The following is a 72,089-nucleotide window of genomic DNA, read 5'->3' as shown; positions in this document are numbered from 1 at the left end:
AGTACAGAGTTATATACTTATACTATTTATAGTCTATATTATATATACATATTTAATTATATATAAATATATAATAATGATAATAGTAACAATAATAACTATCTTTTATTAAATGCTTACTATGTGCACACATTGCTCTATGAACTTTTCATTGAATCCTCTCAAGATAGCCATAATTGTCAGCCAAATTTTATAGATGAAAAACTGAGGAGCAGAAAAGTCAGGCCACTTGCCTAAGGTGTAAAGTAGTAAGAGGAAGAGCAGCTTTTGAAATGAGGCAGGCTGGCTTCAATATCGCAATGTGCAGTACATGGCCTTTGCACCTACCCCTGGCCTGGAGGTCTCACAGGTGGGTAGCCTGTGTCTGACTCATCCTGGTAACCTCCCTAGCACCTTGCTCCAGCTTTGTGTTGGTCCTAGCTGCCTGTGCAAAGGAGATGCCATCAGCAAAAATACCAGCTCTTCAGTAGCTAACTGCCTGGGGAGGGAGGATGCTGGCTTCTTGGTGCCCAGGTGCCCGCATCGAGTGCTCAGTTCCCAGAGCCCTCCTGTTCTTCTCTGGACCAACTAAGCAGCCCACCTCTGAGCCTGGCAGCAGACGGCAGATTGTTCTTCCAAGGAAAAGCACTTAGGGCATGTGAGGCTTTCACTAACGGGACAAAATGACCACCAGGCTGGTTAGAACAAGAAAAACAGAGGCTCATTTTGCAGCTAGGAGTCCCTATTTGAGGAGTGAGCAGAGGTATGATGTGGTGCTAAGTGTGGACTTAGTTCTGTGGTGGTCAGTCCATAAGGAGAGAGGACCTTCCAGATTCTATCCAAGAGAAGAGGAAAATGAATTTGGGCTGGCGGGTCACCCTAAGCCATCTGACCCTTCCCGGTTCCAGGCCCAGGGGACCCAACTGTCATCTGAACACCACTCTCTGTACCATCAGCAAAAGACAGAGTGGTGGTGGTGAGTGAGTGAATGTGGGATCATTAACAAGTCACTGAGGTCTTTTTCTCTCTTCTAAAGTGAGGGTCTGAATAAAATGTGTCTCGTGAGTTTGTTGGGGAAAACAAGACATCCTCATGGTGAAGAGTGATAAAGATACCTTATATCTGCAGAATGTTTTAATAATGACAATAAAGAAAAATAATAGGAGTTTCCAGTGGTTAACGAATCTGACTAGGAACCATGAGGTTGCGGGTTCGATCCCTGGCCTCGATCAATGTGTTAAAGATCCGGCGTGGCTGTGAGCTGTTGTATAGGTTGCAGACGTGGCTCGGATCTCCCGTTGCTGTGGCGCTGGCGTAGGCCAGTGGCTCCAGCTCCAATTCGACCCCTAGCCTGGGAACCTTCATATGCCGTGGGAGCGGCCCAAAGAAATAGCAAAAAGAGGAAAAAAAAAGAAAAAGAAAAATAATAGCAATAGTAACATGTAGCCCATATACTGCACTTGCTCTATGCCAGAAACTCTTTGTAATGCTTTGTGTATATTTAATCCTCACAACAGACTTATACGTAGTGTTATTATATCCATTTTCAGATAAAAAACTGAGGCACAGAGAAGTTAATACTCAGCTGGTAAGCAGTACAGCTGGCCTTCATATGCAGGCAATCTGGCTAAAGTCTATGCTCTTAAATGCCATGTAGTTAAGATGAAGGTGAGCATTTATAAAGTCTGCCTAAACCCGTCATCTCAGGTCATTCTCCCTGTTCCCAGTATAGGACATCTCCTTGGCACAGGGGAACTTGGACGGTTCTTTACACTGAATTGAATTTGCCATTTGGAGAAATGACTTAAGTCTGCTCCAGATCCCAAACCTTGAGACAACTTGCCTGATGCTTGCAGAAAAATGTCAAGAGGATTGTCTTTGTTCTTATGGTTATGGTAGATAATCTCTCCAAACTCTCTCAGTTCCCACTGTTTTGACATCTCAGCATCCATCAGAGTTTCCAGTAGCTGAACCCAGCTGAGAGGAGGTTCCTCAATAAACCAGACCACGGATATTCATTTGGTGCCAACATCACGCCCAGCACAGGACAGGGACATGGGGGCATTCTGGATAAAGAAGCAGGATGTGGTCTCCATTTACAAAGAGCTCCAGTCTAGTTGGAGAGATCAAACAGAAGAAACAATAAATTAATCAGCAAGGTAGTTCCATTAAGTAATAATGTGACAACATGAAATCATTCACTATTGACAATGAGCCTGTGGGACAGGAATGGAACTTGTCCCTGGGTCCCATTCCTCTCCTGACCTTTTTCTCAAAGGTCTAAGTTTTTGTAGGGACATGCAGCAGGGAAGAGGAGAAAATTCCATGGAGAAGAACATTCTTCTCCCCACAACTCATGCAATGCTCACCCAGATGTATCTTTGTCCTTTCCTATGAATTTTTTTTTGCAAAGGAAACAGTAAAGAAGGGGAGTTCTCTGGTGGTCCAGTAGATAGGATTTGGCACTTTCACTGCTATGGCCTGGGTTCAATCCCTGGTCTTAGAACTGAGATCTCACATTAACCCTCTGTACTCTGCAGCCAAAAACAAACAAACAAACAAACATATAAACAACAACAACAACAAAATAACTGCTAAACAAAACAAAACAAAAAAAGAAAGCAGAAGGAACTTGAGGTTCAGGGGTTAACTAAGAAGATGCCCTTCCCTCTCTTCCTTGCATTGTATGCTCTTATCTCCTCAGGGACCTTGAAGCTGCTTCCTAACCCTGAAAATGTAGGGTGCTTTAGCCAAGACACCATCTGAAATCTTTGGTAGGCTTCAGCTCTTTCTCTCCCAGCTGGGTGGCTTTGGGCAAGTTGCTTAATCTCTTGAAGTTTTCGTTTTTCTCGTCTGAACGATAAATATATAAAATGTGAAAAATGAAGCAAAATAATTAGTACAGAGCACTTATTATAGTGGGTGGTACACAGGGCATTTTTCAAATGCAATGATTTTCTATTCTTAGCTCTATTGCAGACACCCTCAATCGCTGTCACCACCATCCTCCTCCTCACCAGCACTAGCAACGTCATCACTACCACCAGCACCTTCTTCCTCATCATTATCATCATCATTGCCTCCATCACTGAACCGGTACAGCCCGTGGCCCTTCTCTTAAGCCCTTTTAAAATGATTGGCTGGTTAATTGGACAAATATCAACTTCTCCTTGTGTGACAATGGTTTGTTTGTCTCCCCACTCAGATAATATCTATTCAAGTTTTCAGAGACGAGGGAGGGACTTGCTGAAAATTAATAGTGACAATTCTAGTCGCTATAGTGGGAGAGGAAAGGAAGGCAGTTTTGGCTGGATGGACTTTTGCAAGCTCCTCAATTGCCTCCTCTGCTTCTGTTAGGCCTCCCCCCAGATAAGTTCTTTCACTGAGGTCTCTCTTGTTTTCCCATGAACAACAATGGAAACAAGGCAGGTAAAGGAGAGTTTAGCCCACTGTAACTCATGTCTGTTTTCTCCATTAATTACAGTGTCCTGGTGAAGAGAAGATATTTCCATTTTAGTTCCTAAGAGTGACAGTGCCTGGGAAGAGAGCGACAGAGCTGTTTGAGGCTGTGATTCTGCAACAGAAAAAGCACAGAGTTAATTACCTTTGGCTTCCCAGACAGATTTCTATGTACATAGTTGTGTGGCATCTCCGCAACCCACAGCTATACTTTGAGCACCTCTGAGGTAGAGAAATTACCTGTGCTGTGTCCAGAATCATGCCCTAGTTAAGAGTTTGCCTACGTACCACTTGAGGAGCCCACCAGAGAAGCCCTTCCTTGGAGAGATGTGTATTTGGTAACTCAGAAGTTAAAGGGACTCATTCTGCATTTTTTGCTTGGGGGCCTTCATGTCCAGTTCCACTCTTCGAAGGGTGGTTCCGTTCTGGGGAATTTCTTCACCACGTCAACATGAGTTGCAATGTGGAAATGAGTGCGGAGACATTTCCGACGTGGTATTGCTTTTCTTGCCTTTGGATAAAAACACAGTCAGACCTTTGTGTACAACGCGGATTCTGAAAGGCCATGGAAAGCAGAGTGGGAGGGCCTTTAAGGCATCTCGAGGGAACACTGAGCACAAACACAGCGCATGCCAACTTGCCTCAAGGCTGGGAGACCGAGGGTTTCTCTGCAGCAACCTCACTCTTCCTACACACTCAACTGAAAGGAACTGGAAGGCAGCCCCTTGGCATGTACATGAAGCTTGATCCATTTACCCATTGAATAAATATTTATTGAGTGTCAGCTAATGCCAGAGACATTCTAGGTGCTGAGGAGAGGCTGTGAGCAAAAATAGGCAAAAATCCCCCTCGACATAAATTCGCTTTTTCTTGGAAGGGCTTAGTATAGTTATTGTGCTCTCTCTCTGATTATATATGTCATATACATAGTACACATATGCATTATATATGTACTTTAGATTTTATGTCAGATGTCTTAGATTTATATGTAAACAACATGTAATAGAAATACAAATAAAATTTCAAAAATATATCTTCTTAAGTTGTATGTTCCAAGAACTAAGGGGTTGGGTTTATCTGTGTATAAAGCCCAGAATAATATCATTCATTCGTTCAATACATTCTTTCTGAAAGATCGCTCTGAGCTGGGTGATGGGAATACAGTGAGCAATGAGACAGAACATGTCTTATACAGATCATGGTGTAATATAGTGAATATAGAGACAAAGAGTGATGTCATGTTTTTGTGACATTTCATTCAGGTTTAATGACGTACAAATTTAAAGTCTTATGTTTAAAAAGACTGTGTCTTCGTCTACTAACCCCAAACTCTAGTGGATGCAAACTATTACATTTAGAATGGATAAGCAATGAGACCCCACTTTATAGCACCAGAAACTATACCCAGTCTCTTGAGAAAGAACATGATGTAAGAGAGTATGAGAAAAAGAATGTGTGTGTGTGTGTATATATATATAGGTCACTATGCTGTGCAGCAGAAATTGGCATAATATTGTAAATCAACTACACATTAATACAAAAAGAAATAAAGAAGAAATGAAAAGTCATCTGAAAAGTTAAAAAAATAAAAAGGTATGTCTTACATCCATAGAGTTATGCTACAGTCATTATTAGTTGACATGTTTTCAGCATGAATAACTTTGTCCACCCCTGTACAGTATTTTTTTTTAAAGCATTTTATTTTGAGATAATTTTACCTTTACAGAAGAGTGGCAACAATAAAATAGAGAGAATTCCTGGACACCCTTCACCCAGCTTCTCCTAATATTAAGATCTTATGTAACTATGGTCCATGGACCAAAACTAAGAAACGAACATTGGTATAACACTATTAACTAGATTACAGACTTTATTTGCATTTCACTAGTTGTTTCAATAATGTATTTTTTTTTTCCTGTATTAGGATCCAAATCAGGATACCCCGTGACATTTAGTCATCATGTATCCATATCCTCTGACCCGTGACAGTTTCCCAGTCTTTCCTTGTCTTTATGACTTGGAAAAGCACCATGCAGGTATTCTGTAGAATGTCTCTGAATTTGGACTGTCTGATATTTCCTTGTGATAAGATCAGGATTATGGATTTGGGGGGGAATCCAGGTGCTGCAATTTGAAAGTGGAAATTCTCCATTGAATCTGGAGTTTATTGTTAGAGATATATGGAAGTTCCCAGGCTAGGGGTCAAATCGGAGTTGCAGCTGCCCGCCTATGCTACAGTCACAGCAACATGGGATCCTTAACCCACTGAGAGAGGCCAGGGATCAAACCTTCATCCTCATGGAGACTATGTGGAGTTCTGAGACACAGCAGGAACTCCCAATTGCCTTTAAACAGCGATAAACACTTCCTTGGTGTTTTCAGTCTCAACTGCGTCAGCATCACTGGTGGTTCATTGAGAAATACAGAAGACTCAAACCCTGAAACATTAAAAAGCTGCGCAGGTGATTCTCATGCACTGCCAGGCCTGAAACCCCTTCCTAGTTCAGTGAGGGATTCTGTGTGTGGTCCCTGGACCAGTAGCCTCGGTGTTGCCTGGAACTTAGAAATGCAGAGCTGCGGGTCTGAGCCAGGCCTCCTTACTGGAAACTCTGGGGGTGGGACCCAGTCATCTCTGGTAAATGTATGCAATCTTCTAGGTGATTCTGATGCATGGTAAAGTTTGGGAACCACTGCTTTCAGTGAAAGGACCAAGGTCTAAATGGCACCTTTTGATTAGGAGCAGGGGAAACGTGAATGGAGGGCAGGGGTGCCCTCTGAAACCACGTTCCGTAAACAGTGGACTAGTCTGTGTACACAGAAAGCCATCTCTGGTTTCTTATCAATCAATCAGCTGAAGCTGTCTGAGCTTCGTAGACCGTCCACAGTGCTAGAGCTTTTCTTCCAATAGGAAGGACAGCTTTACTTAGAGTGGCAGCAACATAGTGGGTGATAGTATTGATTGGTGGTGGTTGTGTTGGTGGTCAGGACTGGTGCCTTTCCTTCCTCTTGTGCCGCACAAGCCACAGACCACAAGTGAGGCTGGTGGACAGGGCTGCGGCAGAGAATAAGCTTGTGGTAAGGGACGTAAATGATTTGATTTGTTAAGCTAAATTGGACTGAATTAGAGGCCATGGAACGCTTCTGCAAAGCAATAGTTCTTTTTTTGATTAAATTTTATTGGGGTACAGTTGATTTACAAAGTGTTAGTTTCAAGTGCATAGGAAAGTGAATCAGTTATACACACACACACACACACACACACACACACACACACACATTATTTTTCAGATTCTTTTAGTAGAGTTCCCTGTGCTGTAGAGTAGGTCCATGTTAGTCATTTATTTTATGTGTCGTAGTGTATATATATTAATCCCAAACTCCTAGTTTATCCCTTCCCTCCACGTTTCCCCTTTGGTAACGCTAAGTTTGATTTCAAGATCTGTGAATCTATTTTGTAAATAAATTCATTGGTATCATTTAAAAAATTAGATTCCATGTATGTAATATCATATGATATTTGTCTTTGTCTGACTTATTTCACTTAGTATGAGAATCTCTAGGTCCATCCACGTTGCTGCAAGTGGCATTATTTCATCCTTTTTTTATAGCTGAGCAATATTCCATTGTGCATATAGTATCACATCTTCTTTATCGATTCTTCTGTCGGTGGACATTTAGGCTGCTTCTGTGTCTTGGCTATTGGAACTAGTGTTACAATGAACATTGGGGGTACATATATGTTTTTGAGTTAGAGTTTTGTCCTAAAAGATGCCCAGGAGCAGGATTGGTGGATCAGTGGCAGAGTAAGCAGTTCTTTAATAATAAACTTTATCTCAAAAACAGTGATCCCAAAGCACTGATCTGAAGGGTAATGTCTTCTTGGCCTGAAGCATGGTATGTGGGAAAGATGTCCTGGACCCTGGCCGAAATATGAGGACGTTTTACTTCTATTCTATGAGCACATTCTTGGTACCAGGCATTTATCGATGAACTTGAGGGACACAGTCTCTAGCTTCAGGGTTCAGGAGGGAAAGAAGATAGATGAGAAGAAGCGGAGACACAGAAAGGATATTGTGTGAGCATCTGGCAGTTTCTCTGCTCTCCGTTCTGGGGCTCAGGTAAGTCCTCTCTGGGTAAGGGATGTTTAAACTGAAAACTGAAGGTTTAACAAGAATGCAGGGGAGGGAAGGAGAGAGGCAAAAGATGTCAGAGACAGAGGAAAAGCTTATGTGGAGGCCTGGAGGTGAGCTGTCTTAAGAACTTTAAGCTCAAGATGCAGATCCTAGAAAGCACAGGGGACGAATCTGAGATGAGCTTAGAAAGGCAGCAAGTCTGGATGCCCGAGGGCCTAGGAAGTTAGATGAGGGATTTGGACTCAGGCCTACAGGCAATTGGAAGCCTCTGAGAGGTTTAAAGTAGTGGAAGGAGATGACAGATTTGCATGAAAAATGAATCTCTTGGCTGCATTTTGGAAAGTGGATTGAAGGGGAGGAGGAAGAGTGGGCATTGGAAGAGAGGAGATGTGTGTTATACAGACAAAACTTATGAATGTTTGCTTAGGAAAAATCTGAATTATGAGATTAAAATTGTGTTTGCTCTTATATTCTTTTTCAGCCCTGGTTTTCTTTCTTTGGCTGCAGCTGCTCTGTGCCAGCTATCTTCAAAGAGTGTGGAAGTATCCAACATGTGGTGTAACTAGACCGCGTTGAGTCAGATAACCAGCACGAATGAAATACTAATTGGTGGCAAATCACAGTATGCAACATGGTGCTGGACACTACGGGGGATTCCAGGAAGGCTTTGCCCTTGCCCAGGAGAAAGCAACAGTTGAGTTAGGGAAATAAACAAAAACATTTAAATATCATTGAGGAGTTCCCCTCGTGGCTCAGTGGTTAATGAATCCGACCAGGAACCATGAGGTTGCGGGTTCGATCCCTGGCCTCACTCAGTAGGTTAAGGATCCGGTGTTGCCTTGTTGCTGTGGCTGTGGCGTAGGCCAGTGGCTACAGCTCCGATTAGACCCCTAGCCTGGGAACCTCCATATGCCACGGGAGTGGCCCTAGAAAAAGGCAAAAAGACAGAAAAAAAAAAAATGTCCATTGAAAATTCAAGTAGTCTGTGATTAGTTGTCACAATTGAGGTTGGCTCAGAGATACTCTAAAAGGAGAGCTTGAAGTAGTTTCATGGAAGATGTAGATCTTGGGCAAGGCTTTGAGGATACTGGGAAGTGAGTGGACAAACAAGCCAGGGAAGAACCTTCCAGGTGGAGAAGTAGGATGAACAGTGGGCATTATAGTTGGATCCACATTTGTGGTTTCGATTTGTCCTGGTTTTCATGCAACGTCAACCAAACCTCAGACATCATTAGCTTTTGGCAAAAAGAAGGGAGTGGTAAATGTCATCGTCTCAATCAGTGGTCACTTTTCTGCTACAATTACTGGAACTGCGGCAGCACAGGGTTTGTTAGAAAAGCATTTGGGGTTGACTCGGAGAAGGCCTAGGAAAGGCGGGTGGGGGCTGGGCTATGCACCACCCCCGAGAGCTCAGTGGACCTTCCCTGACTGACTGGTCAGTCAGAAATCAGGGTGATTTGGTTTTTAGAACATTACCCAAAACTAAGGCAATTTAGAAGTTACACATAACGTGCAGCACTATTCACAATAACCAAGTCATGGGAAGAATCTAAATGTCCATTGACAGATGAATGGGTTAAGAAGATGTGGTGTGTGTGTGTGTATACACAATAGAATACTACTCAGCCATAAAAAGAATGAAATATTGCCATTTGCAGCAACATGGATGGACCTAGAGATTATTATACCAAGTGGAGTAAGTCAGATAAAGAAAGACAAATATCATATGATATTACTTATATATGGAATCTAATAAAAATGATACAAATAAACTTATTTACAAAACAGAAACAGACTCAGATTTTGAAATTAAATATGGTTACTGAAGGGGAAATGTGGGAGTTTGAGAAATAACATATACACACCACTATATATGAAATAGATAACTAACAAGGACCTACTGTATAGCACAGGGAGGTCTACTCACTGTTCTATAATAACCTATATGGGAAAAAAGAGTGAATATATGTATATGTACAACTGATTCACTTTGCTGTACATCTGAAACTAATACAATATTGTAAATCAACTCTACTCCAATAAAATTAAAAAACAATGAAAAAAACCTATCAAAAAAATCACACAAAAAACAAAAGAAGTTACATAGAACAGAAAGGGCCGTTTCTAAAGTAGCTCCCACCCAAAAAAACCCCAGAACTTTGCCCCTTACCACTGAAACAGTCTGCTCTTTTTCCGAAGGGTAGATTTGCCTCAGAATTGCCCTCAAGTGTCAGTATAAGCTGGCCCTGGATGGACACCCGCCACTGTCCTGAGTAGGGGGTAGGGAGGTAATGGAAGAGCTAAGGGACAGAAACAGGTCCCTGCAACAACAGAAGCAGGTCTGGGCCAGACTTGTCCCTGAGGTGGCTTCTGGGAGATGCCTGTCATGGCCAGTGGGCCAGGATGAGAGGCTGTGCCAGGTGACACGGGTGAGGCAGGGGGCATGTCTCAGAGTCTGCAAGGTGAGTTCACATGGGTGTCATGGGGCAGAGAATTTCCACCTGTGTGTGTTCTATGCAGGTGCTCTGCACTGAGGGCCAGGGAAGCTAGAAAGTAGGGAGACCCAAACACAGCCTATGGACCCCACCCCATTTTTCCTGGAGCTGGTTTTCTTCTATCTGTTTTATACTGTGGGGATCCGCTTAATAATTCATCTGGGGGGAAGGATTCTCATGACAGAAATCAGTTAAAAACTTTGTCAATTAAAGGACATTTTCCACAACATGATGTTTTGATTTCTGCTATCAGGCTTGAAGGAGTGTCCCCCAAATAGGAGAGTGCTTGCTGAGCACCCCGGCTCTGTGGCGCCCTCTGAGGTGGCACTGCTGAGCCCCATACCTGCTCAGTGTGTACAGATGGGCTAGGCTCTGCCAGGGTCATGGGGGGCAGCTGTGAGGAGCTAGAGACAAAGAGCCGCCAGCAGGAGGAAGAACAAAGGGCCAGTGTGCCTGTGCCCGGGGCCCCGCGGAGGTGACAGTCCACCAGGGGTGTGGAGGCGTGTTTGTCCAGGCAGGAAGCCACAGGGGACACCGCGCCAGCCTCCCTTGGCACATTTCCTGACCGCACCTGCAGCAGAGCCTTGGGCACCCTGAAGATGGCAGGAGCTGTTGCTGGAAAGCCTGCCCAGCCCCCTGGGTATGGCCAACGCTTTCCTGATTTCCTGGTTGTGCCTGGGGACCCTCCCCAGCCCCACTCCAGGAAGGATGTTCCACTGTGCTCAGCTTGCTTGGCCTTCTTACTTAGTCACCTCCCGGCCTCACTGTCCAGTGACATTCCCTGAGCCAGGGGTGGGGGTGGGGGACTTAGAGCCAACGAAAGAGCTTCCAAGGTGGAAGGGTCTATACAGGGACCGGACACCTGGTAGGCTCATGGACACAAGTGACATAGATGGTTTTATGAGCATGCCAGGCTCTCCCACTGTATGAAGACCCTTGGACCAACACAAGTTTCACCACGCCATGGCAGCTGGGAGAAAATGCATGACAGGATGACCCCATGCCTGGCATTGGTCACTTGGGGAGGAGGCCTGCTTCTCAGACCAGGTGTGGGGTTGGGCACCAGTGTCCATGAAGGAGTCAGGGTGGCCCATGTGGAGATGAACAGGAGAAAGGAGGGGGCAGTGGAGGTGGTACATGGATCTGGCTTTAATTTGAACATAAGAAAGAACTAGTCATGACAGGTTTCTGAAAGCCAGGCTGTTGGCTTGACTTCACCATGGCTGCTGTTCTCTGGCCTCTGTCCCAGCCTAGTCCCGCTCGACCAGTGCTCGGCAGTATAATGGCCAGCATCTGTGGGGCACCTACCGTCACTGGCATTATGGTGCTCAATTCCTGCAGCATTTGATTTGATCCTTCAGCCTGGAGAGGAGTTATCACCTGTATTTTAGAGATGGGGAAACTGAGACATGGAGCCTTAAGGGATCATCTGCTCAAGGCAGCACAGTGTTAAGTGGTGGAGTCAGGTTTTGAACCCAGATCTAATGTCACAGCTCAAATTCTTTTTCTTTTTTTTCTTTTCTTTTTTCTTTTTAGGGCCACTCCTGCAGCATATAGAAGATCCCAGGCTAGGGGTCCAATTGGAGCTGCAGCTGCCTGCCTAGGCCACAGCCACAGCAACACCAAACCTGAGCCACATCTGCAACCTACACTGTGGCTCACAGCAATGCCAGGTCCTTAACCCACCGCGTAAGGGCAGGGATCAAACCTGCATCCTCACAGACACTATGTTGGGTTCTCAACCCGCTGAGCCACAGTGGGAGCTCCCAGAGCTCAAATTCTTCACTGCATTTTGCTGTGGAGTCCTTTAGAAAGTATCAGCCTCTCTCAACTGTGCTGAGTGTTACTAAGGAGAGTGTTCACGTTCAAGCTCAGAGGGAATTTTCAAGGGGTAGGAAAGCTCCCTGGGAGGACAGAGTTGCAGTGCAAGGTGGGACTTGGGGACAGGTCATGTCACTGGTTAGTATTTCTTCCCTCCTAGAGCGTTTCCTTCCCTCGCTAGGCCTGAGGTGCTGTGGTCTTGCACTAGTCATTTGGGAGCCATCCTGCATAATTTTTTTCTGCCACCTCTGCCTAGCTGTCCTCAAAGATGGGAGTGGCTAATGAGGAAGTTCTATTTGGAGTCTGACGGTGCATCTGAAAATTAGGGCTAATGAAGAGAGTTTCCAAATAGGAAGTTCTTTGGGTGGCCAGTTCTCAGGGGAACGTGCTCAGCTCTAGCTTGGAGCATGTACTTCTTAGGTATCCCTGGGGACTGAGATCCACAGAAAACCGTTAAGGGCATTTGGAGGGCTGGACGGGGGCAGGTATTAAAATGTCTGACGCTTGCCATTTGCTCTGACCTATTTAATGAATCAAGCCAGCATCTCTGACTTGGACAGATGGGAGCGTGTGGCTGCATAGATTAAACTATGCCACTCATCATCATTTATAAACTGTGATTTAGTATCTTGGTTCCTGGACCCAGAGACGTAACAGGAGAGCTCCAGGCTAACAGTGGCCTTGGAGGAGGCCTGGGGGAGATCTAGATAGCATCAGCCATGGTGATCTGTGTTTTTCCAGCAGTCTTTGTCCTCGTCAGCATATTTGTTCATGCATCTAGGTGACTGTATCGTGTAATCTATCATGACTCTGTTATAGGACCTCATCCCTCTCTGTGGTCCAGGCAGTTCCACAGGACTCCCTTTGGGACCCAAGCTCAAGCCCATCCATGTAGTGTAATGGCAATTGTTCTCCTTTTTTATTATTTTATTTTATTTTATTTTATTTTATTTTTTGTCTTTTTGCCTTTTCTAGGGCCACTTCCCATGGCAATATGGAGGTTCCCAGGCTAGGGGTCGAATCGGAGCTGTAGCTGCTGGCCCATGCCAGAGCCACAGCAACGCTGGATCTGAGCCGCATCTGTGACCTACACCAGAGCTCATGGCAATGCCAGATCCCTAACCTACTGAGCAAGGCCTGCAAGGGATCGAACCTGCAATCTCATGGTTCCTAGTTGGATTTGTTAATCACTGCGCCACGACGGGAACTCCTGGTTCTTCCTTTTATATGCTTATTATTTGCCAGGGAGCATTGCTGTGTTTTACATAAGTAATCTAATCCTCACAGAAATGTTGTAGGATATGTACTCAGGGAAGGTAAGTAACTTGCCCAAGGTTAGTGGAGGTGGGATCACCAGTTATGTGGCCTGTGAGTCTGGATTCTCAACCACCAAGCTATATACCATTGCACAGCTTGGAATGCCTTGTCTCCCCAAAGCTCAGAGCCAGGCAATGAGGGACGAAAGAGCCAGGCTAGGTTCTGCTTTTTTTGTTTGTTTTGTTTTCAAAGACAGCTAGGTATTGTAATGGGAGAAATGGGTAAGGCAGCAGTTCTCAAACATGATCTCCAGACCAGCACAAAGAAGCACCCCTTGGAGCCTGGTTGATTCTTTGGCCCTATCTCAGACCTACCAAATCACAACCTCTGGGAGTAATGATTTTGACGCATGATAAAGTGTGAAAATTGCTGGAAGAGGGAGTTAATGGGCCAGGTTCTAGGCCGATCTCTGCCCTGGCCTATCTAGATGACCACGGGCAGGTCATTTCATCTCTCCGACCCTGGTTTGCTCATCTTTAAAATGAAGGGCTTGCTCAGATTTATTCACTTTTTTTAAATCCAGGAAACATCTTAGCAGGTGACAAAGACACTGTATTCTAGAATGAAGCAAAACGACAACCAGGTGGCTTAGGATCATCACTGGTCACTGCACTAGGTTGAATGTTAGATAATTCTTGATGGGACAGTTGTTAGAAGATTCTCTTTCTACCTTCCTTTTCTCCCAACTCCAGCATATCTTCACGCTGTTGCTGAAATTACATTTAAAGGGAGCATAACTCTGATTCTACTGCTCCTTGATTAAAACATCCCAGAGCTCCCTATAGTCTACACTTTCCAACTGGCTATTGGCGACAAAGGACTGGGCTGCTTGTGATCCTCGGAAATGTCAGCAGCCTCTGACACAAGTCTGCTCAGTACCCATAGGCCTGTAAGATGGTTATGAGTAAGGAGTCCCTGCCAGCAGAGGCCTCCTGGTCTACAGAACCTGAATCTGTCCCTGAAAGAAGGAAAGGGTAAGATTCTTATGCAACACTTGGCAAAACTCTGCTCTTTCTTGGGGCTCACGTGACATGTCCCCAGACTAACCTGGTTAAATTTCCTGCCTGCCTTTCAAAACCTACAAAACGTCCAGAGCAAAAGAAAATGGATGTGTTAGCTCAGGACTCAGCCACGTGAGGTGGTGTCTATTGTGGCAACTGGAGCCACTGTGCTTGTCAGTAAGGCCTTTGGGCCTGCAGATAACTCCATGGACTGGAAGCCTACTTTCCAAGTTCAGGTACAACTGCTGGTGTCCCCATGGTGGTCTCACTCTCTGACAAAGAACAGAGAACTGTGCTGCTCAATGAATCCATGAGACTTTGTTGTACTTTATGCTCTATGAAGGGAGTTGTGTCAATTTTTCTGGATAAAAAAGAAACCTGAGATGCTTCCCAAGGAACTCAACACTTCTTTCCCCCAGAAGAGGCAGTCTTCCAAGGTTTCTGCATCCCACAGCTTGGTGTCATCTCTACACTGGGCAGTCCACACTCAAGCTGAGGTGGGTCTGGGACTGCTCAGCAATCTGTCTAGAAGTTTGCTCTAGAGTCCATGCATACTCCTGTGAAGGCCACCTCACTGGTATAAAATGGTCCCATTGTTTCAAAGAGATAAGTGTTCTTAGTGGCATCCTTAGCTGTGCATGTGGAATTGAAAATCTTTGGAGAGAGAAGGAAGGCAAGGAGATTTGGGTTGTATTAGACTCTTAGCTTCTGGACTCAGCATCCCCTGGTAAAACCCTTCCAGGCACCTGGGGCAGAGTAGAACCCTCACCAGACCCTCACCCTGGGTCCCACTTCCTGCTATCTGACCAAGCTTGGGCCTCCATGAGCTCAGTTTCTACTTTGCCATTGTGAGGGCAGTGGTTGGTGCTTTGTTGGTGTTTGCCGAATTTGTTGAATATAGAATGTCTGAGTTTAATGCCACTGATGGCTTTATCTGTATCCCTCAGCTGAATCCTTTTTTTCCCCCTATATGCGTCCTGTGGAAATATAAGCCTGGAGGCCTCACAATGTTTATTTGAAAAGATATTTTATGATCCACGGGCTTTCCTTGTTCTGGTGGGAAGAAGTTTGTGCTGGCTGCCTCTTCTCCACTTCCAACTACACCCAACTCCCACTACAATAGAAGCCCTTTGAAGACAGGGACCTTACTTTCCTTGTTCACAGCTACAACCTTGTGCCAAACACAGACTGGATGACAGTAGGGTGACACTCAACAAATATTTGCTGAATGAATGGATGGTTGAATGAATAGTTGGATGAATGGATGGATGAATAGATCGATGGACGAATGAATAGATGAATAAATGGGTCGAGGGATGGAGGGATGACTCATTGATTGCCTGGGACTTAACTCCCAGGAGGTAGTGTTATATGGTGATTAAGAGACATAGAATCTGATCAACCAGATTGGAACCCTGACTCTTCTGATGAATTGTACTTTTTTTGCCATGTTTCTTAACTTCATTCTATTTCTTCATCTGTAAAAATGAAGCTAATACATCAGAGCATTGCTGGAAGGATTAAATGAAATAATATGTACAAAGTATTTAGAATTGTTCCTGGTATAGAGTAAATATCCAGAAATGTTGGCTATCACTGGCTTTGTGAATGCAAAGGTACACCATGGGGCTCCTGAAGTTTGAGCTCTGTTTTCTGTCCCCACCCCACCATTTGTCGCAGTGTGACTGTGTCTATTTGTGGAACACACTAACTGAGAGATTTGTTTTTTTTTTCAAATACTCATATCAATGAGTTTAGAGTTATTGTGAATCTATTACATTTTTTGTCCTGTTTTTGTTTTTGTTTTGTTTTTGCTCCCATAGACAGTAAGTGATAGAGATGCTGGGCTCAAGTCAAAAGCTTCCATACTAATTGTTAATAAAATAATAATAATGACAATAATGGCTACCCTTTATAGAGTCTATGTGCTGGACACTGTACTTTGCTGGCTAAGTAACTGCTTGGATCAGAGGTCATGTATCCCCAGATATTGACTGACTGTCATATCCGACTTTGTCATATCGGGTTTGCAGAGACTGTGCTTAGCTTCATTCATTAGTTTCTCTCTGGTGTTACTTTGACTACACATGCCTCACCTAAAGTTACTATTCGGTTGAATTAACTGCTCTGTATTTGGAGGCAGATTTTTTCCCTTTGTTTCTTTGAGTTGCCTAAAATTCTGAGTGGTCTCTCTTTCTTGCCGTTTTTTCTCTTCCATTTACAATTCTGTTCTATCTCCTTATTATCTTCTCCATGTCTTCATTCACTCACTCATTCATTCATTCAAGTTGCTTTGCTACCAAATTAGAGAAGAGGTAGTTCAAAAAAAGCAGCACAGCTGCCCACCCTACAGCTCCACCTGTGACTGAGAGTTGCCCAGGAGCTCGGCATGCATGCAAATAGACTTGTCTTGACGTGCTGGAGCCTTGTCCTATTTGTAGTAAACTTTGATTCACAAGGAAATGGACTTTGGTTTTATTGTAATTCCTATTTTGATAGTGTTTGGGCACAAATCACGAAACTACACTTGGTGAAAATCCTGAGTCACTGGAGGGCTTGGTGTTTCAGAAACAGGAAGAGGAGGAGGTTCTTTGTTGCATTTTCAGAAGGAAGGAGGGTTGACAAGCATCGTTGCAGTCATTAGACAAACTCCCTTCACTTCACTCCTTTGAGCCTTTGGCTCAAGGGGAACAGGGTCCAACAGCATCCCTGATGTCTGTTGCATTGGGGGCTCTGGTCACTTGGGGGGCCTTTTAACGCTACGTAGAGAAGCAGTGAGCTCGAGCTGGCTGAGCCATGGGCATGCAGAGGGGGTGCCAGGTCACAGGGGGAACTACAGGAAAGGGGTTGTCTCTGGGTGCAGAGTGTTCATGGTGCCAAGCTCCCTCCTGCATGTGGGAAACGATGGTTGTGTGCTTAAGTAGACAAAGGATCTTCCACGCTACACTTAAGCTGGAGGTTTTTGTTTTTCTTCTTAATTAGGGCTTTCTAGGGGCATTCCAATGAATAAGAGTAGAAAGAGGATAGATAGAAGAAGAAATCTTGAGGAAAAAAAGGAAAGACTAGATTTTGAGTGCTTAGGTTACTACTTTCTAAACCCCAAAGTCGTGTCAACTGAATTTTTCTTTTTTTTTTTTTTTAGGGCGACATTTGTGGCATATGGAGATTCCCAGGCTAGGAGTCAAATCGGAGCTGTAGCTGCTGGCCTACACCACAGCCACAGCAATGCCAGATCTGAGACATGTCTTCGACCTACACCACAGCTCACAGCAACGCTGGATCCTTAACCCACTGAGCGAGGCCAGGGATCCAACCCACCTCCTCATGGATACTAGTCAGATTCATTTCCACTAAGTCACAAAGGAATCTCCTGAATTTTACTTTTTCACAAAACCAACCAACCAGTCAACAGAATCAAGGACTGCTTCAGACCTACAAACCTACTTTTGAGATTGGAGCCCAGAAATAACGCTTTAAAATCATTATTGCATGTAATTTGATGGGAACCACTCTCTAGGAACCCTTGTGGGACTTTCCATTATTTGAAAAAATCAGATTTTTTACACCAGTGATAACTGAATACAGGGCTTATGTCTTCCTTATTTCAATGTCATTAATATGTAGCATAAATCCCAACACAGAGTTAGTGCTCAATAAGCATTTGTAGAAGTATCTTGGAAAATATTTCTTTTTTTTTTTTTTTTTTGTCTTTTTGCTATTTCTTGGGCCGCTCCCACGGCATGTGGAGGTTTCCAGGCTAGGGGTCGAATCGGAGCTATAGCCACCGGCCTACACCAGAGCCACAGCAACGTGGGATCCGAGCCACGTCTGCAACCTACACCACAGCTCACGGCAACGCCGGATCGTTAACCCTCTGAGCAAGGGCAGGGACCGAACCCTCAACCTCATTGTTCCTAGTCGGATGCGTTAACCATTGCGCCACGACGGGAACTCCAAAAATATTTCTTGAAAGTGACCATCAACTGTGTAAGACCATGGGGGGAAGTATGTTGGTGATGTGGAGATGAAATTAATTAAGCTTAATATTCAGCATGTGGTGCCAAGGATTAGAATTGCCACATGGTGGAAAGAATAACTTGGAGATTTTTTCCTTTTGCAAGGGCTCTTTTCTAGAGGTCATGGTAACAAGTGCATCAAAGGTAATAACCAGTAGGTTTTTGTGACTATCTTCCAGGATTATTTATGACAGGCTTGAGCCATAGGTAATACTCATAACCACCTAGCCCTTGGTTTTCTCATTGACAACATGTGGCATGGACTTTTGCCAGTGGCCTGTGTTGAAGAGAGGTTGTCGGTATGACTAGAGGCCATCTGTTTAGCGTCAGAGAGCATTCGAGTATAGCCGTAAAGAGTTGGGCATCTTCCAGCCTGCCATGGTGGCCAGGCTGTTACATGCAATATAGCCCTAGCTTCTGAACACTGGCATCCATCCAAGCCATTCTGGCATGGCTTTATGCAATCTTTATTTGATCAGAAATGAATGTGATTTCTTCTTCTAATTTTTCCTTGTCATAACGTCTAATTATTTAAAGCAAAATAAAGCTAGAAATCTCAACCATTAAGGCTGTCTTTCGATAAGGACCTGCCAAGTAACTGTCAGCCATATGCGTAGATAGTGCCTGGAAAGTAGGGATGGTGCAGTGTGAATCCAACCACTTCTTCGGCAGGACCTGCTCTCCTCCTGGAAAAGTACAAAGTGGCAAAGCTTGAATCAATGACTTTGAGAACAAAAGCATGGAAGGTAAATCATTTACATAGTCTCTTGATTGGTGTGAAACAATGAAAATTAGTGCATGTAGAAGACTCTACACTAGGCTGTTACATTTACTCCTTGCACCTACTATTATTTTGATTTGGAAGAGGAGGAAAATAAAGCCAGGGGAGTTTAAACAACTTACCCAAGGCCACAATGCTAGCAGTGCAGCCATATTTCAAACCAGGCCCTCCGTGTAAAGTCTTCACGATGTCCTGCTGCTTTGCCCAGAGGCAAATTCTGTGGAAGGATTTTCATTTGCAGGAGAAATGAGAAATGGACTTAGCTGACTCAGTGTGTAAAGGAAACATAAGTGATTGAGAACAGGCAGCAATGGAACTGGACCTTGTACCCATGGATTGCCTGTATTACTTGGGGGGCTCGTTATTGTTTTAGCTGAACTTATGTAATTTATCTTTAATGTATTAATATTTTTGGGGTTTTCTGGTTTTGGTTTTTTAAATTTTTTAAATTTTTATTAAAGTAAGGATGATTTACAATGTTGTGCTGATTTTTTCTATACAACAAAGTGACTCAGTTATACATATACATATACATACATTCTTTTAAAATATTATTTTCGGAGTTCCCATCATGGCTCAGCAGTTAACAACAAACATCCGTGAGGACGTGGGTTCGGTCCCTGGCCTTGCTCAGTGTGTTAAGGATCTGGCGTTGCTGTGAGCTGTGGTGTAGGTTGCAGATGCAGCTCAGATCCCGCGTTGCTGTGGCTGTGGTGTAGGCCGGCGGCTACAGCTCTGATTAGATCCCTAGCCTGGAACTACCATATGCCGTGGGTGCGGCCCTAAAAGCCAAAAAGCCAAAAAATTAAAAAAAAAATATTATTTTCCATCATAGTCTGTCCCAGAAAATTGGATATAGTTTCCTGTTCTATACAGTATGACTTTACCGTTTGTATCTACTAACCCCAAACTCCCTGTCCATCCCACTCTCTCCCCCTCCCCCTTGGCAACCACAAGTCTGTTCTCTATGTCCATGAGTATGTTTCTGTTTTGTAGATAGGTTCATTTGTGCCCATTTTATTTATTTTCATCTTTTTAGGGCTGCACACATGGCACATGGAAGTTCCCAGGCTAGGGGTCGAATGGGAGCTATAGTTGTCTGCTTACACCACAGTCACCGCCACGTAGGATTTGAGCCATGTCTCCGACCTACACCACAGCTCACCACAACGCCAGGTCCTTAACCCACTGAGTGAGGCCAGAGATCAAACCTGTATCCTCAGAGATACTAGTCGGGTTCACCTCCACTGAGCCGTGATGGGAACTCCCATTTGTGCCCATTTTATATTCCACGTATAAGTGATATCACACAGTACTTGTCTTTCTCTTTCTGACTTAGCATGAGAATTTCTGGTTGTACCCATGTTGTTGCAAAAAGCATTATTTTGTTCTTTTTTATGGCTGAGTAATATTTCATTGTGGATATGCACCACATCTTCTTAATCTATACATCTGTTGATAGCCATTTAGGTTTTTCCATGTTTTGGCTATTGTGAGTAGCACTGCAATGAACGCAGGGGTGCATGAAGCTTTTTAATGAAAGCTTTGTCTGGATATGTGCCCAGGAGTGGGATTGCTGGATCAGATGGTAGTTCTATTTTTAGCTTTCTGAGGTACCTCTGTACTGTTTTCCATAGAGGTTGTACCAATTTACATTCCCACCGTCAGTGTGGGAGAGTTCCCTTTTCTCCACACCCTCTGCAGCATTTGTTATTTGTAGACTTATTAATGATGACCATTCTGACTGGTGTGAGGTTGTACTTCATTGTAGTTTTAATTTGCATTTCTCTAATAATTAGCAATACCAAGTATATTTTCATGTGCCTACTGGCCATCTGTACATCTTCTTTGATATTTTCGATGTTGCAGTATTTCTCTAAAACAAACAGCGGTTCTTAACCTTGGAATTCTCATAAACTCCAGGGACTGCATCTCAAAGAAAATGTATGTATACACACTGACCCTTCTTTAAAATCACCCAGATTCCTTCCCTCCCTTCCACCACACCTCTAATGCTGAGAAACCTTTCTCTAGATATGTACAAATTGCTCTGAATTTCTGTTTCATGCACTATCTTTATAGTCTAGGGGTTGTTCAACTCACAGGCATCAAATTTTCTATGCTCTAGTCTCTTTGGGGTTCTTATAGATATATTTTTTCCTTTTTTTTCTAGCTTTAAGAAAACTCCTATAATAAAGTTTGTCCTTGTGCTCCCACTTTTTTTGCAGCATCCTCCTGAGTTACCCTTTTTATTTGAGTGCTTCCTCCAAGAGCAATTTTTATTTGTTCGTTTTTTTGCTTTTTATGGCCTCTACTACAGCATATGGAAGTTCCCAGGCTAGGGGAGCCGCAGCCACAGCAACTTCGGATCCGAGCCTCTTCTGTGACCTACACCATAGCTCACGGCAATGCTGGATCCTTAACCCACTCAGATCAGGGATTGAACCTGCATCCTCATGGATACTAGTTGGGTTCAATACCACTGAGCCACAACAGAAACTCCTTCCAAGAGCAATTCTAATGTGAAGTCTTGTATGCTTGAGGATACTTTTTATGCTATGATATTTGAATGACTGGTTGGATTTAAAATTAGTGGTTCAGTGGTCTTTTCTTCAATACTTTATTTTTAACTTTTTTTAATTTTTTTATTTTTTAGGGCCACACCCGAGACATATGGAGGTTCCCAGGCTGGGGGTTTAATCGGAGCTTCAGCTGCTGGCCTAAGCCACAGCCACAGCCATGCCAGATCTGAGCCGAGTCTGTGACCTACACCATAGCTCACGGCAACGCTGGATCTTTAACCCACTGATCGAGACCAGGGATCGAACCTGCAACCTTATGGTTCCTAGTCAGATTTGTTTCTGCTGCGCCACAACAGGAACTCCGCCTTCAATACTTTAAAAATGTTTTTTCATTGTCTCTTTGCAACTAGTTTTGCTGTTGAGAAGTGTACTATCAGTATGATTCTTGTTCCTCAGCTTATATATGATCTTTTTCTCAGTAAGTTTTAGAATTTCATCTTTGTTTAAAAATTGCATGATAATTTGTCTTGGTTTATTTTCTTATCTCCATTGTTTCACCGTTCAGAGCTCTTTCATTCTTAGAATTTCACAATTTAAAAAAAATTTTAGGAATTTATCTTCTTCATATTTTCAAGACAAGACAAGACCAGAATAACCATTATCACGACTGCTGTTTATCATCGTACTGGCCAACACTATAGGGAAAGGCAAGAAGCAAGAGATGTAAGGATTGGAAAAGAAAACATAAAACTGCCATGATTTTCAGAAGAGATCATCTCTCTAGAGTGATCACAATAATCAACAGAGAAACAATTAGAACTAATAAAAGAGTTCAAGTTTACCAAAAATAAGATATCACAGATATTACTTTAATTTTTCTATACCAATAATAACCAACTGGAAACTATAATGAAAGTAAGATACTATTCACGATGTCAAGAGAAACTGTAAAGTGATTAAGAATTTACTTATCTAAGAATTGGCTGAAAATTGTTAATCAACTATAATGATAAAAAAGAATTCTCTAGATTTCTGTGGAGAAAAATTTTTAAACGCTAGTAATAAAGAACACAGAATAGGATCTCAGTAGATGGAGAGCTATCTCATGCTTAGCTGGGCCAAATTATTCTTATAATGAAGTCAACTCTCCTTAGAGCAATCAATAAACTAAATGAAAACCAACCAAAATTCCAGTTGGATTTTTTTTTTTTTTTGAGGAACTTGATAATTTTAAGATATACTGTAAGGAATAATAATGAAAATGTTAAAGGGTAAATACAAGAACTGACAATGAGATCAATGAAATAAAATTGAATTCAAAGGCAGGCCCATATAACAAGTATTTCTGTTCAAAAAAAAGGACACTATGAATAAAGTTAGGAGAAGAAATTATTATTGAGGAAAACTGATAGTATCCAGAATTGTCCATGTAAAATATACAAAGAACTCCTGGTAATCAACAAGAAAAGGACAGTAACTCGAGTAGAGAAATTGGCAAAGAAACGAATCGGCATTTTAGAGAAGAGGAGATCTAGAAGGTTGAGAAGCATGTAAAGAGGGGCACTAATTTATTAGCATTAGTAATGTAAAAAAACCACAATGAAATATCACAACATCCGTTAGTTTGGCAAACATAAGAAAGCTGGATGGTATCAACTTGGTGGTCGAATGGAAATACATAAAACTGAACTGGTGGTGGGAGTCCTGGCTGTATGTTGTCAACTTAAACATATGCATATCTTTGAGTAGTAATTCTACCTCTGGGCATATAATTCCAAGGAAAAGTTCACATGCCTCTGTAAAATGATGCATATCAGAATGTTTATTGATGCTTTGTTTGTGGAAGGAGAGGCTGGAGACAACCTGGTTGAGTAAAAGGCAGTGCTGCATTCCACTGAATACTTTCATATCACTAGGAGTGACATGTGGAATGTATACACAGCAGTGGATGGATCTTGCAACACAGTGCTGAGTTCAAAAGTAAGCAACACTATGAGCTTTATGATACAACTCCACTTACACGAATTAAAAATCCACATGTGCAAAACAATACACATTTCATAAGAAGAGGAGCAAATGTCTACAGATACAAGGATTGTCATCAACCAGATGAAAACCGTTGCTTTGACTGGAATGGTAGGTTGTCTGATGGAGGTGAGGGGAGTCAGAAAAACGGATAGGTATGGAAGATGGGGAGGAAAATGAATGAACAAATTAATGAGCAGATGAATGAACGAATGAATGAATGAATAAGCAATAAAAGAGAGCTCTTTCCTAGACCAGTGATGACATAGTGCCATGAGTAAAGAGGAGGATTAAAGGGAAAATAACCTAGTTTAGGTGACGGTATGTAATGAGCACTTAGTAAATATTTATTGAGTGAAGAAATGAAGTCTTCGGTGAATCATTTTTGCAAAGCTAAGAATTCTCTACTGAATTCCCTTAGGAGTTTTGATTTTGGTTATCTTTTTTTTTTTAGGGCTGCACTTGCGGTATATGGAAGTTCCCAGGCTGGGGGTTGGATTGAAGCTGCAGCTACCGGCCTACGCCACAGTCACAGCAGCACAGGATCTGAGCTGCGTCTGCGACCCTACATCACAGCTCATGGCAACGCCGGATCCTTAACCCACTAATTGAGGGCAGGGATTGAACCTGCATCCTTATGGATACTAGTTGGATTCGCTTTCGCTGAACCACAACAGAAACTCCCTGGTGTATCAATTGTTAAATCATGTGAGCACACCTGTATTTGGCATCTGGATGGCATTAACAGGCCTTTTTTTTCCCTCTGCTTCTTGGGGTATTTCAGAAGTGGGGACAGCTTGTCCTCTTTCGAACTAGGCCATATATTTTGACTTTTGATTCTGCTTCATAGAAAATGTCTTCCCAGCAAGTATTTGCCATTTTGATCAAGTCTTGGTTCCCAAATACCTGCCTATAGGTGGTCATTGATATCCAGGGTCTCTGCAGGAAGCACTGAGCTGGACTTGGCTTCCTGAGCTGTGATGTGGTCAGCAGTGACAGGGTTTAAAGCTGGCTGTGATGGTGGACGTGCCTCCTGACATTTTTTTTCTCTGCCATTGTGCAAGATTTGCTGTCTCAGAGAACCTCTGGGTTTGTCTTCATCCTCTCCTCTTTCCAGAGGACAAGGATTTATCCCAGGGCATATAAACTTCTATTGATCTGCTTCAAGTTTTAGTATTAGTGATCCTATATTTCCACTAAAAAACATAATTTGCACTTGCCTTTCACTGAGTTCAATCTAACAAATATCTAATAGTGTAAGTATTTAGTGCTCCAGCTCAAGTCAAACGAACCTGATCTTACACTATCACCTAATAGCCCTATGATGCTAGGAAAATTAAATTTCTTTAACATGTGTTTGTTTTTCTGAACAACATGGGTAGAATTTTTCTCAGAGATTTTTTTTTAATTAAAGCATAGTTGATTTACCATGTTCTGCTGCACAACAAAGTGACCCCATCCTACATATATATATACATATATTCATACATACATATATATACACACACATACATACACACACACACACACACACACACACACACACACATATATATATATACTTATAGAGTTGTGGTGACCAGATAATGTAGTTGAGACTCCAACGTGGAGCTTGGGACACCAGTGACGTCACAGATCCTCCTACAAAGCCTGTGAAACATTCAGAGAACAACCTCTTCATTTTATAAACAAGGACACCAAGACTCAGAAGAGTTATGTGCCTGATTAAGGGGACACAGCCAGTGAGTGGCAGAGCCTTGATGGGAACCCATGTCTCCTCTGACTGAGCCAGGCCAGATGGATGCCGCCCTTTTCCGTGGAAACACCTCGTGAGGCTAAGGCCTTGTGGCACTGCCACCTGCCAGGCTCCTGACTGGGGCCCTCTGTGTCCCAAGGCCTAGAGGTTTTGTGCTGAGAGCTCATAACTCAGTCTGTAGACAGACTTCTCTGTTTTGGTGAGTGAGTTGTTTATGTAAACAACATTTCTTCTCAAGACCTGCCCTCAAACCAACAATCCATCAGAGACAGTGACTCATTAAGTTCAGCATTTCATTTGAATGAAATCCGATGGGGAGACAGATATGCTCCAGGCCGGTGTTGGCACTGGGGAGACAAAGACGAAACCTTGAGGAGCCTACAGAGTCAGGACACAATTTACTCCCATAGGATAAAGAAACAAAGGGCTCCAGGAGCTGAGAAAAGGGGAACCGATATTTCTGGGTTAGGAGGTTTGGTAGGGCAGAACATTTTTCACCGAAAAAAGGTGCTATGTGAGCTGGATCTTCAGGTGAGGAACTGGAGAAGAGGAACTGAGCAAGAGAGGGCTGCCGTGTCAAAGGCAGGAGGCTGCACAGGCGCAGGGTGGTGCCGAGAAGGCCCTGGGGACCAGTGTCAGGGGGGCCAAGTGGGCGATGGGCCTGGGAAGGTCAATGAGGATTAGATGGCCAGGGCCCTGCTCCCTCCCACTCCATGGGTGATGGGAGCAGGTGAAAAAGAAAGCTTTGTCAGCTGCAGGATGGCATGGTCTGGTAGGCGATGTATGATGGCTCTGAGGCAGTGCCCAGAGCAGAGCATCAAGGACCCAGCATAACCCTAGGGGCCCCAGTCTGGTGGTCTTGACTCCAAACTGATGGCGTATCAGGGCCTAAGCATGTGGCCTTCGGTGCACTGTGGCAGGAGGAGTCCATGGGCTACCCCAACACTAGCAGGGGACGAACCCCCTTACCGTTCCACAGAGAGGCTTCTTGCCAGCAGGCGGTGGGCGCTGGGAGGGCGGCCCCCTTCACGTCGAGCCTGCGAGCCCTCTTTGAGGAACCAGCTCCAGCTAAAGAGCACAGGCATCCTCTTCTTTCTTCCCTGAGTGAGGTGGCCTCTTTCTCCAGGGGCATGTGGACCATCAGAACCAGTGTTCCCCTGCGTGAAGCATAATTAAGTCTTGCCATTTTGGTGGTGGCTGGAGGGGTGGGGTGGGGGGGCTAGGGGAGGAGCTAACGTGGTTCAAAATGGAATACACAGAAAAGCAATGTTAGAAGCATGAGGAGGTTGTTTAGTGAGGCTTGAAGGGTGTACAGGTGTTTCCTCCTGTGTTGAAAGCCAGTGACCCCTGGGAATCGCAGTTCCCGTCGAGCAGGGCTCTGGGCCTTGCAGACACCCTGGTGGTGGTGAGGCCTGAACCAGCGCCACAGAAAACCCAACGCTTTCCGGGGGGTATGGGGCCCATCGCCGGCGCGGAGGGGTACACGGCTAGACACGCACGCACCCAGAGTTCACATTCACGCACGGTTGCTTACGCCCCACGCAGCCCAGCACACCCCGGGGCCCGCGCCGCAGTGACCACGGCCTCCTGGGCCGTGTGGTTGGTTGTGGGGCTCCAGCCGGCCGGCTGTCCCTGTGGTCTGCAGCCAGGGGATGGGGGTGGGGGGGGTGGGCTGAGGATGCGCAGTGGGGTGACGGGCGCCCGCTGGAGAAAAAGCGCAGCGGTGCGCGAAGTGGGAGGATGTGATGACGTTGTGCCCCCGCAGCGGGAACTCAGGCCTTTAAAAAGCCGAGGAAACAGCCGCTGAGCAGGCAGTGGCTACACTGGAGGCAAGCACACCCAGGTCTCACATTAAAGAAGCCAAACTGTCTGCTTCAAAGAGAAAAGGCAACATCCTGTCGCAGGCCATGCTCTGGCAAAAACGTAAGTGGTTTGGCCGTGGCTGTGGGAGCAGCGCTGCGGGGGCCGGGGCTTCGCCAGTCAGCCTGCAGCTGGGGAGGTGCCGGTGGTGATGGGCAGCCGGGTCGGGTCCCCAGCCAGGGGCGCAGGAGGGGTGAGGTGGGCGAGATGGAGCAACCTGTCAGAGGTGATGCTGATTTTCCAGGCGGGAGGGGAACGAACTAGTTAGTGTTCCAAGGTGGGACAGTGCATCCTGCCTCCGCCGCCCGAGTGAATCACTGTGGTGGAGAAAGGGCAGCTTATGATTCACCAAACAAATGCCAAACATGATCTGGGTTTGGGGTTGGGAGGGGAAAGCGTGGCACTCTTTAAGCGAGTGGCTTTATTTTGATAAACAGCTACTCTTTCGCCTGTGGTTCAGTTCCGTGGGCCTGTTTCTGAGCTGCTGAGCTTTCTGCTGAGGCGGGATGTGTTTGTGACTGCTTTGGGAAGATGTGCAAACTCGCCTTGTCAAGCCTGTCTTCATTTGCTTTGCTGTCTTGCCCCCTGTCATTTCTCTTCCCGTCCCGTAGAGAGGCTGGGGAGTCCCCCACCACATCCCCCCAATTCCCCCCGCCCCCCCTTCGCCTCCCCGCAAGGGGGCAGCCAGTTTATCTCTAACCTTAATGTTTATCCCTGGAGTTGGATGGAACTTCTGTGAACTTCATTTTCCACTATGTGGGACTGTAGAGAGACTCGTGTTATTCATCATTGAAATCACACAGAGATGAGCTACAGCATTTCTTTCTCAGAATAACAGAGGCAGTGTAGTAACCTCACGAGAGTCGAACCTTGCTGGGGCTCGGTGCTGTACTTCCTCAAGAAAGACGTAGTACCCCCAAATCTCTCTCTCTGTCCTTTTAAGGGCGCTTAGGTCTTTAAAATGCCTTTTTTTAAAAAAAATTTATTATTATTACATATATGTATTTTTTGGGGGGTCTTTTTGCCTCTTCTAGGGCCATTTCCTGCGGCATACGGAGATTCCCAGGCTAGGGGTCCAATCAGAGCTGTAACTGCCGGCCTACACCACAGCCACAGCAACGCCAGATCCGAGCCGCGTCTGCAACCTACACCACAGCTCACAGCAATGCCGGATCCTTAACCCACTGAGCAAGGCCAGGGATCGAACCTGCAACCTCATGGTTCCTTGTTGGATTCTTTAACCACTGAGCCATGACGGGAACTCCTAAAACGCCTTTTAATGAGTTTAGGCACAGCCTACCTTGAGCGAACTTATAAGAGAACCTAGAAAAAGATAAATTAGGGAGTGTTTATTTATTTTACAAAGGATATTCTATGGGAGCCTCTAAAGTTTTGAAAACATACCATCATGGATTAAAACATAACTTACAGTCACTTTATCACCAGTTCGTTGTTTCCTTTATTTCTTGTGTAAAATCTCGGGACTTGAGCTCGTTAATGTGTAATGTGAAGGAACGGTTTCAAAATTTCTCAGATTGTAAAGTCTCATCCTTGTGTGATGTTGGCAAGATGCAGGTTTTTTTCTTAAATAAGTGAACTCTCATTTGGTGCTATGGGATCCTTCCAAGAGAACTAGGGATATTCTAGTAGGGGTGGTGGCCACTGCTCCATGAAAGAGGACAGAGCAAGGCTGTCACCCGTGGGGGCAAAGGCACCGGCCGGGTGGGACTGCACTCAAGGTGGCAGGTGGGCATTTATGTCTCTCACCGGGGGCCGCTCGGTGTCCACACACGCCGCACTTAGAGCTGAATCAGTGGTTTTATGTGAGCCCCTCGGTGCCTACCTACTCAGAGCAAGTCGCTTTCTCCTTTTTAAAAAATCCTCAGGGTTCTCATATGTAAAACGGGGTAAAAATGATACCCACTCCACAGAGCTAAGCCTGAGTAAGCTGAAATGCCACCGAAATGATGTTGATGTTTCTGGTTTTGCTTCAGTGCCTGAGATGTGGGTTGTTTCCTTGCCTTCCCCAGCTGCCATATTTCCCCCTCTTGGTTACACACTGCCTTTTTCCTTTTTTCATTCCTCTTAAGAGAGTAACAGTTTTTTAAAGGGGCCACTAGAGGCATTTTTTCCAGCTCACTCCTGGAGGTCAGCCATGTATAGCCAAACCCCATCCCTAGGAAGATCACGTTGTAAATTGGTCAGTGGAATACCTGGGGTGAATGATTCTGCATTTTCAGATTCAAGGATCAAAATGTCTTGAACTGTCCTTTGGCACTTGAAAGTAGGAGAGGCCCTGAGCCCTAGACCCAACCCTGACCCCCAATGAGGCCCTTGTCTAGGGCACTGAGGGCACCTGGGTGACTAAACCCTGTGGGAAAATCAGTAAAAACAGGGCAGCCTTGTCAGCCCACTTAGAATCACCTGATGGAAGGGCAGAATTTGAAATCAGACACCAAGAGTGCTGAAAAGGCACTTTCTTTTTTCAGAAAACACCCTCGAGGCATGAGCTGAAATGACTGTACTCTGGGGTTCTGGAAAGGGTTAAGAAAACATTCACTGTGTAGATGTTGACTCCTCCCTATCTGGCCCATGACCTCTGTGTATGGACTAAATGTGAACATGGGCTTTGATTTAGATCAGCTCAGAATTGCTGGCGCACAGGGGTGGAAATCCTCAAGTCACAACCATGAGTTTGGGACTTGCTGGACTGGCCAGTTGGGCAAAGAAGTGGCTCTCCCTGCAGATTTCGCCTCCCCGCCCCCGGGTTCTGCACTTGGTCCAGCAGGTCCCATGTGGATGTCAAGAGCGAACATCCACCCCAGTGAGACACCCTTGTTAAGGCCAAGTAACGGTGCCAGAGAAATAGCAGGTGTGATGCAGTGAGTCAGGTTTGGGTCTGAGAGTTGGTTCTGCCGCTTAATTATTTAACCATCTCACATTCTTACAAATCTGGAAAATGGGGGTTCTAAGGCCTGCTTTACAAGGGTTTTGTCAGAAGTAAGGTAGCAAATAGGGAAAGTGCCATCAAGCCCCCTGAGAAGTAACGACAGTGCCTTCCCTTTGCTCCTGGGACATCTCCTCTGGGCCCATCTTGAGTGAGTAGGGTTATGTCAAACCTTCCCCCTCATTTTCCACACTTTGCTTAGAATGGTTAAAAAGGCACATCAGCATATTCTCGAATGATGGGACCTTACATGGACTTTTCCAAGGGTCTACAGCAGGGGTCTGCCGACTCTGGCCCGAGTGCCGAATCTGTTCCACCATCTGTTTTTGTAGATAAAGCTTGACTGGAACACAGCCCTGTCTATTCATTTACATAATGTCTAGGGCTGGTTTTGTTACAATGGAAGAGTTAACAGGTGTCGCAGAGAGCATCTGACCTGCAAAGCCTAAAATATGACTGTCTAGCCCTTTCCTGACAAGGTTTGCCCACCTCTGGTCTAAAATGATTTGGGTAGTACTTTAAGTGTTCATTTCCCTAAGTTACTCAGTAACATGCACTGGGCTTATGCAAGGCCAACACCAGTGGACGATAAAGCTTGCAATCAGTTGATGACATGATTTACACAAGGCTGAAATTTGATTTGGTTGACCTCTTCCTTAAAAGCAAGGCAGCTGTTTGTGACGAGCACAGCGCCACTTGTTAGAAAATGAATGAACTGAACAACTGCTTTTTATTGTTGGTATTTATGTTAGGGAAAGATCTGGATGATAACAAAAGCAGGCTTGACTGATTTCCTTTGAACTGGCTGCTTGTCTTGATGTCTCAGAGACTCGGCCTTGGCGTTTCTTGGTCATGGTATCAAAGAGGCATCTCAAAAACAAGAAATATTAATTATCAAATTATTATGGCCTGAATGTTTAATTTCAGACAACCTGAACAGAGCAGAAGTTCACCAAATGGATAAATTAGGGCCCCTAAATTCTCATTAGCATAAAACTTTGGACTTACTCTAAGAATCTACTACATAGCCAACTTTTGGAGGGCAGTTAAAAGTGTGGGCAAAGATAAGAAAATCCTGAATATACATATAATTTTTGAAACTATATCTCTTGCATAAATTCAGATGAACTTGTCATAAGAAGTGATTTAGATCCATGGACCGTTCCTAATATTTCCATTCTGTGTTACAACCTTTGCTTACTTAATAAGCCTAATAAACATCTTTACTTCTTACCAAGTTTGTCTATTAATTCAGTGGTTCTTGATAAGGACAGTTAGGATCCAAAGGACATTCACGAAGTCATATGCACAGGAGGAGGTTAACTAAATGATACACATCTAATAAGGACACAGATTAATCTCTAAAAGAGCTGATGATTTTCAAGGTGGACCCTCTACTTCCTTTCGCCCTTTATTGATTAACCAACCTTGTCCCCTCTACAGCCCCAAGCTTACCGAGTCAGAGTTTTGAAAAGCTCTCTTCTGATGCTAAGTGGCAAATCTGTTCTGTTGGGAGGAACAAAAAAGAACCAAACTTGTCCTCACTTATTAACCAAACATCTGGTGACATTTAGTTCACTTAGAAGTCCTATACATTTTTGCTTTTAAACTTTCCCATTGCAAAGTAAAGATACTAGTTTTTTTTTTTTTTCTTTTGATTTTCTTCTAAAGTAGTTTATTTCCGGGAGTTCCCACTGTGGTGTAGTGGAAACAAATCCGGCTAGTAGTATCCAGGAAGATGAGCCTTCGACCACCCCCCCACTCCACCTACCCCCGCTCAGTGGGTCGGGGATCCGGCATTGGCATGAGCTGTGGTGCAGGCCCCAGATGCAGGTTGGAGCCTGCGTTGCTGTGGCTGTGGTGTGGGCCAACAGCTGTAGCTCCGATTTGACCCCTAGTCTGGGAAGTTCCATATGCTGTGGGTGCAGCCTTAAAAAACAAAATAAATACATAAATAAATAAAATAAAATAAAGTAGTTTTATTTCTTACTCGGCGAAGGGGTCCACCAATTTCTCGCTTTGAGCCAAACCAACCAAAGTTGGCTAATGGGTTATGATCATTAACATAATTTGCCGCTTTATGAAATACTCAGCAGGGTTCCAGTTTTTTCATTATTGTGCAGCAACTGCTGAATAAGAGCGGGCCTGGGATGGAGAGGCTGCCTCAGAAAGCCTCTTGTTGTATGCTGTGCTTTGACAAAGCATTATTCTTGCAGTCAGGAGACATGGATTCTATTTTCCAGCTCTGGGTAGCTAGGTGTGGGGCCTTAGGCAAACTACCTACATACTCCAGGTCTCAAGTCCTCCAGTTGTCAAATGGGATTTCTCTTTTCCTGGCTGAGGGCAAAGAGATTGAACTTGACTGAAATCCTTTTCCAGCTCAAGTTGCTGAGTCTTCATGGGTGCTATGAAAAATACATACGTATTTTTGGGAGTTCTCTGGGGGCCTAGTGGTTAAAGGATCCAGTGTTGTCACTGCTGCAGGTTGGGTCACTGCTGTGGCACAGGTCTGATCTCTGGTTCGGGAACTTCCACGTGCTGTGGGCGTGGCCAAGTAAATTAATAAATAGATATTTTCACATGCATCCCAGGTGATTTGAATGTGCAGTCAGGCTGAGGACTGCTGACCTGGAGGCTGAAATTGATGCTTCAAATATACCTTTGGACAGTCGCTGCTATGAACAGAACGTGTTCAGTCCTTTTCCTGGGGATGAATATCAGCTGTGGGATGTTGAGTGCTTACCTGGGGGCTGTGCAGTACCCAGATGTTCTGTTGGATCAGTTTGGATTGCATTTGGTTGTTATTTTTTGAGACTGGAAAAAAACCATGGATAGATGCCAACTATTGCCTTTGGAATGGATAAGCAATGAGATCCTGCTATAGCACTGGGAACTGTATCTAGTCACTTATGGTAGAGCAAGATCATGTGAGAGAAAGGAATGTATATGTGTATGTGTGGCTGGGTCGCCTTGCTGTACAGTAGAAAATGGACGGAACGCTGTAAACCAGCTATAATAGGAAAAAAAAAACTATAAAAATAAATAAATAAGATAGTGGTTGGTGTACTTTCATATAAAAGAAGTCCATAGTTTGGAGTTCCCTGGTGGCCTAGGGGTTAAGGATCTGGCATTGTCACTTCTGTGGTGTGGGTTCGATCTCTGGCCCAGGAACTCCCACATGCTGCAGGTGCACCTCCCTCCCCCCAAAAATAGCCTCTAGTAATCTACAGCGCCGTATGGAGGCTCATAGTAACAACAATGTCTCAGGCTACTTGTGTCTTTTTGGTCTGCTGTCCTTGGCATGTGGCCTTTGTCCTCAAAGTTGCTTCGTAGTTGCTACTGTAGCTCCAGCCATCACATCTGTGTTTCAGGCATGGAAAAAGAAGAAAAGAGAAAGGCAAAAATATCATACTTCTCTATCATTGCCTCTCTCCACTGACACACAACTTGTGCTGACGTCGAGCAGCCTCTCCTATCTGCAAGGAAAGAGTGTAGTTGTTGATCTGGGCACATGCCCACCTGCCCCGCCCAGTGTAGGGGTTGATAGTAAGGAGGGAGAGGGCAGATGTTGGGTGTGGCAACTGCCAGTCTTTGCCACACGTTGAATGTACTATCTTATTAATCCGCAGAAAAACTCCACGAGGCAGGTTCTGTTTTAAGCTGTATTTCATAGATGAGGAAACTGCAGCTTCAAGGTTGGTAACTCACCCTGAGTGCTGTCTGGCTCAGCTGTCTGGTCTCCCTGCCATGGTGCCCGTCTCACTCACAGGGCTTAGGAGGGTGTTCTTGGTAGAAGCACAGGCCTTTCATGTCAGATAAAGGACCAATGACAACATGCAGTCACCAGCTGGCAGATGTCCCAATGACAAAATGAAGTACACCAGCTGGCAGATGTCCTTTCATATTCTGAAAACTCTTTTTTGATGCATGTGTTCCAACTTCCTTATTGAAGGAAATGAATCCTTTGGTCCTAAACCTCCTTCAGCGGGCTCTTTGCAGATACTTTAGCTGCCTTGGAGGATTCAGAGAGGGAGGGAAGGCTCTAGGCTCTCCCCCCAATAGCATAGCCCATCTGTTTTCGGGAGAGCAGCCTGTGCAGGGAGCCAAGGCTTTTGCATCCTTGACACTTCGTTCATTCTGAACTGTGTAGACTTTGGAAGACAGCCTATTCCCGCGTGTGTGTGTGTGTGTGTGTGTGTGTGTGTGTGTGTGTGTGTGTGTGTAGGTGAGCTGTGGAAAGCAAGTGTGTTATTTTGAATTCAAGAGTGACATCTCTATTCCTTCTTTCCTTTTAGTGGTATAAAGCTTAGCCTCTGGGGCAGGCAGATTTGAGTCTGAATCCTAGATTTATGCTTCACTAGTTGAAAGATGCTGGCAAGTCCCTTTTTCTCGCTCTGCTGCCATTTCCTTATATGTACAATGGGAATGCAGTTCTTTGTAGGTTGCGGTAAGTGTGCTTGGCATTTGCTCAACACTCAATAACTATTACTTAGTAATATTATTTTCCTGTTCTCTCTCACTCTATCTCTGAAGACAAAGTTTATGCAGCCAAGTCTAGATTCCAGTTTGTGTGGCTCCTGAGTTCTGCCTTTCTTGTGAAAGAGCAGGACGCATATTTCCAGTCTTGTGACTCGTGGTGGCATTAGTGATCAGGGTTAATGCTGATGGTTAAGCTGGCCATTCTGTGACCACACTTGGAACTGGGGCCACAGTTTCCTACCAGCCTCGTAAGATGGGATGGCGGCAGGCTTGTACTGACTGGCAAACTCGTGTTTGTTTTTTAAATTCACAAGATTGGACTTGAGGTGTTATAATCTAGCTCACAGTATGCAAGAAATAGCACAAATGATACCGAAAACTGAAACAGCAATGTGCTACCTCCTTTTCTTAGTAATGGTTTCATTAGTATCACTTTCTGGGAAGAGCAGGTAGCCAAAGAATTATAAACCAGAGTCATCCTCAGACCAGGTGTTGGGTCCAAAAAAGGATTTGACCACATTTAAGAAAAGCTGAATTACTTTTTAATCCTCTAGAAAGAATCATAAATTTAATTGGAAGAGAAGAAGAGTACAAAGATCACCATAACTTTCTAGGACTGAGAAATGCTGGGAAGATAGTAAGGAAAGGAGACAGAGAGGCAAGAAGTTGAAGACAAGTTTTAATGCTGGAAAAAGCAACAGCAACACAGGAAAGAAAGGTATCGAAGGAAAAATCAACATGAATTTGCCATCCCATGCAAGCCTGTCTCCATCCAGTAATGGGATTATTTCCGGCTAGAAATCAGCCAATGAAATAAATTATCTTCAGCAAGAGGGAGGGGAAGATGGAATCAGGAAAGGTGTCATGGAGCATCTGTGAGGCTTCAGATGTGGTTCTTCAAGAATAAATGATACTCAGACTTCTTGCTTAGATTCTGGGGGAGGAAGAGGCATCTTAGGACATAGAATATTAGCACTGGGAAGAAAATCCAAGGTGGTGCCTACAACGTTTTGTTCACAAACCCCTTTGTTCAAACCCAAGCTGTGGCAGAACTCTGATGTAAAAATAAAAGTGGAGCAATTGAGGGGTGCAGATCTTGCTCATTCACCCCCAGACTTCCCTGTTTCCTTTCTTGGCAAAAGAGTCCCTTTCCGGGCACCTTCATTTTATGCCAGAGTTTCTCAGATCCCATCTGATAACCCTGGCCTGGAGCCATCCTCTGCTGCTTGAACCCTGCCAATTGGTCACAGGTCCTTGGTTTGAAGACTTCTAGTAAAGATCTCACGCCTCGAGAAAAGCGACTCGCTTGAAGCATGTTGTATTGGTCTCCATGACGCGTTGAAGCTGTGAAAGTTACGTTTTCAGTCGACATAGGTATCTTGTGCTTAAGGAAAGGGGTACATTCCTTAAAGGTTAACCTAGTGATGTCATTCCCAGGCTTGCTAATCGAGCAGCTTCTACAGTGTTCTTCATAAGGGATTCCCCCCCGCCCCCCGCCAGGGCCATTGGTTAGTAAACCAGAGACCTAATAAAAAGATCTTGCCTGGCAGTTGCATCTCACCTCATGAATCAATTATTAGGGCCACCTTCCCTCATGCAGCTCATACCCGGTCTCTGTGGGCCTTGAGGCTTGGGTAGTTGGATCTGACCCTGAATATGTAGCCAATGCTGGGCCTGAAGAGTCCGTCCTTCAAGGAAGTGGTCCCTCCCTGAGGGTCTCAGGAAAAATTTATTTCTTTTATAAGAATCTCTTTGGTCTTGAAAATTCTCAAACTGAATATTGCTTAAATCAAGGAACAAGCAACTGAATATCTTCTCTTCCAGCTCCTAATCGGGTTTTTCCTGTTCCAGGTTCTGTTGGCAATTTGAGATGCAGGCTGTGGATCTCAGCCAAAAAAGGGAAGAGGTGTCTCTCTCCTGGGCCCCCTGGTCTTGTGCTCTCAATGATGGTCCTTTCCCCCCTCATTTTGATCCATACTACTCTTTTTTTTTTTTTTTTTTTTAGTCTTTTTAGGGCTGCACCCACGGCATATGGAGGTTCCCAGGCTATGAGTCTAATCGGAGCTGTTGCTGCTGGCCTACACCAGAGCCACAGCAACGCCAGATCCTTAACCCACTGAGCAAGGCCAGGGATCAAACTCGCAACCTCATAGTTCCTAGTTGGATTCGTTTCCCCCATGCCACGATGGGAACTCCCTTACTGCTCTTGATAAAGCTGAGGCAATGCCCAATATGTCAGTCAGAAGTCTGTCTTGCTCTACCAGGGGATAAAACTCCCCTCTCTGATCACTAAGAAGCCCTTCTCCGGTCTTCTGACCCTGCGATGTTTCACCCCATAGGTGATATGTGCTCCTGGGTTTCTGGTCCTTTGAAGAAGCATCCATGACTATGGCCTCAGTCATGGATGTGCCTGTGTCCTTTTGAAACATATTCAGGTTCCTTGAGGGGCTACATCTGACTCTGTCTGCAAGAGACAGAGGGACGCCTCCAAGGACGCCTCCAAGGGACTCCTTCCTGGAGTCACCCTTTAAAAACTCCAATCTGTCACAAACCTGATCCTCTGGGGGCTTTAGAAGAAAAAAAGTCCTTCTGCTCAGCTCAAGGCACCTTTACCAGAGGCCAGTGCCAGGATTTTGATGTCTTCTCTCCAGGCTTGTTCTGTATGCCAGTGAGGTCTTTGGCCAGTCTCTCTGCAGCATCATTAGCCTCCTTGTCTCCTAAACATGGCCACCCTGCTGCTTGAGAACATCAGGCCCAAGCACCTGAGGGATGACTTCCAGGAGTCCGAGGAAGGCAGATTGAGATGGACCTGGCTGGTAGCAAAAGGCCCTGGGGATGTCAAGGATGAAGACACTCAGGATCAGGAGGCAGCAGGATAAGGGCAAGTTAGGGTCACTGTCCCAGGGCTCCTTTCCTGGTGATTGATGGGCTACAAAGTTTTGGCTGAGATCAAAGGAGAAACAGCTATTTCTTGAAAAACTATTACCACTAGGTGTGTGGCTAATTTCATACAATAGGAGATGGAGTTCAATATTGTCATTTAGCGAACGGAGAAAACTGATACACACACACAAGCCAAATGATTTGCCAAGGGGCACATAATGATAAGCTATGTAGTAGGCTTTCCAAATTAGATCTGCTTGAGCCCCAAACAACAACACACTGCTTTTCAATGGCAAGGATTTTAGGGTTGTGATAGGTGCTTCCTCCCTTCCCGATGGAAATAAGTCCACCCTTAGAAGGAGGTGGTTTCTACTTGAGTGAGAGTATTTGTAGCCTGACTCAAAAGCCCCTGCAGATATGAATCTCAGAAAGTGAGATTAGAGACTCAGTCTAGAACTTCTGAGGCCAGCTGAGTTCCATCTTGGAATCTGAGTTCCTAGGACAGGTCTTCCTGGAGTGGGCAAATCAGCTAAGACAGGTTGAGTCAAATACCTTTGGGGTTCATCCAAGGTCCCTAGGCTGGGGAAGGATCCTGAACATCTGGGGCTGCTATGTTATATGTGAGACGAGGCTTCCACGCATGGTATGGCCTGAGCCTGACCCCAGAGCTATCTCTGTGCACTGGAGACAAACAATCGTGCCTCTTCTTTGTACAGCCCCTGGAGACTTGGGCCCCCAATCTGCTGCTCATTCAAGCCCAACTGAATCAAGGGGAGGTGAAAACCAGCCACACAAGCCAGCATGTTTCAACTCTGAGGCAGATGCAGCTCTGTCACAGTTGGTAATTCTAGGCTGGCTGGTGCAATTGTTCGATGAGGTTCACACACCCTGCGAGGCTAGCTGGTAAGCCCCGAGATGGCAGGAATGTGGTTCACTCTGCTCCAAAGGGGCTTGTTCGACAAATGCTCTGCCAGGGGTGTGCTGGTCTTGTCCCCTCCCTGGAACATGCAATCTGAGATGGGAGCCCTTTCTGCTCTGGTGACCCCAGTTTCTCTAAAAGGCGGCAGATGCAGCTGGTTCCTCAGGTGGATCTGTCTGCCGTCATTTCAGTCAAAAATACCAAAAATAAAACTTTGCGGGGAATTGTGTGGGTCTCTCAGTTCTCGCCACTCCTCATGTGAGCAGACTGCTGGTAAGCTTCTCATGGACCTCGCTCTCCCTTCTCGGCCGGGAGACGCCCTTTCTTGCGGGAATTGACAGTTGAGAGAGACTGGATCAGGCTGGTGCGAGCCCACTGCCAGCCTAGAGTAAGGAGGGTTAAAACTGACCGAGGGACAGTGACCAACCTCCAGGGTCACCCAGTGAAATGTACAGGCTTTGCCCAGGGAAAGGGGGGCAGAGGCAGGATGTGAGGCAGAAATGGACTGAGCTTGGAATCAGAGGTCCTGGGTTTGGTGGACCGACGACCCTGGAATTTATGAGCGCAAGGCCCTTAGCATCTCTGAGCATCACATTCCTCATCAGGGAAAAGGAGGGTGAGAGGGAGACCTTCCTGCCTATTTCAGACGTCGTGGGGAGGCCGCCTGTGAAATCATGTGTGTCAGAGTCTCTGTGAGCTGCAGAACATCACGCAAAGGTGCGTGGTGATTTCCGAGTCCTGGGGTTCAGATGGTGACCAGGAAGCATACGGACCTCTGGCAGCCACGCGTCCCAACAGACCTGAGTCTCCACAAAGGAGCCTCACACGGACACTGTGTCTGTCTCTACCCCCAGGAAGAGCAGAACCCCGGCGCCTTCCGCACCCTGCTGGCTCTGCGGGAGGTTTGGAGGAGGATGAGTGCCTGGGTGATGGTGCTGAGGGCTCTGAGTCGGGGGCATCTCAGTAGCACCTGGGAGGAAAGGATTGGCAGCCTTGGCACTAGAGGCCTTGTGGCAGTTCCACCCAAGGTCAAGGGCTGGGACATCCGGAACTTTTGGAAAGACCCAGGTAATCCTGGGGCTGCCAGTGGGACACTCAGGCAGGAACTTGGTAAATGGTAAGTGGGCTGTGGGTAAACAGACTCCCTACTAAGCCTAACAGTTTAGGGGTGTAATCACTATGGATGTCCATTCCATCTGGCTGTAGTTTCTTTAAAATGGGGGTTACCCAGCTTCTAGACCTCTTTGGTCCGGGACTCTGTGGTTCTAAGACTGAACAACCCTCGGCAGACACCCCAAATGAACCGTAGAAGCTTCTCCTGGCTCCTCTTTATCGGAGTGTTCCCTTGAGGTCCTCTTGGCCTGGCCAGGGCTGGGGAAATCCTAAGTGACTGTGGCCTTCCCTTCATGCCACTTAGCATAGGGACACAGGGAATGCCAATTATTCCCTTCCCTTCTGCCACCAGACCAGAGAACACGGGATCAGCCACCATCTTTGCCTGATCCACACATGAAGACATCAAGACTTACTCCTGATTGGCTGACCCAGAAGCCTCATGAGCCACAGCAGACCCTAATTCAGCTGGGGTTCTGCTTTCCCAAATCTTCTGTGCACTGTTAAGGCTGCCCTTTTTTGTTTATTTATCTTTTTCTCCTCTGCCCTGAGTGTTATGTAGATTTCTAGAACATGTGAGTGACAGGTTGAGACGGGTTGATATTTCCTGGCTGCAGGGCCCTCCTCTGTTCAAACATTGGTGAACAGAAAACCTGCATTTACATGCATATGGGATCTCTTTGTTGGCCTACATTTAAAAAAAAAAAAAAGTAAACTACAACCTAGTGTAAATTGGGTGGGAAAGCTTTTCTATAGCGTGTCAAGTCCAGTCTTTGGCCAAAGCCCAAGTTCTTTCTTCCTGTTTGGAAAAAAATCAGCCATTGTCCATGAATGCAAAGAACAAATTTAAAAACTTTGACTCAGACCTTCACCATAAGAAGAACAACTTGCAGTAGTGTTTCAGTTAAGGATGTGAATTATCCTTTAGCTGACCTGAGCTAAATTTGCCTTAGCGCTCTTAGGTGGAGACCATGAGGAAGCTTCTTTACATTAAAGTGGAAGATGGAGAGCAACTTTTGTGACCTTGTTTCCAGTTAGAAGCAAGGGCAAGTTTGTTACTCCTAAGCTTGAATTCCTGTTGTTCAATTCTTTGTTTTTGGTTTTGCTGTAAGTAAAGAGAAAATTGTTGTGTTTCTCCCTAGTGGGTCTTTTTATTTCTTAAAATAATGCAAAAGATTCAGCAGCAAAAGAGGATAATATTTACTGTGGTTATTTGGAGTGATCAGTAGCGTGTCAGGTGTCCTTCTGGTCTAGGAAAGCTTTGTCTTTCAAAATGGCCTCGTGTGGCTGCAGCTTCAAAGTTCAACCAGTCAGACGTAATGGGAAGCACGTTCAGTGAGCTCGATGGTGAAGATGGGTAGGATCTCTTCCTGTTTCCCTGCTGACGGAAATGTAGGCTTACTCTGGATCCCACTTTAGATTCTAGCGCTTAGAGTAGCATCCTAACTGGTGTCTGAAGAGGGCTTTAAAAATTTTTTTTTAAAATTATAGTTGATTTATAATGTGCCAGTTTCTGCTGTACGGCAAAATGACCCCATCATACATATTTACACATTCTTTTTCTCATGTTGTCTTCCATCATGGTCTATCCCAGGAGAGTGGATAGAGTTCCCTGTGCGGTATAGCAGGACCTCACTGCTTATCCAGTCTAAATGTAATAGTTTGTACCTACCAACCCCAAACTCCCCGGCCATCCCACCCCCTCCCTTCTCCCCGTTGGCAACTGCAAGTCTGTTCTCCATGTCTATGAGTCTGTTTCTGTTTTGTAGATAGCTACATTTGTGCCATGTTTTAGATTCCACATTTCCACATATGAGATCATAGGGCTCCCCCCACCCCGCCCATACTCACAGCGTGTGAAAGTTCCTGGCCCAGGAATCAAACCCAAGCCACAGCTATAACCAGAGACACAGCAGTGACAACGCTGGCTCCTTAATCTGCTGAGCCACAAGGGAACTCCTGAAGAGGGCTCCCTTAAAGCTGCCCTGAGGATGTTGCCTGGGCGTTGGCTCCACTAGGACCTGCCTCCTGAGCCTTAGCCTGGTAGCTTTCTCACTGTGGGATGGACCTGGTTTGCATGGGGTTATTAAATAAATAAGTGCTCACAATTTTGCATATTTCCTTGGTGATGTTTATTATACCTTCATCCAGGAACCAAGGGCCATGTTTATTTAGATCAGTAGAATCCTGTGTTCCCTAAGCTCGGTGCAAAACAAGTGCAGGGCCCACAAGTGGCCAGAGTGCCGCCTCAGGTGACCATTCGGCTTGATTCTGTCATGGTCTGTGCTCGCCAGTGGAACAGCAGCTGCAGGACTCTTATTTTTGTGACGTGGAGCGTGTCCGGGTATAAGGCAGGGGGAACTGAAATAGCCTCTGCTGCCTTTTTATACCTTCAGATTTTTTTGTTGCTCATTTTGGAAAAGGGAAGCCCTCGTTGGGGCCAAACTCATAGGTTTTTCTGTAAATGAGTTTTGTTTTTTTTCCCCCAAACAACACTGGTGACTGGCTTGCAGGAGTGGGAAGGCAGTGTGGCGGATTCCCAGTGAGGGTCAAGAGGCTTGTGTGTAGGTGGGAAGATTGTTTCTCAGTGATGGACCCTTGGATGCCCGCAGGCGACTTAAAGGGCCTTCAAGCCACAGGAGACATGGTGAGAAAGCGTCAGGCTTTGAGAGCGGGCTACCTGGAGCTGCAGTTCGATCAGGGGCTATGAAAATCTCTGGTCAGCTCTACTTTGGGAAACTGGACTTACCTCTCTGCTTGTGCATTATGATTTTCATCTCCTGTTTTATTCGCCTTGGCTCTTCTTTTACGTGTCATTATTGTAAGAAGTTATTTTAATCATCGTAACATTTTCTTCTAGTTAGTTTAGTTGTTGTATTCAGGGATCCACAAGACCCAAGGCAAAGCAATCATGACTTCAGACAAACTTTTTTGCCTCCTCTAAATTTGTAACTGTGGGCTCAGTTCTCACGCTAGTGGCAGCGGGGAGTCTAGTGTTTACTGTGGAATTAGCAGTGTTTACTGTGGAATTAGCAGTGTTTACTGCTGCTTCACAAGGGCTGGTGTGAAAGGCACCAACAGCAGGTTTTCATCTCGCCAGCACGCTTGGCCGTTGGGATCCTGTGGGAATTGTCTTGAGGCTTCAGGTTCTGCTATTTCACGGGCTCTTTGCGAAGCCACTGTGGGAAGCATGCTCACTCTGCTCACCTGGCCGCAGGCACAGGATTCCTTGGCAGCTGGCTGTGGACTCGCAGGTGGGCGGTCAGGAGGTCCTTAGGAGCTGTGGGAATTTTGTGACTGCAACAGGAAGAGGTAGGGACTTAGAAACTGCTCCCCATATGGTGGTTGTTCAAGGGCACACCTGTTGACACTGCGGGTTCTGCGGAAGTCCAGACAACAGAGGGCCATGACCTCTGCTCACGGCACCTTCCCTAAACCCTCTTTGTTCATTGATTCAAAAACAACAGGAGGCAGGAAGCTCTCACTTGACAAGATGCTGGAAGCATCCAGCTGGCTCCTTTGCAGCCAAGTGGTCCATGTGCCCACTTCCTGGGAGGGAGGGCATGGGGAGTCCTCTGGGCCCTTCCCCAGAAGTGTACATGCAAATCAGAGGGGAGCAGCCGTATACCCAGCTCTCGTCTGATCTGAGATGTGTGTGTGTGTGTGTGTGTGTGTGTGTGTGTGTGTGTGTGAGACTAAACCTTTCTTGTCCCCTGACAGAATTAAGAGTGTGACCACAGTGCTCAGACCCCCACATGGCCCTGTCCCTTGAGTTTCTCCAGAGTGCACGATGCCTCAGGCTATACTTTGTGCTTAAGAATAGCTGGAAACCCAACTGGGCGCACACATAGGTTGAATGATGTGGGTGTGAACAGGCTGATGTGGCTGTGGGTGACCCTGAGAAGGAGTGAACGGAGGGTGGGAGGGCAGGTGCCTCTATCCTCTGCCAGGTCAGGCTGCACCTGGGGTCTGCAGTCACCGCTGGGCATCACCCATCATCAGGAGAAGTGGCAAATGAACTCGTGCAGGAGCGATGCAGTCAGGAGGAAGGCTGCAGGGATTCAGAACGTGTCATTAGGACATAGCTGGAGGGTGCAGTGTTCATTCAGACTCTACAGGGACCTGGTATCCATCTGCTGGGAAGGGACAATACGAATACAAATGATGATATCAGCTCACATTTATTCAATGCTTCCTCAGTGCCCGCTCTACTCTTAAGCACGTACATGTAATTCTCAAGTTGCCTTATTGGGTACATACCGTGATGAGCCTCATTCTGTAGACAAGAGAGCTGTAAATGGAATATGAATTATGAGTTTCCTTAGAAGGTAATGCAAGGAACAACGGTGCATGTCCCAAGGAGGCAGGTCCAGGAGGAAGAAGAGCTTCCACCAGAGGAAGGTGGGCATGGATGCAGGAAGGGAAGGAAAATAACATATCGAACATCAGCCTCATGTTGGACACGGCTTGGGAGCTCCCTGTGTATTATTATTCCAGTTAATTCTCACAAGAACCGTGTGAGATAGGAGCTATTATTTCCATTTTACGGATGAGGCAAGTGAGGCCTAGGGATATAAAATAGATCAACTGAGACTTTTTCACCAAACACTGACCACCCAGATTTAAATACAGGTATTGTTAGCTCTTAAGTCCATCGTCACTGATGCTTAAATGAAGTTGATGGTGCATAAGTGGTCCCAGGGCACGGGTACCAGGCTGGTTCTCTCTGTGACCCACTACCGCTTCAGCCTGAATCTCAAGTTGTAACTGTTCTATTCTTGCCTCTCCCACCAGATGGCAAGATGCGTGCAGGCAGGTGTGTCTTGCTCAGTGCTGGCTTCCCAGCGCCCTGCCATATTTGAGAGAATGAAGGAATACCAGGCAAGCGCCCTTCTTAGGACAGGAGAGGTTAATCTCCTCTTGGGATGTTAGGGGGAGATCAGGGTTGAATTAGCAGTGGGTCTCATTCCAGCAGAGTTTCAGAATCACCTGAGGGATTTTGATGTGGATCCATAAGCCCACATCAGACCCCAGGAATCAGACTTTCTGGGAGTGGGGCCTGGGCATCTGTATTTTGCATCACTCCCTCATTGCTCCTGCAGCTTGGTCAGACTAGGAACCTCTGTGAATGCATCTGAGTCTGGGGTTCTTGGCTTCTGTGTCATATGTTCCCGAGGCTCTTGGACACCCCCTCCCTCTTCCCCTGCTTTTCTGCCTGGGCTTCGAGGACAGGCCATGTGTGTGCCCAGAGCATGGATGGAGATCTGGTGCTAGTCAGGCCTGGGGTCTTATCAGCTGGGTATTTACTGAACAAAGTTCAGTTAGGGCAGCACTGTGGATCCGGGTTTAATAAATACCTAGGCTTCTGGGCTTTTGATGCAGAGCCCGAGCCCCTGGGCCTTATCAGTGGATGATAGTAGACTCCCAGTGTGAGTCGTAAGGCCCAGCGCTACTCACCTCTCGTGGCTGACCCAGGCCTGCCCTCCAAGGGCCTGAGGCTGCAGGCTGTGAGCCGTCTGGGAGGGCAGACTCTCATTGCCCAGCCATGGCTGCTTTTGGCTTGCTCTCCTGGCCAGGGAGAGCCCTGGGTTCCAGCTCATGGTGCTTTGGTTTCCTGGCATTGATGATAGAAAGCAAAGGAAACTTCTCTCAGCAGCAAGCCTGGACTTTGGCCCAGGGCACACGAATCACCAGTGGGTATTTGTCCTATGTCCTGGGAGCCACAGAGAACCTGGAAACCATTCACTGCAGCCCAGTCTAAAGGTCCGGGAGGGGTGAAGGGAAGATGAATGAATCATCATCCAACCAAATTAATCAATAAAGAACTTACTGAGTTCATAATGAACATGCCGCGTGGAAGGATACAGAGAAATAAGGTATAATCTTTCCCCCCGAGGAGTTTGTAATCTGGTTATAGGGGTATAAGAAATTTACGGCAAAAAGGATTATCAACTATTATACAGCAGACTTCAAATGTCTTGAAAGCTTCCTCTGTACCTGATTTTATACTAAGCATGTATCATGCTTCCCATGTGCTATGTCAGGGACTCCTTATGACACCCCTTTGATAGGAAACTGCAGGTTAAGGAGCACAGAGAGATTTAGTAACTCACCCAGAATCACACAGCCAGGATGTGGCAGGGGCGGGTTTTGAGGCCTGTGGCATCTGACTCAGAGTCCCTGCTCTTGTGCCGCCCTCTGCTGCCCCCTCTGATGAATGCTAATAAGCCTGGAAGTGTTGAAGAGGCAGCAGGCTGAAGCAAATTCTGTGGACTGCAGTGGTCAGCTGGGGGGTGCACTAGACTTGGGTCAGGAAGACTCAAGAGGGTGAGATAAGTGAGGGGGAATCCTGACAGTGGGAAATAACCAGTAAGGATAAGGAGGGGAAAGAGTCGAGGAAGATGGAGAGGCGTCTAGATAGACCTTCTGGTGGGAGTCAGGCCTTGCGTAAGGGTTAGTGTACAGAGGGGTTGGGTATGTGGGTTGAGATCATACTAGTGCACTTGGGCCTTAATCGTCTGGGTAGAAGGGAGCCCTAGAAGGTTGGAGGCAGGAGAAATGATAACCCTGGGAGGAATAGCCCGGGAAGTCTGGCGGGTTCCTGTGCCTTCAGGCCCAGCTTTGATGAGCCGGCAGACCCTGGAGGAGAGCGAGCACATTGGGGTGGGGGCTGGCTGGGAGGAGAGATGAGATCCAGTGCCCCTCTCTTCACAGCCGCAGCTCCAGAGCAGGCCCCGGCACCACCCCGGCCGTACCAGGGTGTGCGCGTGAAGGAGCCGGTCAAAGAGCTGCTGCGGAGGAAACGAGGCCATGCCAGCAGCGGGGCACCTGTGGCACCAACCGCGGTGAGGGACTGCAGTGGCCCGAGTGTGTGTGTGTGTGTGTGTGTGTGTGTGTGTGTGTGTGTCGGGGGCGGGGGTGGGAGGGTGATGAGAGGAGTTGGGCGGGAGTGTAGGTCCCTGCCCCATGGGATCCTCAACAAGGGCGCAGAGGCCACTCGTAGCTGCTGGAAGGGGGCCGTTACCAGGGCGGATGAGCAAGTGTCTCACAGGCCCTGTGGGGGTTGCCGGCTCCCCTGGAAGGTGATGGCACTGTTCCCCAAGTGCACAGCCTCCTTGCTAAATGGAGACCAGTCCCTTGAAAGTACAGGTGGTGATGGCTGGGACACTGGGCGGGTTAGTTCTAACAAGGGAGGTTCCCACCACCACCCCAGCGCCCCCTGCCCTGGGGAGGCCCCCTGGGCAGCTTCCCCCAGAGGGCCTGCCCGAAGTGCTGAACCCTGAGCTTGGTCCTCCCTTCTCCCCTCTAGGTGGTGCTGCCCCATCAGCCCCTGGCGACCTACACCACAGTGGGTAAGAGCTCCCCGCCGCCCTGGCCTTCTCCAAGCCCTCCGCCCCCACCCATGTGACACCTGCCACTCTGGAACTTCCTTCTTCCCACAGGTCCCTCCTGCCTCGACATGGAGGTCTCTGCTTCCACAGTGACGGAGGAGGGGGCGCTGTGCACCGGCTGGCTCTCCCAGCCCGCCCCGGCCGCTCTCCAGCCCCTAGCCCCGTGGACGCCCTACACTGAGTACGTGTCCCACGAGGCTGTCAGCTGCCCCTACTCAGCTGACATGTATGTGCAGCCCGTGTGTCCCAGCTACACGGTGGTGGGGCCCTCCTCTGTGCTGACCTACGCCTCCCAGCCGCTCATCACCAATGTCACGGTATGTCACACGAAGGCCTTTCTGCACCCACCCCTGTGAGGGAACCCTCTAAGCACAGGGCTGACTTCCTGCTCCCTGATGTTCCTTGCTGTGGATTCCCAGGAAAATCAGGTCCTCCAAGCCCACCCCATCCTCCAGGGAGGCCTGCTTTCATTTCTGATGACTTCAAATATCTTTCCCCCAAAGGCTCTGGTCTCTTTTGTCATGGCTTATGCTCCTGCCTCTCTGTCCTAAGTCTCCCCCACTGCCTCATATGCAGGAGTCTCAGTGAGGAGTCTCAGTTTTTACTGAATGGGAGACCAGGTGATATTTGCATGGGGACGCTTGCCAGAGGCAGCCTCTCCTTACTCAGATGATTTAGGTGGTGGTTGCTCCTAATAAAGGGATTTACCAGAACATTTCTAGGCTGAGCACAGGTGACACATCTTTTCAGAATACTGTACTTTCGATAGTGTCAGATCCACCTGCAGGGTAACTTTTTGAGTTGCACCTCTAATGTGTCAGATTGCCCTGGATTCAAATCTCTGTCCCTTCACTTCCTAGCTATGTGCCCCTGGGCTTGGTGACTTAATGCTTTGAGTCTTACAGTCCTCATCTGTAAAACAGGACTACTAACAAAAGGGCTGATGTCAGGATCAGTGGCGTGATGCACACAGAGGGTTTAGATACTTCCCAGGCTCAGCGTCCTTTGCCACATGATCCAGAAAGCACAAGCGCTGCCTTCAAGTGCTGGGTGGGGAAGGAAGAGCCTGTTCCCCTAGAAAATGAAGCAGAAAGAGAAATAGTTTTATGTGCATGGTGCCTGTTTGATCAAAGGAATGAGAATCTCTCAAGTGTTCAGAGGAGAGAAGACCTGTGGTGAGAGCTACATCCAGCTCCAGTCCAAGGAAAACTGTGAGAGGTAGAGCTTGGGCTTCATGAGTATCTGCGGAGCCCACCCTTGGTGATGGAGCTTTGCTTTGGTTCCCCTCTATTTACCCCAAAGTCCAGTGTCCCTGCCGTACTTGGCTTTCGAGCACCATCTAGGCCCGAGCTGCAGGAGGCTCCCACTCCATGGCCACCCAGCTACTCAGCAAGCCAGTTGTGGACCTTGAATGATGGTGGATAGGGAGGTGTTAAGTCAGGCAGCTCATTTCCATATGGGGGCCAGGGGTGGGCGTGAGGAGTGGTGGACACCATGGTTCCCAACCATCTCAGGACCAAGAATTCCTTTGATTATTTATCCTTTCATCCATCCCACCTCTTGCTTTGAAAGCTTCTGTGTATCCAACAAACTATATTTATTAAGAAATAATTTATTTGTTTTGCAGTTTTGTAAATTAACTCATCAAAGCTGGTTGGAGCTACCAATCGGCACTCCTGATCAGCAGGAGATAAAACCTGTTGGGACAGGTTGGCGTAATTCTATCCCTGAGCCAAGAAACCTACACTTGCAGTTGACCTGCACAGGTTTATGATGCAAAAAATGCAGCATTTCCATTTGGATTTTGAAGTTCCATAAGGCTTTGTTGGGAGGCTGGCAGTCCTCTGAGACCCTCTCCAGCCCCACCATTCTATAGAAAAACACCTAAAGCCTTGTTACTCAAACTGTGGACCCCAGACCAGCTGCACTGGCATCACCTGGGTTCTGATTAGACATGCAGAATCCAGGCCCGGCCAGACCCGTTGTACCGAAATCTGCATCGCAACAGGTCCCGGGAGATTGAATTACTTCGTAAGCTCTTCCCTAAATGACTCTAAGAATTTTCTCTCAAGACACAGTAGCACGTGGAGCTCTGACAGGAAGGTAGGGGTGCTTAGGGAATGTTTTGGCCTCTCTGTGCAAAGATCTTCCTCTTCCATCTCCTTCCTCACTGGTGGAAGGTAGCAAGAATCCAGGCCCTGGCCTTCCCACTGACTTAAGCTGGGACTTGTAGGGTGGTTGCCGTGCAGGTGAGCGATATTGTTCGTAGGGCCTCTGGGGGTGTGGCCCTGACTTTGGAAGTCTCTGGAATGGCCATAGGGGGCCCAGCCAAGAGGCACCGGAGGATGAGGTAGTGGGGGTAGGGCTGTGTTGACCCAAGGGGTGCTCAGGTCACCAAAGCTGCCACATGGGGCCAGGGCAATCTTTGTGTCTGGGTACAATAGTGGCCACTTTGCGATACAGCTACTCTGCGGTGTGACAGGTTTGTTGTTCAACATGCTGTATTTTCATTCATTAGGATGCACGCCCCTCCTCACCCACATTTTAGTATCTCTGAAATCGGGATGCATTTTCTATTCAGTGAAATCTGGAAAAGCATCTCGAATGCACCCAGCCCTCTGATGTCAGGCCTACGTGTAGCCTGTTGTACAGACGAGGAAACAGAGGCTGCAGGTCGGGGAGTAGCATGAGTGAGGACACAGAGCTAGTGAGTGACAGGGTGACAGATGCAGAAGCTTGTCTGGCTTCTCCCTTGGGGTGGGGTGGGGGGGCTTTGAGCAGGGGAAGGCGGAGCCCCGGGAATGAGACCACAGGAAAGGGCTGAGGAGAGGGAGACAGACATCCCCACGAGGACAGGGTGGGCAGTGGATACCCCAGGGCTGCTCACCTCCCTGTGTCTCCTCCATCACAGACGAGAAGCGCCGCCACACCCACAGTGGGGCCCCAGCTGGAAGGCCCAGAGCACCAGGCACCCCTCACCTATTTCCCGTGGCCTCAGCCCCTGTCCACGCTGCCCACTTCCACTCTGCAGTACCAGCCTCCAGCCCCAGCCCTGCCTGGGCCGCAGTTTGTCCAGCTCCCCATCTCCATCCCTGAGCCGGTCCTTCAGGACGTGGAAGACCCCAGGAGAACCATCAGCTCCCTGCTTCTGGAGGAAGAGGATAGTGATACCTACTCGCTCAACCACACGCTTTCCGTGGAAGGCTTTTAAGGCTGGCTCCCACCTGAAAATCTTGTTCCCAGAAACTGGGATTTGAAAATGACCCTGAGGGAGTTCCCGTGTGGCTCAGCACATTAAGGATTCGAGCTGTCACTGCTGTGGTACAGGTTCGATTCTTCACCTGGGAACTTCTGCGTGCCATGGGCGAGGCCAAAAAAATAAAAATAAAAATGAGCCTGGGATTGAGCCTCAGATTCCTATCTGTTTGGAGTAACCGTTTCATAACTACACTTTCTACCCCAAACTAGAATTGTCAGTCAGCCTGTCTGCCTTCTTCCCTTTATCCTTCCTCCCCTCCTCTCCCCTCTCTCCCTCCTTCCCTCCCTTCCATCCATCCTTCCATCCATCCTTCCTTCCTTCCTTCCTTCCTTCCATCCGTCCTTCTTTTCTCTTTCCCTCCTTCCCACCTTCCCTCCATCCCTTCCTTTCCCTTCCTCGTTCTTTTTCCATTTCTCTTCCTTTTGGGGAGGGAATTGCAGGGATTTTAAAGATAATATTTGATGCCAGGTGTTGCTGAGTCTGTGGCCCAGGGTTTTCATTTCTGCCACGTCCCCTGCCTGGAGAAGGCCTTCTCTCTGGGGCCCAGGGCCTCATGGGGGGCCGTGGCCTTGCCTGCTGTCATTTTGAAGTGGGCGGGGTGCCAGGTGAGGAGACCGGCCCTGCCCACCTCTCTGAGGGCAGGACCCATGTCAAGGCCCTTGAGCTGTCAGTTCCCATCATTGCCCCTTTGTTCTCCTCAGCTTTGGTGGATTTACCCTCCGGGCAGCGGGCTCTCAAGGCCCGGGGCTCAGTGGGTGGTGGGTGGAAGTGGGGGATGAGGAGCATCAGGGTGGGTGGGGGCCGGATCAGAGGGTCAGAAGAGGATGGACACATGGAGCGTGTATATGCAGGGGGTGGGGAAGGTGGGTTTTAAGGGGAGAGTAAGAGGGCTCAGGAGTAGTTTGCTTTAGATTTCTTGGTTATATTAAGAAGGGGAATAACTTTAAGAAAAATGTGGCTTTAATAGGTGCTTTTGCTACTAAAGGAAAGCCAAGCTCTTGTAAATGGGATGATTGGCTGTGTCTGACTGGTCTTTCCACGTCCAGACTGTCTGCGGGGCTGTGTGCAGGCCAGGACCCGCTGCAGCCCCGTGGTGACTGAGTCCAGGCCCAATGTGACCATATGTGCTTATTTAGTGTCTTAAGCCTCCATCAGCCACTATGAAGTGGAGCCAAAACTTCCTCCCCCTCAAGTACCATCCTTCCTGGGGCCTTCGAGAGCCTCGGCCACAAGGACCATAAGGTTTCATTTTCATTTCTTTTTTTTGGAGAAACCTCAGATTTGCAGAGGCCTGAGCACAGTTGTCACCAGGGAGGTCTGCCCCTGATGGTGGCTGTGTGCTTTGGGAATCAGCACATCAGTCTGCTGATGATACCAGTGTCTCTATGAGGCACATGCATCAGTTGGAGGAATCCATAGAGAACTAATGGACTTTTCTGGGAAGTGATGTTTTCTTTGATACATTTTTTTTTTTTCCCATTTTAAATACTTTGGAGAAAAATTGCCTTTTTTGGATTTTTTCTGCTTTGGGTTTATTTTGGCCTAAATTTCTCAGTATTTGCCTAAAATCCCCAAAGTAATATTTTGAATTGTTTTTATTCAAAAAAACAATTTCTTGCCTTTTTTTTTTGGTTTTTTTTAAGCCCTCACCTGAAGCATGCGGAGGTTCCCAGGCTAGGGGTTGAATTGGAGCTAGCTGCTGGCCTACACCATAGCCATAGCAATGAGGGATCCGAGTCACATCTGTGATATACATCACTGCTCAGAGCAATGTCAGATCCTTAACCCTCTGAGCAAGGCCAGGGATCGAAGCCACATCCTCATGGATACTAGTTGGTTTTGTTAACCACTGAGCCACAACAGGAACTCCAGAAGTAATTTTTAGGTTTAAAAGTTTAAGACATTATTTTAGATAGCAAATTTCCATCTTTGTTGGCAGTGATGTGAGGAGGTGAGGTGGGGGGGGTGTCCTGAGGCCTATTTGGTCAAAAGCCCTGATTTCTAATTAACAAAAACACTAGGCAAGATTTTTCCACCTGCAATTTGAGGATTTGAGAGGTTGCAGAAGCAATCTCAATAAGGGAGTTTAGGTCTGCAAAAGTAGCAAAGGAATAAATAACTCGACATGTTTGTTGAGATTTAAATGGTGTCTTTTTTTTCTTCTTATCTTGAAGTCAGATGTCTTAGCTGCAGTTTCTTCCTGATTTTTTCTATCTAGGTTTCTTCCTTTTTGTTGTTGTTGTTTTTGTTGTTGTTAAGATGGAAACCTTCTTTCTTTCTTTTTGTCTTTTTAGGGCAGCACCCACAACATATGGAAATTCCCAGACTAGGGGTCGAATTGGAGCTGCAGCTGCCGGCCTATACCATAGTCACAGCAATGCTGGATCCAGGCTGTGTCTGTTACCTATACTGCAGCTCACAGCAATGCCAGATCCTTAACCCACTGAGTGAGGCCAGGGATCCAACCCTCCTCCTCATGGATACTAGTGGGATTCATTACTGCTGAGCCACAATGCGCGGACTGAGGCATTTTCAATAAAGATTTGCTAAGACTTTTCTGTGCTGAAATGTTTTATTTCTTATCAGATTAATCCCCTTAGCTTGCAGTCCCTTGTCAGGCACTGTCATTCTAGGAAGCAGCTTACACTCGTCTTGTTGATTTTGCAACATGACCTACTTCCAGGGAAGAAAAAACCAGCCCCACTCTGTCTGCAGCTCAGGTAGAACATGTGTGGCCAGAAGGCTTGGTCTCCAGAAGAGCAGGTATCCGAGGAGAGGAAGAAAACCTTATAGCTCTATCATTCTGTTATTTGTGATACGTGAGGACTTGCTTGTGATGCTGGGTGTCCTGGGCTGAATCCAACTACTGGCATTTCCAGAGCAGGTTCTTAGAGTCCACCAGTCAGAACCCAGGGTCATGTGCCACTGTGCAGAGTGTGTGCCCAAAGGAAGCACCTCTGGGGCCAGATACCACAATGAAATGGAAATTCAAAAGCCGGATAGCCTCCTCTTAGCTCCAGTCCTTGGAATGGGTAACAGTTTGGAGGGCTCTCTTTTTCCTAGTGATTTTCTGAGTTGCTGAGACCCTATGAGTTCACTGTCTTGATTGTTAATATTTAGTGGGGTGATTTTTTTTAATGACCCCCCTCCTTATTAGGCTTTATGTCTTAGTTCCAGTTTAGAGGACAATAGTACATCCAGTTATTTACTTTACTTTAGATTATCACCACTCTTGTCTTTTTTTGCTTATTCTCCAAGTCGGTCATAATCCAGAAAAAATTAAAAAGACATGGAAGGAAAGGGATTTGAGCTGTACTAAGGCACAACTATAAAGGAAGATCTTATAAAAATGCACTCTTCAGTCCTCACCCTCCTGTGTGATAGAAGTGTGACCCACTTGCTCTGCAATGTGAAGAGGGTGGCCAGCTTGGTGTAGATTTACAGGATTCTGATCCATGAGGCTGTCCACTTCCAGCATGAAACAGGGGAGCAAGGGGATGATGAATATGTGGTAAATGGAAGTGTTGGAATGCACAAAATCATGAAATTGCATGACCCAGTGGCTCAAATCCTCCAAACCCTATTTTGCGCCCATTTGTAAGTGGAAGTTTGAAGACATGTCCTAAAGCTAAACATGCATTTCTTAAAATCAGAAATCATACACAGCTTACTTTATAAGAACTTACTTTACTTATGGGTCAAATATGAAACATTCAATAATTCTTCACTGAGTTGAATTAACTTGGGAGATGATTACGCTCCATCTAGGAAATACTAGTATGGATGATTGCAATTGGTTGTAATGGAATCTCCTTTAATAGACTTATAATAAGTTAGTGCAACAATTATGGAAAACAGTATGGAATGTCCTCAGAAATCTAAAAATAGAATTATTATGCAATCCAGCAATCCCACTCTTGGGCATATACCTGGACAAAACAATGCAAAGGCATACATGCACCCCACTTTTCACTGCAGCACTATTCACAATAGCTAAGACTTGGAAACAACCTAAATGTCCATCGACAGGGGAATGGATAAAGAAGTGCTGGTACATATACACAATGGAATATTACTCAGCCATAAAAAGAATGAAACAATTGCATTTGTAGCAACATGGGTAAGTAAAGTTAGTCAGACAGTTGGAGACAAACATCACATGATATCTCTTATATGTGGAATCTAAGAAAAAAGGTACAAATGAACTTGTTTGCAGAACAGAGATTCATAGACTTTGAAAGACTTATGGTTAAGGGACCGGTGGGGAGGAGGGGGGAATAGGGGTTTGGAATGGAAATGTTCTAAAATTAGATTGTGATGATGGTTATACAACTATAAATATAATCCATTGAATTATAAAAAAGACTTATAGGCATACGATGCTTCTCAGACATCTTTTTATTGAGTATGGTATAGCAACTTTCATAAGATGATGTTCTTAATCTATTTGTTTTTCCAGTACAGCTATGACTGCTGTAGAAGGGTTTAAAAATTTTTTTAATTTTGGTAAGAACACTTCAGAGATATATTCTCAACACCTTTTTAGGTGTACAACATAGTATGGTTATCTGCAGGCAAAATGTTGTCCATCAGATCTCTAGAACTTATTCATCTTGCACGGCTAAACTTTAATTCTTATTGACTAGCAACTCCTGTTTTGCCCCTCCCCTTAGCCCCTGACAACCACCATTCTATTCTTTGCTTTCATGAGTTTGATTATTTTAAATACTTCATATAAGTAGAATCATGAGTATTTGTCCTTCCATGCCTGGCTTATTTCATTTAGCATAATGTCTTCAATGGACTTAAAAAATGTGGTTTATAAGTACAATGGAATATTATTCAACCTTAAAAAGAATCCTTCAATATGTGACAACATTGATGAACCTTGAGAAAGCAGTTCATTCATTCATTGAACATTTTTACTGAGTGCCAAACATGGGATAGGTAGGCATCATGAATTAGTACAGGTTTCTGCTTTGAAAAAGCAGTTTTCTAGCTTGGTGATTTCTTTTCAGTATTTGCCCATTCTTATTTATGTATATTTAGTTATTTATAAATTATATTCCTGAACTACTCTATAAATATATTATCCATTATAAAATAGCCACAATAATAGAAATTTAAGATGAAGAGCTATAAAATGGATAATATTTTAATTATTTTATTTATCAATGGTATTAAAGTACTTTTGATTTCACTTACTATAAATATTAGTTAGAAGGAAAAAAGTTATTTAATATGTCAGTTTGCCTTTTTTATTGTCTTTTTTTTTTTTTTTGTCTTTTTGCAATTTCTTGGGCTGCTCCCGTGGCATATGGAGGTTCCCAGGCTAGGGGTTGAATCGGAGCTGTAGCCGCCAGCCTACGCCAGAACCACAGCAACGCGGGATCCCAGCCGCATCTGCAACCTACACCACAGCTCACGGCAACGCCGGATCCTTAACCCGCTGAGCAAGACCAGGGATTGAACCCGCAACCTCATGGTTCCTAGTCGGATTCGTTAACCACTGAGCCCACGACGGAAAATCCTCAGTTTGATTTTTAAAATCTTTGTTATATACCAATCTGACGATCTGGGTCTAAGTTCAAATGACTTCAGTACTTTGAATAGATGCCATAGATGAAAAAGATACTATACAAATATATTTAAGGAGTTCCTATTGTGGCTCAGTGCTTAACTAATCCGACTAGGAACCATGAGGTTGCAGGTTCGATCCCTGGCCTTGCTCAGTGGGTTAAGGATCTGGCGTTGCCGTGACCTGTGGTGTAGGTCACAGACGCGGCTCAGATCCCACGTTGCTAGCCTGGGAACTTCCATATGCTGCGGGAGCGGCCCTAGAAAAGGAAAAAAAAAAAAAAGATATTTAAGTCCAAATAAAAATAGTATAAAATTGGCTGCACTAAATGAGTTACAAAAATCATTTCAAAATTCTTTTTCATCAGTTTTTCAAAGGTTTTATTTTTTGATTTGGCTAGTAAATTTCCATCTTAGTTGACGTTAACTAGTCTTGCAAACTCATTAAATGTGTTGCCTTTTTATTTTTTAGTACCTTGAGTTAAAATTTTCTATTTGGAAATTTTATTTTATTTTATTTTTTGTCTTTTCAGGGATGCACCTGAGGCATATGGAGGTTGCAGGTGCTGGCCTACATGTCAGCCACAGAAATGCCAGTTCCAACCCATGTCAGTGACCTACACCACAGCTAACGGCAATGCCAGATCCTAAACCCACTGAGCAAGGCCAGGGATCAAATCTGCGTTCTCATGGATGCTAGTCAGATTTTTTTCTGCTGAGCCACTATGGGAACTCTGGAAATTGTAAACAAACTAAAAGTTCTACTTTTCAAAAAAAGGGTAAATTTTTTTTAAACTTGTATTTATTTTTTATTGAATATTGTTAATTTACAATGTGTTAGTTTCAGGTGTACAGCAACGTGATCCAGTTTTTATATATGTATATATATAAATGAATATGCATATATCTGAATATTATATATAATATTATAGCTAATATCACTAATATATATAAACTGAATATTATATATTAATATTATGTACATTCTTTTTCAGATTCTTTTCCTTTATAGATTATTACAAAATGTTGATATAGTTCCTTGTGCTATACAGTAGGTCTGTGTTGATTACCTATTTTTATATACAATGGGTTGTATATAGGAGTTTTTATAGGTGACCCATACCTACATTGTTGTTAGTAAAAATATCACATAGTGGTGGAAACATTTCTAAACAATCACTGGATTTCCACTTTCTAAATGTTTTCCCCATTCATTGAGTTTCTAAAAGTACCATTAAAATGTCATGTATACCTTGGTGGGCTGGATTAAATGCAAATTGTGTTTATTACTTAAAAACATCTACAGGTAGCATATTTGGGACCATCAACTTTTCAACCAAAAAAGATCAGAAAATTTCATATTATTGCATTTTTAAAAATAAATTATAATATATGTACATACATGTATACATATATGTATATATATTTGTCTTTTTGGAGCCACACCCAAGGCACATGGAGGTTTCCAGGCTAGGGATCGAATTGGAGCTGTAGCCACTGGCTTTGCCACAGCCACAGCAATGCCAGATCCGAGCCTGTCTGTGACCTACACCACAGCTCAGGGCAACGCTGATCCTTAACCCACTGAGCAAGGCCAGAGATGGAATTTGCATCCTCATGGATGCTAGTCAGATTTGTTCTCACTGAGCCCTGACAGGAACTCCAGATAATATATTTTTAAGTTTGACAGTTCTTTGCAGTTTTTGTTTTTTTGTTTGCCATGAGTTAATCAGTGATTCTCTATGTAGTGGAAGAGTCTTGTATCATTATAAATATTGTATCATTTAAAGCTGTTTTGCCTACAAAATTAATCACACCAATAATGCCCCATGTAAACTTCAACTGTGGCTGTACGATGGTGGAAATGAACAATCTGAGTGAGGGCACCACCCTCACCCTTCCTCCCAAGTGTAACTTCCTTCCTCTTGTCCCCAGGGACTCCTTCAAAACCACGGATCACACATTACCAAGAGGCAGCTCTAGCATTGATCCTTGTTGGGTGACCCATTTGTCCTGTTTGCCTGGGACTTTCCGGGATTTAGCATTGAAAGTCCTGTGTTCTGAAACAACCTAAATGTCCATTGACAGGTGAATGGATTAAGAAGCTGGGGTACATATATGCAATGGAATGCTACTCATCCATAAAAAAGAACAAAATAATGCCACTTGCAGCAACATAGATGCAACTAGAGATTCTCATACTAAGTGAAGTAAGTCAGAAAAAGAAAGACAAATACCATATGATATCACTTATATGTGGAATGTAAAATATTACATATATGAACCTATCTACAGCACAGAAACAGATGCACAGACATAGAGAACAAACTTGTGGTTGCCAAGGTGGAGGAGGGTAGCGGGGTGGACGGGGATTTGGGGGTTGGTAGATGCAAACTATTACATTTAGAATGGATAAGCAATGGAGTCCCACTGTGCAGCACAGGGAACTATACCCAGTCTCTTGGGATGGAACATGATGAAAGATAGTATGAGAAAAATAATGTATATATACAATATGACTGGGTCACTTTGCTATACAGCAGAAAAGAACAGAATATTGTAAATCAACTTTAACAATTTTTGTTTTTTTTAAAAGGGAAAGAAAGTCCTGTGTTCCAGGAACTCCTTTCCTCTGGGGCATACTGGGACATTTGATCACCTCAGTCCACATATTAAATACAAGCAGATACTAATTTCTTCTTTTATTTGTTTTTAAACATCCCTGTGTCTAGACCGAGGCTTAGACCAAATAGAACAGAATTGTTGGGAGTGGGAACTAGGCATCAGGAATTTCAAAGCTCTCAGGTAATTTCCACATGCAGCCCAAAGCCCAGAAACACTGCTCACCTACCCTCCCCCTCCCGCCAGTGGTTTTGGGATGGATGTCAGGTCTGAAAGCTGAAAAAGAGGTCTCAGATGCAACTTGTGCATGACATGTAGAATTGATGCTCTTTTATTTAATTAGTGTTGTTTTCCCACCAAACCAGGCAGGGTTACAGTATTGTACTGTGGCTTCATTGGAGGGTGAAACCCAGTGATCTTAGCAATCACTATAGGAGGCCTCTAGAATGGATCCACTCGGTGGAGAGAGAGCAGCTAAAGGCATTTCAGATTCTTGTGATCTGACAGCATGAGGATTTCCTTTTAACATGTGTAGTTCCCACAGGCAAATGCAAGAATGAAATGTAAACCCAAAGAGCAGGATGTTTGAATCTTCTCTCGTCTCCCTTAGTAATGGATTGATCTATTCAATATGAAGGAGCCCAGACCAGCTAAAAAGGTGATGAGGACAACAGCTATGTTAAAATTCCCCATGCAAGTCTATGCTCATGGTCAACTCAGGGCCTCCTTGGGCAGAGGGCTTTACGACATCCAAACCACCCCAATTTAAAGGATGAGTCACGTAGGACTGAGAAATCTGCTCATCCTGATGGTAGAATATAACTAAATCATGACTAATGTCCTTGTTATCTTAGATTCTATGCATTTCAGCGGAGAAACGTCTTGATATCTGGAAGACCTGGGGCCCGGGAGTCTAAGGAAGGTTGTCACCCTTGTTTCCTTTACTATAGCATTTTTGTGCTGGGTACTTGGGGAATTCAAAGAAAAGCCAGGCATAGCCCTGACCATAAGAAACTCAGAGTGAGTAGGGCGAGTGGAAGGTGACCGTAGAGTGAAATAAGTGGACTTGTAGATTTAAACACAGGTGACTTACCTGTCTCACCTTTACTAATGAGAACGTTACCATCATCTCATTTAATCCTCACCAAAAGCAAATAAAGACTACCATTTTAATTCCCATTTATAGGAGGAAGACACAGATTTAAAGAAGCTGTCCAGGTTCACACACTCAGTAAATGGCTTCACTGATGCTCAAACCCAGGGCACCAAGGTTCATTCTTTTCATCATTTTGTCATGCAGTCAACAATATTGCCTCTGGCCTGAAGAGCTGTGTCGTAAGGGTTCTATGTCTGCACTAGGTCTAGGAACAAGGCATGTTCCCAGGGATTCTACAGGGAATGATCCTTGGGCTTCTCATTTGAGACAAAGATTAGGGATGGAGATGAAATATATCTATTGCTTATTATAAATCACAGCATCATATTGAGCAACCACTATGTCCAGATCTGGTGCCGGGACACTTTACAAATCAAGAATTTGTGGCCCTACTTGTTTCTTAGCTATTTAACACAAATCAGATTATTTAAAGGGCTGAAACAAAAGGTGTTCAGTATTTTGGTCAAAATTCAGTTCTGGTAAAATATTTGTTAGGGTCTCCTAATCTGTAGATTTGGTTAAAAATAAACTTCAGAGGAAGGATGTGATTAAAATGAAGTTTTTACAGAAATAACTAGAAATAGGTATTTCACTTGATTCTGAAAGGGATTTTCTTTTGTTTCTCCCAAAGACTTAGATTTACATATTCATGTTCCTTCTTTTGAACAGAAACCCTCAAACAATTGAATTAAAAAGAAATGGCATAATCCTTTCTGTACAAGCCAGTAAAGAATCCCAGGCTCTGGGGCCAAGATACACTAAAAATGCCTCAGTGCCATGGCAAACCTGGATTTCCAGAGGTGTGCTTTCTTGATGCCTAGGGAAGTAAGTCAGGATAAAGATTTTTCAGAATTGCAGCCTGTGACCCTGTTTACTCCTGGGAACCGTGACTCTGGTCTGTGAACTTGAAGACAAGGAGGCAGATCAGAGATCCTTGTGATGCTGAAGGGGTTTTGAGCAGACCTTGCCTGCTCACTGCAGTGACTCAGCACCAACTTACAAGAAGGAGCTCAGACCGCTATCCATTAGCAGCATGTTTCTCATCCCAGCCCTGATTACATGCACTTTTGAAAAGGAGTAACTGCCTCTTTCGCATATCAAAAGCCATCCATCCTTACCTCATCTGAGGCAGTGGGGCACAGTGGGAGAAAGGACAGTTTGAAACAGACAAAATGAGGTTGGAATGGGGATAATATATGTGATAATATAATTAGAGTCCACTTAATGTCTGACGTATCATGTCTTCCTTATGTTCCTCTTCAGGACAGTTAGAAGGGCCTGCATCTTAAGCTTTTAAAATGTAAAAATAAAATGTAAAAATAGCTCACAAGTTTGATAGAAACATTTATATAACCAAAATTTAAAGGCAAACTAGTTTTCATATAGTTGATGTTGAAACAGACCCTTTTGGCTGGAAAATAATATACCTTCCTGTTTACAGCTGTCATTTTCCACCAGCTTTAGGTCTGAAATAAGAGTCCTTTTTAAATAATGTAGTTGTCATAAGCTTGATCATACTAGTAACCGCAGTTGTTAAAATTAGAATGTACACAGACTTGCTAAAAGTAGCAATGACTTACCGTACATTCTTTTTCTGGGAAATTTCAATGCAGTGAATGACCTGGGTTTTTGAGAAGCTTGGGTGTTGGAGAACCTGTCCGTGGTGCAGGTGGGCTCATGGCCAGTATGCAGCTGGGAGAACACATCTACAGGGCTGAACGCCTCAGGGTTTTGTCCTGAGGTCACCGGGGGAGAGTTTCGATCTATCACATCAGCATGACTTCTTTTTTCTACCCGTCATCTTATGCAAATGTTAAACATGCACAGAAATTTAAAGAATTGTACAGTGAATATCCATATATTCACCACCTAAAATTCTACAATTAACATTTCCTCACAAATCTGTCTAGTTCATTTATCCACCCTCTACTTCTCCTTTAATCTGTCCTATGTACGGATGGATTTCACCATGATTTGCTCATATCAGTACACTCGCCTCTAGATATTTTTCGCTGCTTGTGTGAAACTGAGATTAGGTTATTTTTTTTTTTAATTGTGAAGTCATACTTGCGTGCAGTGAAACATAAGTTTTAAGGGTACAATTAAATCAGTTCACCTGCGTAACTCAAATCTCTATCAAGATACCAAATATTATGATCAACCCCCACATTTCTTCATGTTCCTTCTCAATCTGCATGCCTACCTCCTCAAAGGCAGCCATCAATTTTTCTTTCCACTGTAGTTTAATTAGTGTTGCCTGTTGTAGACTTAACATGAGTGGAATGACACAGTGTAAGTCTCTTGTTAACTCTTCTTTCACGCTGCATAATGTTTTTTTTTCCTCTCCTTTTTAGGGCTGCACCTGTGACATATGAAAGTTCCCAAGCTAGGGGGCAAATTGGAGCTGCAGCTGCAGGCCTGTGTTGCTGCCACACCAACACAGGATTCAAGCCACATGTGCAACTTAACACTGCAGATTGCAGCAATGCCAGATCCTTAGCCCACGGAGAGAGGCCAGGGATCAAACCAGCATCTTCATGGATAATAGTCAGGTTCTTAACTAGCTGAGCCACAATCAGAACTCCCATAATGTTTTTAATATTCATCTATATTGTGTGTATATATATATATATATATATACACACACACACACACACACACATACATATATATATATAGGTAGATAGATAATCTGTTCTTTTTTATTGCTAAGTAGTATTCCATTGCAAGAATATCTACTGTAGCTTGCTTATCCATTTCCTATTGTTTGTTACCTAGGCTGTTTCCAGTTTGAGGCTATTATGGATAAAGTCATTAAGAACATTCTTGTACAAGTTGGTTTACTTTATGTGTGTGTGTCTGTGTACATACGTTTTTATTTTGCTTGGGTAAATACCTAAGAACAAAATCATACTGTAGGTATATGTTTAATTTCATAAGAAAAGTTCTGGATCTTTTTCCAAAATGGTTGTGCAATTTTACACCAACTATGTATAAGATTTCCTATTACTCTACTGCCTTGCTAACGTTTGGTCTATCTTATTTTGGTTTTAATTTGCATTTCTCTGATGACTAATGATGTTTGATGCTTTGTTCTACAGTTATTTATTGCTCATTCTTCTTCCTTTGTGAAATGTGAGTTCAAATCTTTGCCAATTTTAAAAGGGCTTTTTGTTTTCTTTTTATTGAGTTATAGGAGCTCTTGATATATTCTGAATACACTTCCTTTGTTAGGTATATATTTTGTGAATGTGTTTCTCTAAGCTTCAGCTTGCCTGTTCATTTTTCTAATAGTATCTTTTTTTTTTCTTCTTTTTTTTTTTTTTTTTTTTTTGTCTTTTTGCCTTTTCTAGGGCGGCTTTCACAGCACATGGAGGTTCCCAGGCTAGGGGTCTAATCGGAGATGTAGACGCCGACCTATGCCAGAGCCACAGCAACGCGGGATCCGAGCTGTGTCTGTGACAAACACCACAGGTCATGGCAACGCCAGATCCTTAACCCACTGAGCAAGGCCAGGGATTGAACCTGCAACCTCATGGTTCCTAGTTGGATTTGTTAACCACTGAGCCATGATGGGAACTCCTAATAGTATCTTTTGATAAGGGTAAACTTTTAAACTTGATGCGGTATAACTTACCTTTTTTTTTTCTTTTATGGTTGTTTATTTCTGTGTCCTCTCTAAGAAATCCTTGCCTGCCCCCTAAGTTGTGGAGATATTATCCTGTTTTCTTGTAGAAGCTTCATAGTTTTTATGTTTTACATTGAAATCTAAAATTCACTTTTTCATGTGTGTGTGGTATGATATAGGAGCCAAGCTTCTTTTTTTTCCCCGCCTACATGAACATTTAGTTTTTCCATTGTTGAAAAGCATTTCCTTTCTCTGCTGGATTTCTCTGGTGTTTTTGTTGAAATGAAGTGACTGTGTAAGTGTGATTCTATTTATGAACTTTCTTTTCTGATCTATTGATACTTTTGTCTATTCTTATGCCACTACCACATTGTCTTAACTAATGTAGTTTTATAGCAAATCTTGAAATCAAATATGTAAGTCCTCCAACTGTGTCCTTGTTTTTTTCAAGATTGCTTTGAATATTTCAGGTCCATTTCATTTCCATGCAAATTTTGGAATCACCTGGTCAATTCCTACAAAAAACCCAAGTGAGATTATGATTGGGATTGCATTAAATTTTAGATCAATTTGTAGGTGATTGATATCTTAAAACATTGCATCTTCTAATCCATGAACATGGTATGTCTCTCCATAGATTTAGATCTTTAAAGTTTTTCTCAGATTTTGTAGTTTTCAGTATGTAAGTTCTATATATTTTAAAAATTTATTACTAAGTATTTCATGTTTTTTATGTTTTTGTAAAATAAATTGTATCTTTAAATTTTATTTTCTAATTACTACAAGTATACACAAATATAATTAATATTTATGGATTGACCTTGTATCCTTCTATATTGCTGAAGTTCTTTATTGGTTCTAGTAGCTATTTATTGTATATTCCTAAGGATTTCATATGTAAACATTCATTTCTGAGTAGAGATTTTACATCTTTCTTTTCAATCTCTTTGGATTTTTTCATTTGTTTTATTGCATTGGTTAGAACTTCCAGTAAAATGCTGAATAGAAATGGTGAGAGACAATATATTTGCCTTATCCCCAATCTTAGAAACCTTTCAGTATTTCACCATTATATACGAAATTAATTGTAGGGTTTTTTATGGATAACATTTATCAGATTGAGGAAATACCATTTTCTTTCTAATTTGCTGAGTTAAAAAATTATGCTGGTGCTTAATTTGTCATATGATTACTTTTGGATCCATTGAGATAATCTTGCAGTTTTTCTTCTTCATTCTGTCAATATTGTGAATTTCATGAATAGGTTTTCTTAAAAGTTAAATTAACCTGGTATTCCTAGGGTAAATCTCGCTTGGTCACAATGTATATTTTTTTGATAAATTTTTTTCATCTATAGTCATGAAAGATATTGGTCTGTAATTTTATTTTCATGTAATATCTTTATCAGACTGTGGTATCAGGTAATGCTAGCCTCACAAAATGAATTGGGAAGTGTTCTCTCTCCATTTTCTGATAGTTTGTGTAAGATGGGTGTTAATTTTTCCCTGAAATGCTTGGTATAATTTACCAGTGAAATTATCTGGGGATAGGAGTTCCCGTCGTGGTGCAGTGGTTAACAAATCCGACTAGGAACCATGAGGTTGTGGGTTCAGTCCCTGCCCTTGCTCAGTGGGTTAATGATCCCGCGTTGCTGTGGCTCTGGCGTAGGCCAGTGGCTACAGCTCCGGTTGGACCTCTAGCCTGGGAACCTCCACATGCCACGGGAGTGGCCCTAGAAAAGGCAAAAAGACAAAAAAAAAAAAAATTATCTGGGGATAGAGTTTTCTTTGTGGGAATGTTTTTGATGACATATTTATTTAAATTTCCTCAATGTTGGCATTATTAATATTTTTGACATTCTTTTTTTAAATTGAAGTATAGTTGATTTACAATATTGTGTTAGTTTCAGGTGTACAGCAAAGCGATTCAAATATATATATCTTATATACATATTTTTGTGCTATTTTCCATTATAGGTTACTATAAGATATTGAATATTGTTCACTGTGTTATACAGTAAATCCTTGTTGCTTATCTACTTTATATGCAGTAGTATGCAACTGTTAATCCTATACTCTTAATTTATCATTTCTCCCATCCTTTTTCCCTTTGGTAACTATAAGTTTGTTTTCTATGTGTGTGAGTTTGTTTCTGTTTTGTATATAGATTCATTTGTATTATTTTTAGATTCCACATATAAGTGATATATAATATTTGTCTTCCTCTGTCTGACTTACTTCACTTAGTATATAATAATCTCTAGGTCCATCCATGTTGCTGCAAATGGCAATATTTCATTATTTTTTATGATTGAGTAATATGCCATCATATACAGGCTACATCTTCTTTATCCATTTATCTGTTGATGGACATTTAGGTTGCTTCTATGTCTTGGCTAGTGTAAATTGTGTACTGTGGACTTTGAAGTGTGTATGTCTCTTCAAACTAGAGTTTTTGTCTTCTCCAGATATATGCTCAGGAGTGTGATTGATGGATCACATGGTAGCTCTATGTTTAGTTTTTTAAAGAACCTCCATTTTGTCCTCCATAGTGTTTGTAACAATTTATGTTCCCACTAACAGTGTAGGGTTCCCTTTTCTCCACATCCTCTCCAGCATTTATTGTTTGTAGATTTTTTGATAATAGTCATTCTGACTGGTGTGAGTGATGATGCCTCATTGTGGTTTTGATTTTCATTTCTAATAATTAATGATGTTGGGCATCTTTTTCATGTGCCTGTTGACCATCTGTATGTATTCTTCAGAGAAACTGGATAACTCTTTGTAGGCGGAGCCTATCTTATGCATCATAGAATGTATAGGTCCAATTCTGGCCTCTATCCGCCAGATACTAGTTTTCCCCTCCCCAGATGTAACATAAAAGATGTCTTTAGACATTACCAAATGTCCCCTGGGGAAGGAGATCACTCCTGGATGAAAATTATATTTGATCTATATTTTAAAGATATATCCTAAGGTCACTGATTTTTCTTTTAATGCTTTTATAATATACATACTTAAATCTATAAATTTCCCTTTAATACTACCTTAGTTGCATTCTACAGATTTTGATATACTATATTTTCATTATCATCCAATAAGGAATATTTTCTAATTTCCTTTGTGATTTCTTCTTTGGCCCATTGGTTATTTTGATGAGTTTTGTTTCATGTAAATATTTTGGCATTTTCTGGATACTATAATATTACTGGCTTGCAATTTAATTCCATCCTGAAAGAATATACTCTGTAGGATTATAATCTTTTAAAATGTATTGAGACTTGTTTTATAGACCAACATTTGTTTTTTCTTGATGAATATACCAAAGTATCTTGAAAAAAAAATCAAATTCTGTAATTGTTGGATGTAGTGTTCCATAAACATTAATTCAGTTAAGGTGATTGATGGCATTGTTTAAATCTCCTATGTATTCACTGGTTATTTTTGTCTAGTTATTATCCATGGCTGACAAAGGGGTGGTAAAATCTCTAACTATGCTTATAAGTTTATTTATTTCTCTATTTAATACTGTTGAATTTTGATTCATGTGTTTTGAAGCCCTGTTATTAAGTACATACACATTCATTGTTACGCCTTCATGATAAATAGTCCTTTTATCATTATGAAATGTTCCTCTTTATTTCTGCTCATACCATTCATTTTGAAGTCTACTTTATTTGATGTTAATATAGCCACTTTGACCTCCTTATGTTTACTGTTTGCTCAGTAGTCTTGGTGTTCCTTTGTAGGCAGAAATAATACTATAATATTTTATATTTATGTAGTGCATTATTTATGAAGAGATTTACCTTCTGTGCTCTCTTTTGATCTCAGAGCAATCATACAGGAAAATGATGCTGTTATCTCCATTTTATAGAAATGGAACTGAGTCTACAGGAATTAAGTGGCTTTCCCAAGAGCACAGTAGTCTGTGAGTACTAGAGCCTGATTTCTGTCTTACTCCAATGCTTGATTCTTGGCTTACTTCCAATGCTTGATTCTTGGCCTTTATGATATGATTTTCATCATAAACTGACCGGAAGGAGAATTGGAGGGATCCAGGGTGGCATGTCAAGTGATCAGTGAAGGAAAATGTAGGAAGCATATGCGGAGAAGGAGATTAATTTTCTATCATCTAAAGACATGAATGCTCACAGTTCTACTCCTGGGTCCAAGGTTGAATCTAAAAAAAGCTTTTGGTTGTAAATGTGGTGACTCATTGTCATCATATGGTGAATCGAGTCATCAAAGATCTCTGAGCATCAGAGAAGGGGCTGGGCTGTGAACATCACTATCACAGCACATATTTGATGAGTATCAGCTACATTTCATCATCGTGTTGTATGTAGTAGAGCTTGGCCTGGAGGCAGAGGGCTGGATAAGGTGATCTCTGGTTGGCTGGCTATGGTAAGATTCCATGACTCCTTCTTATGGAAGCCACAGGAGAAGCTGATGTCTCAAGCTTCCACTCACCAGGTAAATTGACCTTCTCTGAAGGGGCCCTTCCCTCACCTGGAAGTCTAAACCCCAGGTGGCCACGCTGTTGGTCCTCCTGGGGCTTGGCCTTTCCAGCTGGACCCAGGAACTCAGCTATGCAAATACCAATTATGAGTTTGTATGTGTGTTGACCTCACCTTTTGCTTTGAACCTTCCAATGCCACAGAAGGGAATCTGTCTAGGGAATTTGGACAATAGTGGGGTTTTTTTTTTCTTATTGTTTGTTTTTTGTTCAGGTGGTGAATTTTAGCTCATAGACATGAACTTGTGATTTTAAAAACGATTCCTAGACTTGTTACAGTGATTTTTTTCTTAAAAAAAAAATACGCTTTGCCTTTATGTCACCTAGTCCACTTTACTCCAATCACTTGCTCTTCCTAAGATAAGCCGTGAACCTTCCTGCCTCTGTGTCCTTTCTCATCTCTTCACTCACTCCAATGCACAGTTCAAATACCACCTTCTCTGAGAAATCCTCACTGTCTGGTCAGTCAGAGTAAGTAACTCTGACCTCTCATGGCCAGTTGAAGAAATCCTTCCACCTCCAGTGAGCCCAAGGATTCCCTGGAGTAAATATTTTCCCCTTCAGCAGGTAGGGAGGCAGGGATTGGGCTTCAACCCCACTGTAAGGACAAAGCTGGTAGATGAGTTGCATGCCTATCATGCCAGCCCTGAGCAGTCACTCTCTGCTCATCAGGTTGTCTGCTCATCAGGTTGTCTCCTCTTGGCCTTGATCAATGGTGTCTGTTTTTGCTCTATAGCTGAGTGGAAAGGGTTAAGCAGTTAGGCAATTCCTCTATGGCTTGGTAATTTCTGGAGAATCCTGGCACAAATAATTTGCATAATGCAGACTTATCTCCTGGACTATGAAGCGCCCTGCAATCCCAATGCAAACGAACTGCAGCTGTATTAACCTCTGAGGCTCAGGGGGCTTGAGTGGACCATTCCTGGGAGCCCCTGTAGGAGATCAGACTTTCCACCTGGCCCCTGGGACAGCAAAATGCAGGCAGAAGTTCCTTTGTCTGGGGTGGGAATTACACTGAAGGTGATTTTCCTCTCCTTTCATCCCATGGTAAACCTCAGCAGCAGGCTCTGGAGCCTGTGACTGCCTGAGAGCTTGGCCTATGAGGTTAAACAGACCTGGTTGCAAATCCTGGTTCTATTCCTCAGTAGCCATGTGACCAAGGGCAGGTTGCTTGGTGGCCCTCTACTCTAGTTTCTTTATCTATAAGATGGTTCCTCAAAGGCTTGCTATGAGGATTAGATGAGATAATATAATACATGCAAAGTACTTAGCTCCAGGCCTGACATCTTGAGTGATTTGCGGCTGTGATGATGAGAAGGAAGAAGACCTGCTTTTGTGAGATTCCTCTCTGAAGCCTATGAGATCTGACGGCCTCCAGTCCAGAAGGCCGTGGGCAGTGTTATAGAGACATGTGACCCCCTCTCACTGAACGCTGCAACTCCATCTGGGGTGACCAGGCGTCACTCCTGCATGGGGATCCCCCTCCCCTCAGATGGTCTGCTGCCTGTTGAGGGGTGAAAGGAAGCAAGGGATGACACTGATTCAGAGGTCCTACCAGAAGAGCCTTAGAAATAGAAATAGAAAACTCAGTCCTGTGCCTTTGTGTTCTGATCAGATTCATTGCTCTGCCAGGACAAGCAGAAACTCCTGTCTCACACCTGCAGAGCCAGCCAGCTCTAAGGAGTTATCAGGGCTTAAGCTCTCTGCCTTTGTGACTATCTGCCCCTCTGGATCTGTAGGGTCCCTGCCATCAGGAGCCCTCCTGGAGCAGAAGACGCTGCTGGCCTCTCTGAACAGAAAGTCATGGGATGTGGGCTCACCTTGGCCTCATCTCCAGAAAGATGATGGCTTTCGAATCTGCCCTTTAATAGGTCAGGAGTCTTGAGCAGGTAGCTGCAATGTCCCCAGAGAAGATTCAGTAAAGAGTTGGGGTCCTGGATGGCACAGAGTGTCTGAAGGGTCCCCTGGGACCAGGAGAACTAGGCACAATGAGATCGAGAAGAACTCTCACCCCTTTGAAACTGCACTTCAGGCTGGTCTTTTTCTTAAGGTCTGGGATCCTCTCATGTCCTCAGACCAGCAGACCAGGGGCTGGAGGGCCTGGATTTGGTCCCCAGGCTCAGGCAGTGCCCACCCCCCCAGCCCTCCCCACCTCCACTCCCCCACACCTGCAGGGTAGGACGGGGCAGAAGTTAATGAGTGATTTATTAAGTTCCACAGGTGACATTCCTGCTATCCACCACCCAAACCCAGATGACTGAAGGAGACTTTCACTTTAGGATTGAACAAGTCAGAAAACTTATTTTGCTGAGGAGTGCGGATGTGGATTTTTTGTACCTTGGAGCAGTTTCTTTGAGGGAATGGCCAGGAGAGACACTGTGGCGCGCGCGTGGTGTGGGAGGCAAATCTCCCTGCGCTGCCTCCGGGCACCGGGTTTCCATCGACTCAAGATAAGGCAGGTAGAGCTATTGTCAATATTTAATCAGGATATGCGGTTTCGGCTCGGTAAAGGCCACACTCAGGACTTCTGTTTGCAGACCCTAGCTAAGCGCCAAGAAGGTATTAGTCCGTCCCACGTTTTAAGGACAAGATTACAGAGTTATTTCCCCCCAAAGTCAATCACAGGAATTCAGGTGAATACGCAGAACTACGGAGCACCCGAGACCCCCCCACCTCTTCACAACCACGCTGAGGTTCTGAGCGGGGCTTGGCTGGGAGGGACAGCACCTGTCCTCCTAACTGGACCTTCCCAGACCCCCCTCCTTCCCCAGCCTGCTCTGTCCACTGCCCCGCATGCAGCCAGCCAGCACTGAGCGCCGCCAACCGTGGGGTGGCCTCGCAGGAAGGAAGACACATTGCCTTTAAGTTCTGATACTTTCCCCTTTCTTTCCAAATGACTCATGCAAGGGCTTTGAGGCGGGGGTGGGGGGGGGTGCTCCTCCCTGGGGGTCAACTCCAGCCCTCAGGGCGAAGCTTTGCTCCAAGTCAGGGATAGGAAGGTAAAGATACATCTGATACACCGAGTCCCTGCCCTGCTTTCTCTGATCTCTACGGACAAGGGCTTTCACCCCTGCTCTCCATCCAAAACGTCCTCCTGAATATCACTTGCCCTCGCATTGCTTTTCCCACGCGATGTACATGCGTGTTGGGCGTGTCTGTGCGTGGTGGGGGAGGGGCATGAGCGCTCCATGATCTCCCTGGTGGAAATCCCGGAGTCGGGAGGAGGTGTTATTACTCCCCAGGAGATCTCTGCCAGCTCCAAGGCATAATCACAGCTCCTCACAGATCTTTAGGAGCCATGAAATTTGCCTGCAATGATTGATCACTATTCATGCTCTAGGCACCGCGTTAAGCGCTTTATCCATTGCTTCATTTAATTCTTCACTACACCTTCTGAGTTGAATGTCCTTATCAGCTTGGTTTTATAGCTGAGGCTAAAGAGACACAGAGAGGTTAAGTGACTTACTTAAGGTCACAAGGCTATTGCGTGGTCAAGCCAAGGATGGAAGCCAAGATCTGAGTCTATGCTGCATCCTTTACCACCACATGCTACCATTCCTCTCATGTAAATAATTGGAACAACTTTATATTAAATTTACAATAATTGCAAAGTAACTCATGAATACATTATTCTTGCAAAAAAAAAATTAAGACTACTCAGATAAGGCTGGGACCCTCTTTGATCAAATCCCCTATTTTTGGTTACTTTTTCCCACGTAATGGGTAATTACTCTCAGTTTGGTGAACATAGATTCAGACCATTTCCCCTACATCGACATACATGTAAATATATGCATAGAAAACATCAGAATCACCTGCTGTTCATCAATATGTGGCATCATGCTCACAAGCACTCTTCTGGAGCTGCTTCTTCATTTCACAATATATCTTGATCCTCTATCCATGTAAGCATAGCAGATGCATTCATTCCTTGTTACCACTGCCTCACATTTCACGTTCCATGTATATACCATAGTTTTCTGCTTTTGGGGGGTCATTTCCCAATTGGTGACCATTTGAGTTGTTATCACATTTCCGTTGTCACAATGTTTCAACCAAGATCCTTGAAGGTAGCTCCTTGTGCACTTTTGTAAGTATTTTTCTAGGGCAGAGGAAGTGGCATTGCTATATGATAGAGTATGCAAATTTTAAATTTTAATAGATACCAGCAAATGATCCTCCAAAGTGGCTGTGCCAATAAATAACTTTAACAGTGAGGGGAGCACAAGAAAAGAAACGGGCTTAAAAGGCAATAGGGCATACCCACAGGCAACAGGCAGTGAGTGATGTGAGCTGTGGCTTCACAGCCTTCTAGTTGGGCAGCTGACAACCTCTCTGGGCCTCAGTGTTCAAATCTGCAAAATGGAGACAGTCTCAATAATTCAGAGGGCTTTTGTGAGGATTAACTGAGATGAGACATGAAAAGCTCATA

The 72,089-nt window shown here is 44.5% G+C and overlaps 1 protein-coding gene across 1 annotated transcript; it reads left to right on the top strand.

The window, feature by feature from the left end:
• POU2AF1 (POU class 2 associating factor 1) lies at positions 27,085 to 50,299 on the top strand. The gene is given in 5 exon segments (NM_001244060.1): positions 27,085 to 27,228; positions 46,221 to 46,351; positions 46,816 to 46,858; positions 46,949 to 47,214; positions 49,809 to 50,299. Coding segments are annotated over 5 exon segments (756 nt in total). The 5' UTR covers positions 27,085 to 27,212; the 3' UTR covers positions 50,109 to 50,299.

The sequence above is a fragment of the Sus scrofa genome, chromosome 9 (assembly GCF_000003025.6).
Source record: "Sus scrofa isolate TJ Tabasco breed Duroc chromosome 9, Sscrofa11.1, whole genome shotgun sequence".
Lineage (NCBI taxonomy): Eukaryota > Metazoa > Chordata > Mammalia > Artiodactyla > Suidae > Sus > Sus scrofa.
Note: the sequence above shows the minus strand (reverse complement) of the source record. Positions and strands in the feature narration are given on the sequence as shown.